The sequence below is a fragment of the Gigantopelta aegis genome, chromosome 10 (assembly GCF_016097555.1).
Source record: "Gigantopelta aegis isolate Gae_Host chromosome 10, Gae_host_genome, whole genome shotgun sequence".
In the NCBI taxonomy this organism is placed as follows: domain Eukaryota; kingdom Metazoa; phylum Mollusca; class Gastropoda; order Neomphalida; family Peltospiridae; genus Gigantopelta; species Gigantopelta aegis.
This window is the reverse complement of record NC_054708.1, coordinates 69475806-69545467: the sequence shown is the minus strand read 5'-3', so window position 1 is coordinate 69545467 and position 69662 is coordinate 69475806. Positions and strand designations below refer to the sequence as shown.

Below are 69662 nucleotides of genomic sequence, written 5' to 3'. Positions count from 1 at the left end.
TGCAGTTGAGGTGGCATCTGACCTTCTTAGTTGTGTAATCTTCTCAAAAGTCACTACTCTAGTTCCTGTGATACGTATCTTTTCTGTTTTGTATAACATTCATTTTGTACACTCTAGGTCGACCAACTGGTTTAGATTGTTTTTTCATTGACAAAAGAGTGCAAAAGCCCCAGGATATTTCATGTTTTTTGTCAAATATGATTTTTATCTCATCGAGTGAAGTTTGCAATCATATCTGACGAGTGGCGCTTGCGCGACGAGTGTGATATGATTGCAAACTTCAAGAGATGAGATAAAAATCATATTTGACAAAAAACATGAAAATTTATATTTATTATATAACTTTTGGCAATTTACTTTTATTTTTAAAATGCCAGCAGCAAAATAGTTCCGGCTTTCTTACAGTGAAGATAACACTTTCTACAGTGACGATAATACATTTTATAGCGAAATAGTGTAATTTTCACTCTAAAATGTGTTATCGTCACTGAGGGTCTGATAACACTTTTATTTCACTGATATTTTTAGATATTTCACTAAATGTTATATAATAAATCTGTATAACCGCACATTTAAAAAATCCTACATCTCAGTGAACCAAACTTCCTTATTGCGTCATACAAAATGAAGTCGGTTACCGCACAAACGTACTCGTGTTATGCGTGGTTATTGCACACTTTCAATGTTTCGATTGACACCAGATAGATGCACACACGTCGTGTCTCACTCGGGACTATGGGTTGTGAAACAAAACATTGAAAGTGTGCAATAACCATGTATACCACGAGTACGATTATGCGGTAACTCTATGATACACAATGGATTTGTCAACATTGATAAATTTAGCAAGTCTTTCAAAAATCAAAACAAATCTCTAGTTACTAAAAATTATTTTACACTGCCTATAAATAACTAACATGAAGATGCCATGCGAATCGGTGCAGTACGTTCGAAACCTGCCAAATGACATTTGGTGTTTTAAAATATTACCTTAATACTATAGTCGTGTTAATATCTAGCATTGGACCGATTGCGAGGTGGGGGGGGGGGGGGGGGGGGGTGCACCACGTATGGTATATCAAAGACCATGGTATGTGCTGTCCTGTCTGTCGGATAAGGCATACACAATATCCCTTACTACTAATGGTAAAATTGAGCGGGTTTCCTCTCTAAGACTAAATGTCAAAATTACCAAATGTTTGACATCCACTAGCCGATAATTAGTAAACCAATGTGCTCTAGTGGTGTCGTTAAAACAAACTTTTTGGACTGAGTGATGAGACCGCAACATCTTTATCATCATGTAGAAAAGTCTCGTTAAGTGGCTCTAATTGAGCACCTCAGTACAAAGGCGTCAATAGCTTCTGCTATGTTGGAAATTCGAGGTTATATTGTTAAGTGATTCCACCGCCAGGTGTCATCATGTCACACGAGAAGCGAACACCGTTGTGTGGGCGACAGAAGCATTTCAGACAATCGGCTACTTGTCTGATGGCCTTTACTAAACACCATGCCCAACAGCGAGGCCGATTAATCGCTAACTGGATGGGAGGTGACGGTCCAAGGCAGGTAATTATGACGTCAAGACAGGGGCCTATTATTGACAAGCAAGTACAGCGATGGACCGTCAGGTCTCGATGATATACTATTATAAAAAGGTATCTCTGGCAAGTTGCTGGGGTTGCTTTGAACATGTCTCAAGGATGCTAGTTAGACTGAAGGCTGTTTATAGAATAATAGGAGGTTTGAAAGAGAAACTCATCGATAAAGGATTTAGCACACAATAACTATTTGAATGGTAAATTACACAGTGTATGAGATGGTTGGAGTGGACGTAAAACTTATTGTCTAGAAAAAATACTTATCAGGCATGTTATACACCAGTTTGCACCCTAGTCTTGTCAAATATTACAATACCTCTCCCACATTTTGCAGTATATCGTTATATCACCCGAGGTACTTGAGTCGAAGGATCAAATCCCCATCGACGAACTCATCCACTGGTGTTTTTGTTTTGTTCTCCCAACCAATGTCCCACTACTGGTATAGCAAAAGCCGTGGTATGTGCTGTCCTGTCTGTGGGAAAGTACATACAAAATATCCCGTGCTGCTAATGATGAATCCTCTGAAGACTACGTGTCAGCATTACCAAATGTTTTGGCATCCAATAGCTGATGACTAATTAATCAATGTGCTCTAGTTGTGTCGTTAATCAACAAAAAAATCCTGATGTACTGAAAAAAGCAAACATTTGTAGTTTCTTCGTTACTAGATATAAAATAGTTGTGTGTATTTAAATGATTACGAAAGCTGTCGGGTTTATTACACAGAAACAGTGTGTTGAATCACCTGAAGTATAATTATACAATGCACAGACAAGTCTAGATGTCAAGATCATTGCGGGTGTTGCGTTTTCAGTGGAGTTGAGTATATTCCCTACTGGTTGTTTGTGGCTCGTTATAGAGATCTCGGGGACCCTACATAGGAGGCTGTAAAACCTTTCATAAAAGACGAACTATGCAACAAGAACTGGTTTTAAGCTGTCGTCTCTAATTCCCAACTGCGGTTCACCGACTCTTGAGTTCTTGTGTCACAACAGATCCGATCGTATCAGTTGTTGTATATGACAAGCGTACCCTCCACAGCACCCGTGTCACACTCTCATATCTCATCTTCCAAATTCCCGCTTGACATCAAAGGTTTCACTGCAACTGTTGATACTGCAATGAGATCTCGGTCCATTTGTTCAAAGCATAGTTAAATTAAACCTTGTTAATCTTCTTCTTCTTCTTCTTTTCTTCTTCTTCTTCTTCTTCTGCGTTCAAGCTATAGTTGATCATGCTTTAGATTTGGAGTCATGTTGTGGTGATATTGGTTAGTCTAATATTATTATTATTATTATTTATTATTATTATTATTATTATTTTTGTTTTGTTTTTTGTTTTGTTGCACAAATACAAAATAAATTTTAGATTCGATTTTGTATGGACACTTTAGGTTGTTTTCATTTATTATACTGATTCAGTCCTTTGTTTTGAAACTGTCTATGAATCACCGGCCCCTGGTTGTCACATCTAAAGTGTAAAAATATTGAACTCACTATAACATATTCATCAATAATACAATACAGATAATATTATTAGGTTTATTTATTTGAAAATCAATAAACATGGTGCGATTTAATTGGAATAGAAACATCGATTGGAACGCCAGTGGTGACTGTATTCATCTGCAATAATTATAGGAAGAAGAAAAACAAGAAGAAGAAGAATTATTTTATTATAATGTCACATAAGTCATGTAATATAAATATATGTATACAGAGGTTAAAAAGTCCAGCATCCGGCCAAACGGCCTACGAGACACTCCAAATATTAAACATTCTAACATGTAAAAAAGCAAAGTGTGCTAACATCTAAGTAAAACAAATTAAGGATTATTATGATTTTGTCTAATTGATTGGGGTCGGAATGCGAGGAGCTAGAGACACCATTATTCATTCCATATATGTTTTAAATCTGTTGTGTGGGTATAAAATGATTATTCCTGTGCCAACCAGCCTCGGTGGCCTCGTGGTTAACCCATCGGACATACGGCTGGTAGGTACAGGATTCGCAGCCCCGTACCGGCTCCCACCCAGAGCTAGTTTTAACGACTCAGTGGGTACGTGTAAGGCCACTACACCCTCTTCTCCCTGACTAATCACTAACTCCCTGTCCTAGACAGACAACCCAGCTAGCTGAGGTGTGTGTGTCCAGGACAGCGTGCTTGAACCTTAATTTGACATAAGCTCGAAAATATGTTGAAATAAAATAAATAAAATTAAATTCCTGTGCCTAATACCAAGTAATACTTTATTGGAACTAATTATTTTTCAAACATGACAGATTTCTGTATTTTTGTGGTGTACCTTTACTGAGATATGAACTGTGCAAAGCGTCAGAGAAGGGGAGGGGTCAAAGGTGTCAACTGCACCCCCGCTCCCCCCCCCCCCCCCCCCCCCCCTGCTTGAGCAAATCTTAACATTTGGGCAAAAACTTTCGGGAAAAATGAGCGGACCTGAAAACCTTTCCATCATTCTATTCACAATATTAGTCGTAATCCACGTAAAAATGCGAAATGGTTCGTGTAGAACCCTATATAGCTGTTTGGTAGTAATGCTAGTATGAATACATAGTTATTTTAATTCAAGCAAAAACCAGCCTGCTCCGAACCCCCATCCCACAATAGGAACACAACGCGAACACAGATCCTCCAACCCCCAAGACAGATCATTCATCGTTGGAGATCGACACTAAAGAATTAGAACAATAACTGATGTAGTCTATTTTGGACGATGTTATTACGTCACTCACCGTTCCCAGTACTGTAAACAGACTAGATATATAACAGACGCAATATGGGAAGCAGGATCCGTTGTTAGCATCATACTGACGGAAACTGACTCGGATCTATCAATGAGGTTGTCGTACGTTCAGTCACATGTCAGAGGTTGTCGTAAACTTCACAATGTTAACAATTCTCATCGTTCGTCAGCGTTTTCAAAATAGTAAATGTTCCTATAGACACTATGTTTGTTTCAGGTTTTTTTAAAGAATATATTTTACATTCCAGAAAGAAGAATATAGAATTGCGAGAATAACTAAACGTAGTATACAAATTTCCCTAAAATTATGTTCAACAATAAAAAAGAGAAAGATTTGGAGCATGCCCTGTTATGATTAAAATACAAATGCTTTGCTTTTTAAAACTCATTGTATTAATTATCAATTCAAATTCTAAAATAATTAGAATAACCAATTTCCAAAATGAAAAAAAGCCAAACACTTTAAATATATCAACACATTTTAATTTGATATAACATTCTTCGAGGTCACGTAGAAGTGTTCTTATTTTGCATTTGGAAAAACATACGTTAGAAAAAAATATTACAACATACACGAAGCAAGCAAACAAAACAAATCACCCTCCCTCAGCCCCCAAAGCAACAGAAAATAACACACAAACACACACCCCCCAAAAAAAAACAAACCCAACCCCCCCCCCCAAAAAAAACAAAAACCCAACAACAACCACACCCAAAAAGAACAATAACAACAACAAAACCCACACGAAAAGAACACAGAAACAAACAAAAATATATAATAATAATAATAATAATAATAATATTAACAACCCAACACACACACCCAGCAACGACCCAACAACAACAACAACAACAACAACAACAACAAGAAGTTAAAGCTTGTTTTGTTTAACTACACCCCTAGAGCAGATTAATTGATTAATCATCTCCTATTGGAAGTTATCTGCGCGTGGTGCACTGGTTGGGACCGGACAAACCCCAGTCAGTGAATGGGTCCACTGAAGTGGTTCGATCCTACGTGCGCGGGCAGTGCTATAAACGTATAATATGACATTTTATGGTTAGTATTAAACTAATATACTGAATACCCAAAGATGGAACAATCCAAACACTCAACAGGGACGTAATCCAGAATAATTTTTTAACGACAGCAGAGTTATCTCCCACTTGATAAAATACGAATATGCCAAGGCAACGAACCTTCGGCCATGTTCTGGAAGATATCGGTCGACAAGTCGACTGTCGATAGCTAGATAGGGCTGTCAGTTTGTTTATTGTGTTTAACGACACCACTAGAGCATATTGATTTATTAATAATCTGCTATTGGATGTCAAACATTTGATCATTTTGACATATAGTCTCAGAGAAGAAATCCGGTACATTTTCCCATTATTAGCAAGGGTTCGTTTATATGCACCATCCTTCAGACAAGATATCACATACCACGGTCTTTGATATACCAGTGTTGGTGCATTGGATGTAACGAGAAATAAGGCTGTTGTTTTACTTTAATCATGTTTAAAGTGACAGAACCTAGATTTTAAACACTACGACGTATTTTTCACTATTAAAGCCGATTTTGATTATTTAAATTCGAAGTACTTACATTTTATTATTTAGAATATTCCTTTTCGTACAGCTGAAGTAGTTCTGATCATCCAGGTTTTTGTAATACTCCAAAATGCATTTTTTTTAATAATTCTAAAAACACAGGTTCGTAGTAAGGTTATTCGGACAAGCTCTAGGTATTTTTAGACGATTGTCACGGGGATCCTACAATACCCGTAACTGAATGAAACACGATTGACAAATGTACTGCCGCAGTAGTTAATTAACAACAACAAATAATAACAACCCAGAACTGATCACTTAATTAGTTAATCTCTAGGTGTCTAGTTTACACAATATTCTAATCACTTCACCGTGACACAACACACACACGTGTGATAATTGAGAAACGCTAACACACACACGTGTGATAATGGAGAAACGCTTCCAGGAGAACTTAATTAATAAAGGAATTACAACTCTATTCCTAACTGGTTAATTTTTAATTAACCCTTACTACTCGTTCAGTAACGTGTGATAATTGAGAAACGCTTCCAGGGGAACTTAATTAATAAAGGAATTACAACTCTATTCCTAACTGGTTAATTTTTAATTAACCCTTACTACTCATTCAGTAACCTTGTAACACAGAATTAATACTGGTACCTATCACAATAAAGACAATAACCTACAGTTTACCTAGGTCATCTAGGGTGACTGGATAATCTTTATATATATATATTTAGACCAGTGAGCCTACAGTATACTGCGTCAGATGACCGGCAGCACCGTCTAAATAATATTGGTAGAATACAGTATTAAAATATTTAAAGTCACATCAATCACATCAAGGTTATACAACAGAGCAGAAATGATATTTATCAAGTCCAAACGGACTAACGTTCCCCCTGGACGCCTTCCAATATGTTTCTCCCGATATCTCTAAAACCCTAGCTATTTATCATAAACCCGAATATCGATGGGGGTACATCGCGGTACCTCACGTATCATGAGATATTTCCCCAACTCCCAGAGACGCATTTTTCTCTTAGAAGATCAGGCTGGCTGACGCCTAGTCGCCAAAACCGCACTCGCAGAGGTATTACGTAACTACTGGCCACATGGCCTTCACACCTGGACTAAGTGCATATTGGGATGCACGGTCGCGCGAAGGTATTACGTAACAAGATCACCAACTTCCCTGAAAGCACCTATTCTGTTCTCACATGGGTATTAGAACAAAAGGTCCTATTAATAAACTTTTTGAAAGGTGATCACAAAACAGCCAATGCATTTCGATATTGAATTTGCAGAATTTAATTTACCTCATCGTTAATATGATAACTGCAAAACAGATTGCAGCCACGTTTTCACCAAGTAATCAAATGAAACGTGAAAATGTAACAAGTGAATGTTATCATTGTAAACGTGTACACGTTTTTTTCTTCTGTTTTGCACCTCCTGAAATATTTAAAACAAAAGGATTAATTTCCATGGCAAAACATCACGATCGACAAGATGAATAGACGACCACGTGATTTAGGCTACAGCGAACAGTATCTCGTTATATTATGATATTATTATTATTATTTTAATGCTATACGCAAACACATTTTAGCATGAAGTTAAACATTTGTTTTGTTAACGACACCGCGAGGGCATTTTGATTTATTAATCATCGGCTATTAGTAGCAAGGGGTCTTTTATACACAAAATCCGACATACAGGATAGCACATACCATAGCCTTTCATATACCAGACAACTTTAGTAAATGGTAGGCTAATTATGTAGAATATGAAATATATCCTTGAGCTTCATGACACACGGCCATCTCTCTCTCTCTCTCTCTCTCTCTCTCTCTCTCTCTCTCTCTCTCTCTCTCTCTCTCTCTCTCTCTCTCTCTCTCTCTCTCTCTCTCTCTCTCAATCTCTCCCATACAAACAATTCATTGTAGACAAAAAATTATTAATCGTAATATATAAAATTTATTTATTTGTATTTTTCTGAGAAATGTAAATCGACAGTCTTTTACGTTCTAAAGAGTAAATTATAACAGTGAAAACATTATTGATGTAATTTGATTGACACTAATTGTTGCGTTTTACAAATGAAAAAACTACTTGAAAGGGGCTGGTGTAAAAGGAACGCAGTAGTCCTATCGGACCTCCATAGCTTAGGAACCATAGTCCTGCCCGGTCTCTTGTATTCCTACCGGACTTAAATTCCTTCTACAAGTCCGGCAAATTTGATGTCCGTTTGTTATACTCTGCAATTTGCACGAGCTGCCAGAAAGACACGAGAAAAAAGTGAGGTTTTGGCAGCCTTCCCTTGTAGTGTGATGGATAAGTATATGAGTCTCTTAACATTATTGTGGGTTCATATCCCTATGTCATAATATTATTTTTAAGTTTGAGTATCAACTTAATTATTTTTTTACGTCATAGACTTGTGGATCAGATACGTGAGAGAATTTTTGTAATCGTCTTACATTTTTGTCAGCATATTGAAGTAGGACGAATATCTTGCTTTTTTCATTAGTATATAATGCAACTACAGATATAAAGTAGGCTATGTGTTCATGTGTTCAACAGGTAGAAATATATGTCTAAAAAACAATATGTAGCCCAAAATTGTTTTAAATATATATATATATGAAAACTGGTAACTCCAAAAAACGTTCAATCCTAGTATTCCTAGTCCTCTGGAATTTATTTCCGATATTTTGCTTATTACATATATATATATATATATATATATATATATATATATATATATATATATATATATATATATATATATATATGATTCCTGAAAATCCCTGAAATAAAACTTTGAAACCTGTACTTATTTCTAGTAGTTAGTACTAATAACTAGTACTATAATGACCAGTTAGGCCCTACTACAATATAAAACTAACAGGAATAATAAGCATGAAAAATTACCTTTTACTGATGAACAATTAAAAATAGCATCAAAACACTTGAAATTAATTATCACTGACTGTCTTATGGCAGTTTTGGCCATCATAAGCATAAGAGACGAATTGGGGAAAGGGTCTCTGTATTGTTATACCTGGCCGTTAGGAACATCATAAGCGTTCGAGACTGGGTGGAGGTTGGGTCGGGGGGGTTCACTCCCCCAGTGGGGGGGGGGCAATGGACACTTTCGGGCAAAATGAGCTGGCCTGAAATGTTCACCATGTATTTCCATCATTCTATACGCACAATATTAGTTGTAATCCATGTAAAAATGCAGACTGATTTGTTTGGAATCCTATATAGCGTCTTGGTAGTAATGCGAATATAAATATACGTTGTGTTCCAGATTCGGAAATTTTCGTTTCATTCGGGCAATAAAAATCAGCCTGACCCCACCCCACGCCTACTCCCAAAAAGTTAATTATGCAGGGTGGAGGTCTAGACTGTGGCAGGTAGAAATTTGTTTTGAAGAGGGGGTTTAGACCATGCCACCCCACCCCACACCCTACGTACACGCGCCTGCAACATTATTGACAAAAACGCACAAACTTAAAAATTATATAAGATAATTTATATAACGCAAATATCACATTTTTATAGCTGAATTATTATTATTATTATTATTATTATTATTATTATTGTTATTAGTAGTATTATCAAATACCAGTATATAATGTCTAACAGATAATTGTGTTGGTATATCAGATGGGCAAGTTATACTTATCTGCAAGTACTAATACATGCTTCGAATTATGGAAAATCTTTTCGAGTTACTTTTAAATGTTTATTAGTTGAACAACACGCAATGAATAAAGACCTTGGTTTTGCTCGTGTAATAAGGTCAACAATGATATAAATGGAAAATACTGGAATAAATAGAAAATATTTAAATAAGGAGAGGCGCCAGTATGCCAAGTTAATTAAATAAACCAGAAAGAAAACTGCTTTTCATTTTGTTTACATTTATAATTTATTTATTATATGTACCACCGGACTTAAATTTTGATTGTCCAGGAATGCAAGTCCGACCCGGACTTAATATCCTGGCAGTCAGACCAGTATTCCTAAGGAACGTAAGTCCTAGGACTTGCATTCTTAGGTATATTAGACCTAGGACCTGCATTCCTAGGAGACTAAGTCCGGCCAGACAACTATTCCTACGGACTTACATTCCGTTTACACCGGACTTTACACTAGAAATTCCAATTCCCCCTGAAGCGGCAGCTTAATTCAGTATTTTGACTCTTTTATGTCGATAGGCATAAGAAATTAAATCTAGAATTTCAAGACATTTTAACTGTAATTTCATACAAAGTGATATACAATCAGAAATTCGCGATTGAGGCAAATTCACATAACATATGCAAATATTGTTTTAATACAATCAATCCCCCCGAAGTACCCAACTACCTACCAAAGTTCAGCTAAATCGGCCCAGAACCGTTCTTACAAGATGACACAGCAGAGGCGACACCACCAACTCCCCTAAAAATAACTATAAACGCAAACGGTAATGACAGATTCCCAAGCTATAATAGCTGTACATTACTCAGAAATATTTATACGTTATTTAATTATAGCAATAATTACCCCCACCACACAGACCAACCCACAGTCCTAGAACGGATGACTGCAATAGAACCACATGTTTTGCCATATTAACAAATAAGATTCACAGAATCTGCCGTACAAACAGAATTTATCAATCCCCCCCCCCCCCTCTTCCTCCCAGAAGTAGGGGTTGTTTACATACTATTTTAGTGAATGGTAGTTGTATAAAGTTATCTCCCTTGTATACCTTGTAGCGAAAAGAGTTCGCTTGCCATAGATCTATGTTTGGAGGCTAATTATTTGGAATATCAGGTATATTCGTAAGCTTAGTGACAGACAAGGAGTGATTATTTTTATATTTACATTTCGTTTGTAACCAGGGCTGCAACATTGTTTGGCTGTAACGAGGCTTGACTACGGCGTGCTAATGAGTGGAGTCGCGGCAAAACCGGGGATGAAGCGCTTCCATTTCTGGTGTTGTAGATGGCTGATGACGCTTCCGTAGTCGTCGCCGAAGAGAGCCTTGATGATCCGATGAATGGTATGGCTATCCATTTCGCTGATCAGGATCGCTTGGCGGTAGACATCTCTTCGGCGTTGAGTGACGACTAGTCCCGCCTTGCCGGTTGGAGACTTGATGGAATGCAACTCAAAGCCCCTACCACCAGGGAGGTGATGTAATTCCTCGTCCAATGCTCCGCCCAACAGCGTTGCCTTGTCCTTGGTGTCGCCCTGGATGAACTTGTGGAAGCTGGATCTGATCTTGCCGATCTGTACTTGCCAGACAGCTTCCAAGTCCACAGGGGCCGGATGTGGTGGTGTCTTGGGTGTTGGAGGAGGCCGGGCCTTGTCTGGTTGGTCGCTCGGCTTCCTCTTTCCAGCGGCGACTAATCGGGCCTGTGGCGTGGCACTTGGCGGTATCGGAGATACCGGCCAGCTCTGCCTAGGCCACGTGACGATCGGCGATGGAGGGTCGTTGGGTGTCTCACACACTGCAGTGTTGAGAGGATCCCTGTCGTCGGCCGGCGGTTCCCGTGGGGCTGGTCGCGTCGGCTCAGGCTGGGCTGGGAGCGGCGTTGCAGAAGGGACCGCCGCTGGCGGTTGAGCCGCCAGCTTTGGTCCCCCCCCCCCCCCCGTGCCGTTCCTGGCGCACTCTTCCTCTTCCTCCATCTCCTCTTCTTCGTCGGGGTAATCGCGTCACCATACACTAAGGTGGCGGAAGCCCGTGACCCAGTGTACGAGACGCGATATTCCAAGAGCTTCCCATAGCTGCGTATAAGTCCCCCCAGGTGGGGGAGGGGCAAGTCGAGAGCACATTCAGACACGTCTGTTCTCATCGCGATACAGTAGAGAAGTCCGGCTTGGTTAAACCTGTAATTATGTTGCAGCAATGTTATTTATTGAAATATGCTTAGAAATTGTGTGTTAATGCACGTAAAAGCCATGTCTATTGAAAACTCCTAGCCAAAAGTAGTGTGTGTGTGTGTATGTATGTATGTGTGTGTGTATTTATGTGTGTGTGTGTGTGCGTGCATGTGTGTTTGTATGTGTGTTTGTGTGGACAAGGTATAGAAAAAAAGGAGATCGAGAGAGCGAGAGAGAGAGCGAGAGAGAGAGAGAGAGAGAGAGAGAGAGAGAGAGAGAGAGAGAGAGAGAGAGAGAGAGAGAGAGAGAGAGAGAGAGAGAGAGAGAAATAAGGGAAGGGTGAGCGAGTGAGTGAGGTATATATATATATATATATATATATATATATATATATATATATATATATATATATAGAGATATAGATATATATATATATATAGATATATATAGATATATAGAGAGAGAGAGAGATATAGAGAGAGAGAGAGAGAGAGAGAGAGAGAGAGAGAGAGAGAGAGAGAGAGAGAGAGAGAGAGAGAGAGAGAGAGAGAGAGAGAGAGAGAGAGAGAGAGAGAGAGAGAGAGAGAGAGAGAGAGAGAGAGAGAGAGAGAGAGAGATCAGAGAGAGAGAGAGAGAGAGAGAGAGAGAGAGAGAGAGAGAGAGAGAGAGAGAGAGAGAGAGAGAGAGAGAGAGAGAGAGAGAGAGAGAGAGAGAGAGAGAGAGAGAGAGAGAGAGAGAGAGAGAATCAGAGAGAGAAAAAAAAGAGAAAAAGAGAGGGACAGAGAAAAAAGAAAGAGAGAGAGAGAGAGAGAGAGAGAGAGAGAGAGAGAGAGAGAGAGAGAGAGAGAGAGAGAGAGAGAGAGAGAGAGAGAGAGAAGGAGGGAGGGTACGATGTAGAATAATGCGGAAGCAGTGATACGATACTATTGAGTGTTGTTGAGTTAAAAACTTGGATACTTTGTTGTTCATGAGCTGGTTTAAATATATATCACAAACGTAGAAGAAAAATTTATAAGAACATTATCCATGACATTGTTTATTTTAAACAGTTTAAATATACGTTGTATCTCAGAAACGTGGAAGTACATTTATACGAATATGACACATGACATTGTTATTTGCCTGCCTGCGATTGAACTTGTTACAAAACACACATTATATAACATCCAAGGGTTAGACACAACAGAAAGATAATCTCTGTCTTCAATTGCAACACAGCCAGATGTTTCGTTATTAGAAAACAACATTTTAGATTACCAAAATGACGGGTAAAAACTGTGTAATTTTTAGACTTTGCAACATAATACGTAGCACATTTCCTAGTATCAATGTTTGACCTTAAACTAAGTGATAGACAAACAAAACATTTTAAAATAAAAAGTAAACAAAAATAAAAAAAATAAAACAACATAAGCATAAAATATTAACAAAAAGGGATTTTTTGTAAAGACAATTCAAGAGCACCTAAATTACACAAATCTTTAATATTATTTGTACTTAGCAGCTGTATTAATTTGAACATTGATGGATACACCCTATACATGCACGCATTTATATATCTAGCTGTAATATCGGTCAGTGTAATATGTCAATGTAATGAGCACAAGGTTAGCTACCAAGATCAAAGCTGATTTGTCACGATTACGCGCGCTACTCGTAAGATCGTGATATCGTTGTCAAACGTATATTGATTGGCAGGAAAGAGCTTACAGGAAGTGACTGTTAATTACAGAATGCGAACCGCACAGTAAACAAGGAAGCAGATTTTCAAATGGGAGGAAGGAAAGAAATGTTTTATTTAGCGACACACTCAACACGTTTTATATAAGGTTATATTATGGCGTCAGACATATGGTTAAAGGCGCCCAATCACAGATTTAGTGGGCCTTATTTCTCTAAATATGGATTATAAATGACAATTACATTAATTTTGAATACCACACCTTGCTATTGTATCACCCAAAACATTTTAATTGAACGACGATTGAGGGAATCCCATGACAACCTGTGAACAGCTTCATTTTTTAAAATTGGAACTCTTTTATTAGGAGTCTAAAACGTACGACAAAACCGAGTATTGATGGGACTATATATACGACAGCCGTGTAAAGTACCTTTGAATTGTATATACAGTGCACGGCCGCCGTAGAGACTTCAAAATAATTTAAAATATATTCTTTCTTGACACCCCCGAAAAAAAACAAAAAACAACAAAAAACAAACAAACAACCCCAAACAAAAAACAAAAAACAACAACAAAAAACAACAACAAAAAACCCGGCTAATACGCTGAAATAAAATAATAAACTCACGATTTTTGTTTATTATTATTATTTGTTTTATTTATTTGTTTTATTATTGTTTTTATTATTGTTTTTTGGTTTTTTTTTTTTTTTTATTATTTTTTTTTTTAACGGAGCTATCGTACACAGGACCACTGCGGGCGCGTGTGCAGGAATTTTAGCAAGTGTGTGTGTGTGTGTGTGTGTGTGTGTGTGTGTGTGTGTGTGTGTCTAGACTGGGATGAGCAACGTTTATAGGGGAGACACGCTCCGCCGGACAATTATCGGGGGAAAAAACAACAGAAAACTAAATTTGCTTAAGGAGGGGATTGAGCAAGCGATTATTATTATTGTTTATTTTTATTTTATTTATTTTGGGGGGATGGGGGGGGGGGGGGGGGGCGAGGGTTATTTTGTTGTTTAATTTGTTTGTTGTTTGTTTTTTTTTTTTTTTTTTTACGGATCTCCGTACACAGTACCACTGCAGACGCGTGTGCAGGGATTTTAGCATGGGAAGGAGGTCTACACGGAGACGAGCGACGTTTACGGTGAGGGGTCGAGACATGTTCCCCGAGAAATGTATCACAAAAAAAAAATGCTTGTACAAGGAGATGGGTATGCGCCTGCACAGACAAAAAACATTGTGGCACAATCATTTTTGCTTAATACACAACATAATGTCCTCTAACCGTACCGATCTGCGAAACTAGCTAAATTGTTAGTACTATTATAATTATGCTTATCTGTAACAATAATGGTACATTGACAGTTCGAAAACAGATAACACATTTCCCTCCGACTGTTTCCAGTTACAAGCCCTCGCTGTTAGTTTGTGTACTGTCCGTAGTTGGTGTGTATTTATTTTCTTTTTCCTATAATCTCAGAAGCTGATAATTTTATTTATTTATATGTATTCATTCATTCATATATAATAATAATAATAATAATAATAATAATAATAATAATTATTATTATAGTACTGCAGGGGCAATATTACGCTATTCATATACGGTAGCAGGGTAAAATGGATATGGCGCCATATCCAAATTTTATTGCAGATTTAAAAAATTTAAGTTAACCGTGTCAAAATTAATGACTCTTTATTATTACTGTGTGATTTTCATAAACCTAACCCTACACCTAACCCATATTACTTCTAGGGGAGGCCCCCCATACCCCCTATCGACTGCTGTTGCATTCAGCAAACACATTGTAAATATTTAATTTCATAGCGGCATACCCAAAACATTATTTCCGGCAGAAACACTGGGTAGGTGTCTATAGAAAACGTTCACAAAAGGGTCCGCTAGATTCATATTTAACCCCCATTCCCCTGTTTGTACTTAGTATGTATTCCTCTTGTTCCAAGTGGTTCGGCAATATGGATCAATCAAATACTTATTTACCGCCTATATACATTTTAGCTGTGTTTATAGGTAGCCCTCGTCAGCGGAGGCCATATACACGGCCGTCGTATATATAGCCACTTCGTATATAAACACCGTCTAGTTCACAGTATTCTTTAAAACATGTAGTAATTCCTACTCCAAGCCATTTGTAATTACCCATGCATATCTTATTCAGCGAACAACAAACGATAAATTTATCTGTACATGCAAAGACCTAACTAGTCGAATCGTCGCCGTTTAAAATGCTTCTGTTGCTAAAATAAATTAATGTATAAGCTTACATGTTTATATATCTTTTTATAACTTATAATTTTTTCTTTCGATTTACCCTACGTCGCATAGGACGGTCAAGCGATCTCGTTACACGAGCTTGGCAAATCGTTTTGACATTGCAGTTATTCGGGGGTTGCCCATCACGTGACTACAAAATAATACGTCACACCTCTTCGCTCCAAATAGCCGTTATCTTTTCCTGAATTATGGACCGTTGACATAATTCAATTTTTTTTATTTTTTTTTACAAAATATCAGTAATTAGTGGGTTATGGTAGTTTTGTAGATGGTTTAATAAAGTACTCTTAGCGACAAATCAAATGTATATATTTTAAGATAATACTTTGTTAGGTTCCTTAATTAGGTCAACCATCCGTGGCAGAGCGCCTTTAAGGACCACACATACATTGAGGGAAAGGAAGGAAAGAAGGTAATGTTTTTATTTAACGACGCACTCAACACATTTTATTTACGGTTATATGGCGTCAGACATATGATTAAAGGTAGACTAAACTCCAACAAGAGCCGTATGTGTTGGAAAGATGCATATCCGGACCACCAACACATACTTAATCAAGCGTTTTACAGAATTACTTACAGTAATAAAGCTGGTAAAGTCAATTACGATTTGAGGTTATCACACAATACCCTGTGATCGTAATGAAAGAGGCACGTTTTTTTAGTGTGTCTAGGGACCGTCTAAATATCCACCTGCCAATCAAAAAACACAGGTACAGGCCACGGAAAGAAAATACCAATTAAGCAAGAAAACATTCCGACTGTTATTTCAGTACGTGGGTTAATTTATATACAAAATATAATACAGTTATTTCAACACTTTAACAATGGTGGTTTATTTTGTATTGAAAAATAAACCACATATACACGTTGCTGTGTTACTGGGATGGATATTATTACAGAACATTGCGATGCATCCGCAAAAATCAGGTATGTTTTGTTTCTTCAGTTCGAAGACTAATTCCTGACGTGACACACTAGGTATTTACTGGAGTGGTACAAAATGGCTGCGCCCGTTATATATAATAGCCGTCACATTTAACCGTTTTATTAATTAACTATACGATTATACTTGTTGATATTAAGCAATAATGTGCATTATGTATCGTTGAATATGCACACCAGTCCAAAAGCCTTGCTTTAGCATTCCTTTAAGGAACACACATATATTGAGGGAGGTAACCCGCTGTCGCCACTTCATAGGCTACTCTTTTCGATTAGCAGGAAGGGATTTTTTTTTATCTACATTATCCCACATACAGGATAGTACACACCACGGCCGTGGTTACACCAGTCGTGGAGCACTGGCTGGAACGAGAAATTGCCCATTGGGGCCACCGACAGGGATCGATCCTGAACCGATCGCGCATCAAGTGAGCGCTTTACCACTTGGCTACGTCCCCCTACGTCAAATATATTAACGGGAAGGTTGTTTGATGATACCTCAGCACATTTTAAACTATGACTATAGTCTTGTTTACGTCAATAGGGAACTGATGAATCGGAATGTAACTCTTTAATGAATGACGTTAAAATGCATACCAAACATACTATTGCGTTTTAAACCCAACGCGCAAAACATTTTTGAAAACAATCTCAGAGTTAAATGACAAGTTGCATAACCGGAGATTAGAATGTGTTGGGTGCATCGTTAAACAAACACATTGCTTCCTTCTTTTCAACGTAGTCACAGCACTATAGGTTCAATTAGACCACATACATTCTATTTGACGATCAAAGTAACAGTTCTTAACAGACCAAGGACGGAAAGCCATGTATGCACTTAAAATAAATACTAAACATTTAATGCTGAATTTAAGAACTTCCTTATCTCTGTTTAATATTCGATGATTAATAAATGAATGTGCTCTAATGGTGTCGTTAAACAAAACAAACTTTAAATTCTGCTTAATACATACATTTCAAATTACTGTTGTGAAATATGGGAATACTATAAAGCTGTTTCAGTAGAAAAGTTACATTTAGATTTTTGTGTGGATATTTTACAAGTTAAAGGCTCCACAACCAATGTAGCAGTATCAGATTTTTCACATTTCTCAAACACAGAAAGGAAAACAGCTACGGGTGGGTCCAGACAATTTATTCGATGTCACACAAAATGAAGACAAGGAAAAACACCCTACAAGCACAATAAAAACAATAAATATCACATCATAGAATACATATAGAATTCATGTATGTGACCAAGTAAAATAATTTACGTATACTTATAACATTTATATCACAATTTAAGTAAATGTATATCTTTTAATCATATTCATCTCATCATAAAAACAATGTAAATTGAATCATCCTGCTTTAAATCCTAAGTATTTAATGCCAAACTATAAAACATTTGATAACATAAAGCAAATACATATAATAAGTACACTTGATGAACATGACAAATACAACTGGTCATATACCACAATTATACATGAAAAACTGATATTTGATAAACATAATACATAAAAACTCATACCAGGTAGATGACACCTGGGTGTAAGATAAACTGGGTTCTCCAGCACACAGAAAGAGAACAGGACAATCTACAATTCAAATACAAGACATATAAAAGAAACTATTGACAATCACATATCGTTAAACACGATGAACTAAAACACATACACATACAAATACACATACACAATTAACATGACATTCAGATTGTTGTTTTTCTTTAAGCCAGCTATCTTGAACAAATATTAATTCAATGTAATTTAATCTATATACCCAATATAAATACTCATTACTTTATACATTCATAAAGTAATTAAACAATAACTAGCCACAGTACTTTCTAAGGGTGTTAACTAACAATGCATGTATACAAAACATACATATATTAATTAAAACAAAATACAGACTAACCTTTCAGATAATATCCACTTTCAAATAATACTTGCAGTTCCACCTTTAAAAATGAAATCTGGCCTGACAATATAATCTTAGCAGGAGAAATAAACCTGAACACTAGAGACAAGTTGTTTTATTCCCTGATGGGCTTGGGAGAGGAGTTTGAGAACAATAGTTAACATGCAAGGCAAGTAACGTGCGTTAGTACAGTGTAAGCTGAAAGAAACGATTACCACAATTACAAGTTACCAGCCTATTGTTTGACATAACCTGGCTAAGGATAAAATAAAACATTAGTTACACAATAAGCTGACAGCAGGCAAGCTGTAAATAAAACATATATTAATTACAAAAGCTGATAGCAGGCAATATCTGCAAATAAAACATTAAATACAAATCCTAACTAAGACAAATACCACATACTTCCACATACTTCCCCCTCTTAAGAAATGGCGTCCTCGTCATTCAGCTGTTTCGTGAATTATAGTAATAATCGCACTCGCAACACTATCACTGATATGATGAAATACACCACTGTTAGCTAACTGCCGAATTAAATCGGATTTTCATTGCAAAGTGGGACAAATATTCTGAGACATAATATAATTACCGGATTCCATCCACTGTGGCTTCTTTCCCTGTCTCGTTGAACGACGTGGTAGAGGCTGTGGCGGAGGTTGTGGCGAAGGTCGAGGCCGAGGTGGAGCTATTGGTAAATGAGGTGAAGAAGATGAAACTGGAGAAGATGAAGGCAAATCTCCTTCATCCAGAGATAACATGTCTTGATTCTCACTAGGATCAGTTTCTGTGCTTTCAGCCTCTGGGGAATTAAGCATGTGTTCGTCAACACCAGAACCTTCACCCTCTGTCTCAACAAGATGCTGATCGTCATCAGTAACCTGCGAGGCAGACGTAATTTCTCCAACAGCAACTTCAGGGATGGATATAAGACCATCATCTGCTGTGGAAAATATCATATCAAGATCCTCCATCTCAGACTGTGTTTTCTCCAAATCTTGTTTCTCTGGTGTATCATTTGAATGAAGCGGTTTCCTCCTGGGTTTCGGCTTAGGCTTTTCTTTCTCATCAGGAAGAAGGGATCCTATTGGAAGAAGATGATTTCGATGTAACGTCCTTCTCCTTCCCTCACCATCTTCCCTCTGTACAACGAACACCGGGATATCCTTGTTCGGCTGTGAAAGGATGAGGTATGGAAACTCTTCCCATCGATCTGCAAGTTTATGCTTACCATTGAAAGCCAATGTCTTGACTAAGACACGATCACCTTCCTCTAAAGTTGCACCCCTAACCTTCAGGTCATAGCCAGTCTTTTGTCGCTGTTGAGCTAACTTCGATGCTTTTGATGCCAATTCACAGGAATGTTTAATTTTCTCTTTTAAAGATTTGACATATGTCAGCAGCGAGTCATCACCCCTGTTCAATTCAATTCCAAAGGAAAGATCAATGGGCAATTGGGGCTTTCGTCCGAACATTAAAAAGAATGGTGAATATCCAGTTGAATCATGCCTGATGCAGTTATAGGCATGAACTAGAGGTCCAAGATATGTTTTCCAGTCCTTTTTCTGATCAGGATTAAGAGTCCCAAGCATATCAAGCAATGTACGATTAAATCTCTCGCACATGCCATTACCCATTGGATGGTACGGGGTAGTTCTTGATTTGTCCATTCCCAAAATTATGCAAAGTTCTTTCAACAAACGACTTTCAAAGTTTGCCCCCTGATCACTATGTATTCGTAGGGGAATACCATGGTGTATCACAAAGTTGTTGTAGAAGGCCTCTGCTGTAGTCTTTGCTGTCATATTTCTAGTAGGTATAGCTTGCGCGTACCTGGTGAAATGATCAGTGATTATTAAAATATGTTGATAACCTCCATGTGAGGTTTCCAAAGTAAGGAAGTCCATACAAATTAACTCCAGGGGTTGAGTGGTGGTGATATTAATAAGCGGAGCACGAGCATTAGCTAATGGTTTCCGCCTTACACACCGGTTACAGTTTTTAATCCATTTCTCAACATCAGCTGACATGCCTGGCCAATAGAACCTATCATGAAGAAGTGACAAAGTCCTGTCACGACCAGGATGCCCAACATCGTTGTGTAAACCACGAAGAACATCGTGTACATATTTAGATGGCAAAACAAGTTGATGTCGAACCTGACCATCGATCTTCACCTGACGATGCAAAATACCTCTTACAAAAACAAAACTATCAAAAGCTCTGAAAAAGGAATTATTCACTGGGGTAGAAGTAAAATCTTGTCGACGAGGTTTCTTCTTCCTTCGTACAAGCTCCATCCATGGATGCAAGATTGTATCAGCAGCTTGGGCTTTCCTCCAGTCTCTGTCAGACATTCCACTGATGTTCTGTCCTTCACCCAGAACAGAATCGACCACTTCTGCAGAAGTGCACAAAGCTTCTACAAAAGGCTGAGCATACAAAACACCACATACAGCTCTAACTGTATCTGCTGGTATTTCTGTATGTTCTAATAAACCAGGTAGTCTGGATAAAGAATCAGCATCAGCGTTATTTAAGCCAGGTCGGTAAAAGATGTTGAAATCGTATGCTGCAAGTGCTGCTAGCCATCGGTGACCCGTGGCATCCAACTTCGCCGATGTGAGTACATATGTCAGTGGGTTGTTATCTGTCAGTACAGTAAACTTGTTTCCATACAGGTATTCATGATATTTCTCACTTATAGCCCATTTTAGAGCAAGAAATTCCAACCGATGAGCAGAATAATTGGCTTCAGACTTGTTGAGACTTCTACTGGCATAGCTAATGACACGCTTCATCCCGTCATTTTCTTGATAAAGCACAGCACCAAGACCATGTGAGCTTGCATCAATGTGCAATTCAAACGGTTTACTGTAATCAGGATACCTGAGAATGGGTGGTATACGTCGCTGCTTAAAAGGTGTTTCATCTTCTAACTCAATTCGATGGTGTATCGCTGTGGTATGACCTACATCTAGATCACCTGTTGAGAAAATATCTGAAAAAGATGAAATGACCTGTTTTCCTTGTTCTAATTCTTCTGGTAATAAACAACAATCTCCAAAATTCAACAAATCTAAAACAGAAACCTCCTTTGAAGTTGTTGTCTCTTTCATCTCAGGAATATCTTCAATTTCAACAGCTTGTATTTCACAAAGAATGGCACGTGAGGGAACTGATATTGCACGAGTTGTCACATTAGAACTGTGAATGTCTAACTCAAACAATTTCCTTTTATTGTCATACTGGTAGCTAAATAAACTTGGAGCGATGTCGAAGTCATCAGGAATAACAGAACCCTTGGTTGGTGCAGTCATAGCCCAAGTACATCTATAAGGAAGAGGTTTATCAACAACACCACGTAGCGTGATTTCACTGTTGGCAGGAATCACCACTCTGTTACATTCTGCACTCTTCACCTTACCAAGAATAAAATGGTTTCTCTCCAATTCCTTTTGCTGTAATGTTAAACATCTAAAAGACAGATACCAAGGGGTATGGAGATTAGCTTTTTGTAGAAATCTGTTACCATATGTTTTCTTGCACTGGTTCATAAAATGAGAGAGAATGTTAGTACCAAGAAGTACTGGGACAGAAAAATTGTACTGACTATTTGGTACAACTAACAAACTGCCAAGCAAAGGAGAGGAAATACTCCCTGTCCCCGATTTGAGAGGTGTATCAGAAAAATGTTTGTTATAAAAACCTTCAGAAATTGTTGAAACTGTAGAACCAGCATCTAACAGAGCTTTAGTAGAAATACCATTGACAAGTATAGAAGTTTCATTTGGTTCACCAACCATCTCTGTTATTTGCTGGTTTTGAAAAATGGGCTTGTCTCCATGTGTACCTATGGTTTGCCCCTCGTCATAGGCGGTCTCCAGTTTAAAGGTTTACCCGTCAAGTGGGGGTAATTTAACCCTACATCCCTTCTTTATGTGCCCTGGCTGACCACAACGAAAACAGACCGGTTCATTACTCTGAAAAGAAAATGATGCAGAATTCCACTTTGGAACAGATTTGATATCCGCCTGATGCCTTGTTTTGGACTCATTGACTGTCTGACGCTGCTTCAGAGAACTCAACTCTGCTGACATCTGCTTGAGTATACCTCTAATTTCCTGAATATCGGAATTCTCTTGAGAGACCGCAGCCTTTCCAGGAATAGTCAACTTTCCCTTTGATTCACTTCTTTTCTTTCTCTGTTGTAATTCTTCTTCTACTTGTCTTATAACTTTAATAAAATCTTCAAAAGTGTCATCCTTTTCAAACTTGTGTCCTGATAAATCTTTTAGTTCAGGTCGGAGCCCTGTCCAAAACATATTACGTAACATTGCTTCAGTTTCATATTGGTTCACTTTCCCTGTAGCAACAGCCTTGCACAAAATATCTTCAAGCCGGCATGCCCAATCAGCTACACTTTCATCGTCACTTTGTTTAGCTGTGTAAAAGGTAGCCATAATAGCATGACCCACTTTTACTTCTCCAAAAACACTATCAAGTTTCTCTATTAGTCTTTCAATAGGCGCATTTTTATCTATATGCCTTGCAACGCGAGTAGCGTTACCGCGAAGCGAACGCCTAATAGCTTCAGACAGGACAGATGTACCATGAATGTTAGTCAAACATTCCAATTCATGTTTCCACTGATCAAAATCAACATCACCTTTCCCGTCACCTGAGAAGAAAGGAAGCCGAGGTGGCTGTGTTAAAGTCAATGACGAAGGCAGAGTAGACTGTAAAGGCGAATATTTGGTAGCTCCTTCATCTTCCTTTTTGACAGCTCCTTTAGTAAACTGAGTCATCCAGCTAACCAAATCTTCAGGAGTATCAGCCTTAGGCTGGACATGTAACTGTCTAAATGAAGAAATTAACTGCAACTCTTCTGCACTTAATTCTGGTATTTCAGGATCAGACATGGTTGAAGGTAAGTATATACTGTAATACTATGTTTATAAGTCACAGACGATATTAAGGTAAGAATATAACAACTACACACAAAGGCAAGTTCAAAATACTAAATGTTTCCCTTGAACTACAAACAAGACAATTTAGCTAATACAGGAACATCTCTAAAATTGAAACAATAAATATTTAAAACATCATTCAATTCACAATGTTACAAACCTGAAAAATAATTTGAATAAACATCTTGTGTATTTTATTGATGTTCAGGAATATTGCAGAAATAAGTCATAAATCCTGGAAAGGAAAGCATTTAAGTTACTAATAATTTGTAACTACATGTGTGCAATATGTTAGTTTTGTATAAAGAAACATGTGCAGGTAAGTCAAAACTAAGTAAAAGTAGGATTTAGATCTGAGTAGGGAAATACTTTTAAAACCCCCCCAAAAACCCCAATGCATGGCTATTTGTATTCACTAGTTAAACCATAACATATAATTTTTGTTTCCAAAATGATGGAACTATGACATAATAATATAGGTACAACCTGACAAATATCTAAGATTACATCAAAGTTCAAGTCACATTATTGACAATAGCCAACACATGATAATAAAAAAATCTTCAAAAAACAAATACAAGGTATTCAACTTCAGGTATTGGTTCTTTCTATCACAGGTAAGTGAAAACAGTTGAAATAAGTAAATTAAATGAAATAATTAAATAGATTCACACAGTTGAAGGTACTCAATTCAAAATTTGTATCGTTACATCACATTTTCTGTAATCCGGATCACAAAGGAAACAACTTGAAGAAAAATATGTCCACAGAAGAAAAATAAAAATAATAAAATAAATAAATCTGTTTGTTATTTGTTTTCTGAGGAATAAATGTGTGGGTTTTTTTTTTTTTTTTTAACTCATTGTCTTGACATTATACATAATATGACCATTTCTCATCACATTATTTTGGTTATGAGTTAAAATGTCCACGTGGAATTAAAAAAAATACAAAAACAAAACCACACACACACAAATAAAATCAGAGAAGCTCACGAAACATCTGATGACGTCATATACTAGAGAGGAAGTCCATAAGTGGAGTTATTAACACTGTCGTCGATACATGCACCGTCTGCCATCCATTTGTCGTGTGTCCATCCTTTATTTTGTCTGTCAGTCCCTACGTCGGCTCCAAATGTAGCAGTATCAGATTTTTCACATTTCTCAAACACAGAAAGGAAAACAGCTACGGGTGGGTCCAGACAATTTATTCGATGTCACACAAAATGAAGACAAGGAAAAACACCCTACAAGCACAATAAAAACAATAAATATCACATCATAGAATACATATAGAATTCATGTATGTGACCAAGTAAAATACTTTACGTATACATATAACATTTATATCACAATTTAAGTAAATGTATATCTTTTAATCATATTCATCTCATCATAAAAATAATGTAAATTGAATCATCCTGCTTTAAATCCTAAGTATTTAATGCCAAACTATAAAACATTTGATAACGTAAAGCAAATACATATAATAAGTACACTTGATGAACATGACAAATACAACTGGTCATATACCACAATTATACATGAAAAACTGATATTTGATAAACATAATACATAAAAACTCATACCAGGTAGATGACACCTGGGTGTAAGATAAACTGGGTTCTCCAGCACACATAAAGAGAACAGGACAATCTACAATTCAAATACAAGACATATAAAAGAAACTATTGACAATCACATATCGTTAAACACGATGAACTAAAACACATACACATACAAATACACATACACAATTAACATGACATTCAGATTGTTGTTTTTCTTTAAGCCAGCTATCTTGAACAAATATTAATTCAATGTAATTTAATCTATATACCCAATATAAATACTCATTACTTTATACATTCATAAAGTAATTAAACAATAACTAGCCACAGTACTTTCTAAGGGTGTTAACTAACAATGCATGTATACAAAACATACATATATTAAATAAAACAAAATACAGACTAACTTTCAAATAATATCCACTTTCAAATAATACTTGCAGTTCCACCTTTAAAAATGAAATCTGGCCTGACAATACAATCTTAGCAGGAGATATAAACCTGAACACTAGAGACAAGTTGTTTTATTCCCTGATGGGCTTGGGAGAGGAGTTTGAGAACAATAGTTAACATGCAAGGCAAGTAACGTGCGTTAGTACAGTGTAAGCTGAAAGAAACGATTACCACAATTACAAGTTACCAGCCTATTCTGCAAATAAAACATTAAATACAAATCCTAACTAAAACAAATACCACATACTTCCACACCAATATTATAGTACTTTAAAAAAAAACCTATTTAATTATCCCCTGCCCTGTGTATGTAAGTATCGTATATTAATATACTGTTTCAAATTACTTAATACACATAATTTTATATTGTATATGAGGAACTTTCTCTTTTTCCCCCCTCCAATGCAAGCTCGTTTCACCTATTATTCTTGACCCTCAGATCATTTAAAAATGCGTATGTATGTATGTGTGTATGTATGTATGTATGTATATGTATGTATATGAATACGGTTGTGCAGTATATGACCAGAAATGTAATGAATATAACTCCCATACATATCACATATTGTTTATATACACAATCATGTTATAATTTTATTATTGTTGTATATTGTAAGACGATGATTCAAGGCACCCCAACCTTGACATTGCCAGAGATCTGGGGGTAACGAAGGTTTAGAAAAAAACAGAAAACCCCCAACTCCAGTCTAAATCTGAACAGGATAATAATTGGGCAACTCATATCAAACAATCATTGTGTTCCATGAGCTTTTCTGATTTGTGGTTAAAACAGGATTCATTAGCAAATGCTATATTACGGAAGAGAATTATAGATCAGTGCAAGCAAACTATTACAGGCATGTTACAAACATCTACTAAATGTTCTTATCTTTATAAATTCTTAGCAAAGGATATGACTTTACAGAACTACCTTATAAAATCTATTCCAGATTTGTATAAAAGGTGCATCACAAGAATTCGATTGTTTTAACATAGCTTAGCTGAAAATTAACATGAAAACCAAGGTCGCAGCAGGGCTAGTTGAAGGAAAATCTTACTGGCCCTTCTCAAATTCAACTAGCCCTCTAATTATCACATTGGAGTTTAACTGCACAGGAAAAATTAAAACTATAGTGGGTCTTTTTTTTTTTTTTTTGAATAATAACCGTTTGCGTTAAAGAAAACCGATGAATTGACGTTTAACTTCATAATGAATAAAGTAAAAATTGATATAAAAATATGTTGTTAAGTTTTAATCCCATACCAACTCAAATAAAAACCAAATGAATTGAAAAAGAAATCCAGTATAAATAAACGTTTCTTTACAAAGTACCATTAAATTAAACATATCAAATCTCATTTTCAATACAGAGTAAAAGATAATGCAGTAGGACTGCGCGTGCTTTAGTAAACTAGTCTGGGAGTGGCAGTCCTCTTTGTGGCGATGCAAGAGGGATGGAATAAACCTTGTGGTGATACATGAGGTGTGAAATTTCCAAATGATTTCCTCGGGAGTTGCTGTTCTCCTAGATAGAGATCCATGGAATCATCAAATGTTTTGCGAAATACCCATTCGACTCTGCTTTGTGCAGATATACGGCCCTGGTCATGTATTACGGTTGTGTCATTCAGATTACCGTGGATGTTTCATCAATTACCTCAAAACGTGTATCACAAAAAAGATGTAACCTATGCAGTTTGATCGTAATTTGTAAAGAATTTTTGTTTTAATTTACACTGCACTTTTACCCCCCAATAAAATGTTATTTGAGACGGTATGGGTTTAAAACTTAATAAAATTAATATGTTTTTATATATGAATTTTGTCTTTATTCATTATGTTGGCGCTGTCAAAATATAGAACATGTTCTATGTCTTCTGCTGCCAGCTCTGTAGTTCGTGCCAACATAGACGCGGTGTGTTTTATCACATTCGATTCACTATCAGTGTGTACCATACTCGCCAGACACTAAACTTCTTAGTCGCCCTTAGCCAATAAAGGTCGCTACGGGCGACCGGGCGACTGCTAATTTTCAACCCTGCAATAGCCGATGACTGTGAAAGTGTGCCCTTGCTACTAATGGAAAAATGTAGCTTATGATCTTGAGCTCTCAACTTATTATCTCAAGCACTCAACATATTAACAATCATCAACGGCAGTTCTCTTTTTGGCTGTACATTATTGATACAGAAGTCGAGAGCTAAAGATAATAGACAGGTTTAGATTGATTACGTGTACGTGTACGTGTGACGTCACATTACAAGTATCCGCAATGAACTTGTAGAAACACTGTTTAGAAACGACGTTGTCTGTACGCGTACGTGTATGAAAACAACGTTATGATTGGACTGGCTTTCTTGATAATGATCAATTAACATTTGAAAGATATTCACTATTCTAATATGGACGAAACCGAATTACTTCTCTGTGAAGATGATGATTATTTCCGTTATCATAATTTACTGTCATCAAAAAAGGAATACGATTTGCTATGCAGGAAAGATTTTTGTTTAAACTCTTTATCAAATTCTGAATGTTGGTCTATGTTTCGTTTTGAAAGAACCGATATCCCAAATTTGACAAATCTACTAAACATTCCTGAAAAATTAATATGCAACAAAAAATGGCACAGTTGTCCCTGGTATTGAAGCCCTGTGCATTCTGCTTCGGCGCCTGGCGTACCCGAGTAGACTTTATGATATATGTCCAATTTTTGGAAGACCAATAGCCGAACTTTCAAATATATTCAACACCGTTTTGGATACCATTTATGACAACAAAAAAACCTGTTATCCACCTTGAATCAGGAATGGTTATCGCCCGGTCAGATTAAAATATTTGCTGCTGCTGTATCCCGCTGTGGGGCTCCCCTTGATAAATGCTGGGGATTTGTTGATGGAACTGTTAGACCGATTTGTCGTCCACATGAACATCAAAAGCTTTGTTACAATGGTCATAAAAGGGTACGTGGTCTGAAGTTTCAAAGTGTTACCACACCCAGTGACATGATAGCAAACCTCTATGGTCCGATAGAAGGAAAACGACACGATGCAGGAATGCTACGGTTGAGTGAATTACTGCCACAACTGGAAGAACATATGACACTTGAAATAGAAGTATACAGCATTTATGGTGACCCGGCGTATCCTCTAAGGCCTCACTTCGATAAGGGGCCAACTTAAGCGCAGAAGAACTCCAATTCAACAAAGTTATGTCAGAGGTTCGTGTTTCTGTCGAGTGGACATTTGACAAAATCATTTCTCAGTTTGCTTTCTTGGATTACAAAAAAATCTTAAACTCTACCTTCAACCAGTGGGGAAGTATTACATAACAGCAGCTCTGTTAACCAACTGCCATACCTGCTTATATGGCAGTGAAACAACGACATTCTTTGGAGTTAACCCGCCAACACTTGAGTGATATCTTGGACTTTAAACTACATTACAACCCATTTACGAAGGTCTATACCATAAATTTTAACATTTGGTAATAATAAAATAGAAAGAATTGTAATGTTTGTCAATCATAATTTATTACCTTCTAGTTTTATTTATTTATTAAAATGTAATGAAATATTCAAATTCATTTCTTCAGTTGTTTTATCAGTTCCATCATCAACATAGACTTATTTCTCAACTTCTAATTTTTGTAACCGTTCCTGTCGTTCCAACTGGAATTTTGTTCTACTCAGTTTCAACTCCTCTCTTCTAATTTCCAGTTCCTCCTGTTTCAATTCCTTTTTTGTTGTACTTTTTTCCTTTAGAAACATTAAAACATCAGTATTAACATTTCTCTTTTTAGTGGGAGTGAAATCCTCTCTGTCATTGTCTTCATCTGCAATTATATAAACTAATCAATTACAGAAAAAATAAAATGAAATAAAATGTGTGTATGTAAATAAATAAATAAATAAATATATATATATATATATATATATATATATATATATATATATATATATATATATATATATATATACAGTAGAATTTCATTGGCTCGAACGCCCAACGGTCGAACCTACCGGTATTCTCGAACCAAGAACAAAGTCCCGATTTTTCTCTCTATTAAACCCTTTTATTTTGGTGCTGATTGGTCGAATACCCCTAGGGTCGAACAGAAGCTTTCTCTCGAACCGATTTATTGGTCCGAACTGTAAAATTAAACATATTTAGCTCGAACAGCTAAGTCTATGCAAAGAAATATATATATATATATATAAAACATTTATGTGGGAATTTTTCATCGACCTGGATGCAGCCTAGTGGTAGAAAAATAGCCATGGTTGTGGATAATTGTCCCGCCCACCTTAAACTGAAAGGTCTGAAAGTTATTGAGCTGATCGTTTTGGCACCTAACACAACCAGTCAAACACAGCCCATGGACCAAGGCGTGATAAACAATCTGAAAAGCCACTACAAACAACTTGCTATCATGAAGCAGACAGAAACACAGACATGCTAATTACGGTACTGGATGCAATGTATTTGATGCAGGTGACACACAAAACAATAGCCAATTGTTTTCGTCACACCAAGTTTGTTCCCAGCTCTAACGACGACACGACTGTGAATGAAGTTTTATATATTCTCTATTATATAAATTTGTCAGTCGTATTTGTTTATTAACGCTGATAAATATATATCTTATCAAGCATTTGTCGGCGACTTCGTTACTCATGAGTCAATCGGATCATCTTGCCCAAGCCGGTTTTATGGAAATATGCGAAGTTGTCCGATTGCTTTTTGTGTTACAGAAGCACCCGATAACGGCCGAATGCATGGTTCGAACAGATTTTGATGCACCGACAGTGTTCGAGCCAATGAGATTCTACTATATATATATATATATATATATATATATATATATATATATACAGTCAAACCTGTATATAACGGCCACCCAAGGGACCTAACAAAAGTGGCCGTTATAGAGAGGTGACCCTTATATACAAGTTCAAAATTAGAACCCATATATTAAAGAATATCACAACTGTCATAAAAAAGATGTCGCATTTTTAAACCATTCCCACACTAGCTTGTTTATGTCAACATTGCCTGTTGCTTTCTTCTGCCTTTTTCTTTCGGCTGAAACATTATTGTCAAAATCGGCCAGAACATCAGCTTTCCTTTTTAAAATAGACTTAATCTGAAAACGTCCTACACCAAAATGATCGGCGATCTTTCGCGCACTTAAATTGCCTTTCTCAGATTTGTTAATAACGTCGATTCTCTGTTCTAACGTTAAAGTACGATTTTTCGGTGGCATTTTGCATGCAAACGTATTCGTTGATATATTTCACAAACGCTAACATTGACTTGCAGAAGATATTTTGTGTAATTGAAGGTTATTACCCATGTGACATGTTTGACTCATTTGTTTGTTTTATGTCACCGCTAATCCTTCAGTGGAGTATGACCGTTGATTACAGCTGAATAAGATCAGGAGTCGCTTAAATAATCCGAACACGGGACATCTGCAATGACCGCCGCCTTCAACAATTCATGTTTATTTAACAGTCATGACTGGCTAGACACAATGAAACACCTAACATAATACCTTATTTGTTTAGTTTCTCGAGACTCAATAGAGTGACCATACATACAGATTACATTATGTACAGCCAATGGGAAGTCGTCTACTATTCAGTGAGGATGCTGAGAACCAATCGAATTACCCCACCAGTAACGGAAGTTACTGAGTGTCCGTTTGTTTTTCAATTACGATCAGAGAATTACAATGGAACTTTACTTTGACAGAAAATAAACCCAAAGCTTTTACATGACATGGCCATATAAACACATTTAATTTATAATTTTTAAGATGACTGAAAAAGTAAAGACATAACCAGCGTCAAAACATAAAGCAAAAAACGTCTTTACGACGATCATCTTGTGACCGTTATAGCAAGTTCAACCTGTGATTTTGGGTGGAAAATAGTGACCGCTGGCCGTTATGGACAGGTGACCGTTATGTACAGGTCAAATAAAGAAGGAAATGCATTGGGGGGGATTTATAGTAGCCGTTATAGGCAGGTGACCGTTATGTACAGGTGACCGTTAGACCAAGTTCGACTGTATATATATATATATATATATATATATATATATATATACACACATATACACGGGCGCGTGCGCAGGGGGGCGGGGGGTTTGTTTGTGGGGCGAACCCCCCCCCCCCCCCCCCTCCCGCGAAAACAATCTCGACTTTTAATGTAATTTCTTTCCAAAAAAATGTGGTCAGAAAGCAGCTCGGCTAGCCAGCAGAAAACACCTCAGAATAGCCCTAGAAGGGGTAAATTTTTCAAATTTTCCAGTCATAATTGAAAAATACCGGCCTCGGTGGCGTCGTGGCAGGCCATCGGTCTACAGGCTGGTAGGTACTGGGTTCGGATCCCAGTCGAGGCATGGAATTTTTAATCCAGATACCGACTCCAAACCCTGAGTGAGTGCTCCGCAAGGCTCACTGGGTAGGTGCAAACCACTTGCACCGACCAGTGATCCATAACTGGTTCAACAAAGGCCATGGTTTGTGCTATCCTGCCTGTGGGGAGCGCAAATAAAAGATCCCTTGCTGCTAATCGGAAGAGTAGCCCATGTAGTGGCGACAGCGGGTTTCCTCTTAGAATCTGTGTGGTCCTTAACCATATGTCTGACGCCATATAACCGTAAATAAAATGTGTTGAGTGCGTCGTTAAATAAAACATTTCTTTCTTAATTGAAAAATATACAGACACTCAATAATAGAACCCCATAACTAATGTATATATAATATATCGTTATATGTTAATATATAAAACATGTTTATTTTGGACCTGCATGTAAGGGTCACCAGTATATAATGATCCGTTTCGTCAGGTCCCCTGGGTGACTATTATATATAAAGAAAAAACGTGTTTGATTTAACGACGCACCAAACATATCTTATTTATGGTTATACTGACATCGGACACATGGTTAAGGACCACACAGATCAAGAGAGGAAACCCGCTGCTGCCTACAAATGGGCTACTCTTTCTGTTTAGCAGCAAGGGATCTTTTATATGCACTATCCCACAAACAGGATAGCACACACCACTGTCTTTGTGACCCACCGCACCCTGAGCGGACATCTACCACTGAGCTACATCCCGCTCCCCATTATATATAGGTCATAATACCTTTCTTCAATTTCAAATTTTCTAAAGCTCTCTTTCTTATTTCCTTGGCCTTTATCTCTTGTGTGTTGCTCTGTTCCCTGTTTTCTTCTTGCACCCTTATTTCCTCCTCCATCAATTCAGTCATTTCCTGTAAGAGCATTTGTTTCTCATCGTAGTCCTCAACCACACCAGAACTGAAATAAACATTTTTGAAATAATGAAATGAAAAAAGAATCATGTGTAAGAAAAGTATCTAAAATCAGTAGTAGAATTATTTTTTTTATACAGGTGTAGGTTTTTGTTTGGTTGTTTTTTAATTTTTACTAAGTGAACTTAGAATAAAAATACATGTTGAAAATATAATGATCACATAGCAACGTTTTTCTTTTGGGGCACACCTTACCTGCATACCATAGGACACGTTTTATCAATATATTTTGATATAATATAAACAACAACAACAACAACAACAAAAGAAACCCAACCGTTTTTATTATACCATATTAAGTAGAATATGACATATATATATATCTACTTTAAACTGGATTATGCATTTCTTAAATTTGAAACGTCAAAGCAGGAGGGGCAGGAGTAGTGATCTTCACAAATAAAAACTCAAAGGACTCAATGGGTAGCTATAAGGCCACTACACCTCATTTCATTAACTCTCAATATAAAGTGTGACTACTGCTTTTATGTATTATGATTTGATCAACCGCATAAGATATATAATTACCTTTTCACTGACACATTCTCTTTCTGTTTAAATTTTTCAACAAGGAGATCTGTCCTTTCTCTGCCATCAATTACAAATTCTCCTGTTGATAAAATTGCTGCAATTGTCCCCCACGTTGGAGCAAAAACCCCCACGTTGGAGCAAAAACGACCACTCACAAGTAATAATTTTCTTTTCTTTGGGACTACGTAATTGGTCAATTTTGTTATTTTAGTCTACTTAATCAAGGGTTTTACAGAATTATTTACAGTAATAAAGCATGACGGCTGATAATGTCCATTAACAGTGTAGGGGCGGCAGGTTATCTTACAATACTCTTTGATCTTAAAAAAAACCTGGCAAGTATTTTTGTATATGTGTCTAGACAGTGGTAATCACTTACCTTGACTAGATACCATGCAATATACACCTGTCAATAAGGAATCACATGTGCAAACCACGGAAAGAAAGGATGAATTAAGTAAGAAAACAATCCGATTATCATTTCAGTACTTGAGTTAAGGTATGGCCGAAACATAATACAGTTATTTCGACACTTTGACAGTGGTGGTTTATTTTGTATTGAAAAATAATATATACATATTGCTGCCTTACTGAGATGGATATTATTACAGAATATTGCGATGCATCCGCAAAAATCAGGTACGTTTGTTTCTAAGACTAATTCCTGACGTGACACGTTAAGTAATACGCAACCACCGGCTCGCCAGAGGACGTATTCACTAGGATGGTACAAAATGGCTGCGCCCGTAATATATAATAGCCGTCACATTTAACCATTTTATTAATTATAAGATTATACTTGTTAATAGTAAGCAATAATGTACATTATATATCGTTGAATATGCATACCAGTCCAAAAGCCTTTCTTTAGCATTCCTTTATATTAAGCAGTAAGCGAACTTGTTGATCTATTTCAACATTTAAAAAAAGGGGCAAAAATGCTGTAATAAACTCTGAATTGTGTACTAGAATAAATATATTTTATGGCTATAACATCACGTTTTTTTTCCGTTTTGAAATGAAAGTTCAACATTAAAATTTTATATTGAAATTAATTTCCTGCACACTTCGTCCTGCTCCGTCTTGCTCCAGTTACAGTCACCTGCGCTGACCTAGCGTGCTCTGATTAACACGTCAAATATATACATGTATTTACATTACCCCACGGCTGCTAGGTGATGTTAGTATATCAGTACTCATTATAACCTACATCTCTCTTTCTGTCTCTGTTTCTGTTTTTATATTACAATTTCTACGTGATACTGACTTTTATTCTAAATTTTAATTTTTTCTATCTGTGATATTTGTATTTTTGCACAGTTCTTTACACTGTTTTAAATTAACTGTTGAATTTTGTGGTGTGGTTCATCAATTACTCTTTGCGTTTACCATAAATAGACACCCATTAGCCGATGTATTTTTCGCGGTCCGACGAAAGACCGAAAAGGACCGAAATGAATCGAAAGGACCGAAATTACACCGAAAGGGACCGAAAAGGACCGAAATGGATCGAAGAAACACTGAAATGGACCATTTTTTCCCCCATAAGTTGGAATATCCCCTTCTTCAAGTCTTCTAATATCGTTTGTTAAACAAAAATACTATATATACATGTATATTGGTGTTTCCCCCAGACTGGTGAGAGGGGCAGGGTGCTGGAATATAGGGGCAGAATTCTCAAACACGAATTTCAATAAAATATAAAAAACGCGTGTATTTTGTCATTTATATTTCATGTAAATTATCACCTCAACATTAAAAGTATAACGATGCCTAATTACAAAAACACGTGTGCCAGGAATGAGCCGGATAGTCTTAAAGCTGAGTCAGTGTCGAGCAGAAAAAAGAAGTGTTTTAACGGCAGGATGGCACCAGTCAGTTGAGGCAGTGGTCGAGAAGTAAAGGGGCAGCAGGGTGGTCCATGTTTGTGGGAGAGAGAGAGAGAGAGAGAGAGAGAGAGAGAGAGAGAGAGAGAGAGAGAGAGAGAGAGAGAGAGAGAGAGAGAGAGAGAGAGAGAGAGAGAGAGAGAGAGAGAGAGAGAGAGAGAGAGATTGTGACGGAACATGCTCTTAATTTTGTTTTCGCCCGTGGCGATATTAATTGTGTTAGAGGGCCGTGTGCAGTTCCAATATGTACTTAGCCCAGGTGGGCACCTTGTTACGTAATACCTTCGCGCGACCGTGCATCCCAATATGCACTTAGCCCAAGTGCGGAGGCCATGTGGCCAGTAGTTACGTAATAACTCCGGTAGTGCTGTTTATGACCAGGGGATTGCTCGCGGAATGGCGACAGCCAGTCTGGCGATCTAAGAAAAATATGCCGGCGTGGTCTCTGTGGAAATATCACTTGATAGGGGGAGGGCCGCGATGTACCCCTAGGCGATATTCGGTTTTATGATAAATAGCTAGGGTTTTAGAGATATCGGGGAGAAACATATTGGAAGGCTTCCAGGGAACGTTCGCCCGTTTGGACTTGGTAAGTATCATTTCTGCTCGGTTGTATAACCTTGATGTGATTGATATTTTAATACTGTATTATACCAATATTGTTTAGACGGTGCTGCCGGTCATCTGACGCAGTATACTGTAGGCTCACTGTTCTATATAATTATTAAGGCTTAGCCAGTCATCCTAGAGGACCTAGGTAAACTGTAGGTTATTGTCTTTATTGTGATAGGTACCAGTATTAAGTCTGTATTACAAGGTTATTAGTAAGGGTTAATTAAAAATTAACCAGTTAGGAATATAGTTGTAATTTCTTTATTAATTAAGTTCTCCTGGAAGCGTTTCTCAATTATCACACGTGTGGGTGTTGTGTCACGGTGAAGTGATTAGCATATTGTGTAAACTAGACACCTAGAGATTAACTAATTAAGTGATCAGTTCTGGGTTGTTATTATTTGTTGTTGTTAATTAACTACTGCGGCAGTACATTTGTCAGCGTAGGTTAATACAGATTCCAAAGTGTATTGTGTTTTTGTTGTGTTTTCTAGTGAACTAAACGTGCTATAATAATATATACTTTATATAAGATCTTATCTCTGATCATACCTAGACGAGCCAGCGGGTATAACTGCCTGTTACAGAGAGATCTAATAGATATACAGTTAGGAGAGATATTTGGACAATCGTGTTTCATTCAGTTACGGGTATTATAGGAACCCCGTGACAGGAGTCAAAATTGGGGCGCTCGTCCCGGATCTGAAACGGGACATGCATATTTTAAAAAAGTATTGTTTGTAAATGGGGGCCTTATAAATTATTTTTACAAATTAACTAGAAGTAGCAACGTTGTTCACTAGAAAATTAATTAATTATAAGTGCGTCATATCTAAACATGGATAAGAATTTGCTGGATAGGCATACGCTCAGTGTAGTGGAGATTAAGCGAGCACGTAAGGCCGAGTTAGTTGAAATCGCAAGTGACGGGAAATTGATTTAACATCAGCTAAAACCTTAGGTGATATAAAGACAATTATTATCCAGGAAGTTTTTGGTGATAGGCCTGTTATGGAAGACAGTGAGATTGTTCCAGAGATAGAGATAAATGAGTTAAGTGTGGAACAACAATTAGCTTTTAAAAAGCTTGAGTACGAAAAAGAAGAACGTGCATTAGATAGAGAGAGAGAGAGAGAGAGAGAGAGAGAGAGAGAGAGAGAGAGAGAGAGAGAGAGAGAGAGAGAGAGAGAGAGAGAGAGAGAGAGAGAGAGAGAGAGAGAGAGAGAGAGAGAGAGAGAGAAGATAGAGATAGAGATAGATAGAGAGAGAGAGAGAGAGAGAGAGAGAGAGAGATAGAGATAGAGAGAGATAGAGATAGAGAAAAAGAAGATAGAGATAGAGAGAGAGAGAGATAGAGAGGAGAGAAGAGAGAGAGAGAGAGAGAGAGAGAGAGAGAGAGAGAGAGAGAGAGAGAGAGAGAGAGAGAGAGAGAGAGAGAGAGAGAGAGAGAGAGAGAGAGAGAGAGAGAGAGAGAGAGAGAGAGAGAGAGAGATAGGGATAGAGAATTCCAGTTAGCAAAATTAAAAGTGGAACATGAGTTAAAGTTGAATACTGAAGAAGTTAGACGGGAGGCCGGAAATGGGTTTAACATGTCGGAGGCTTATAGATCAGTGCCTGTATTTGATGACCAGAAGATATGTTCTTCCAACTTTTTGAACGGGCCGCTAAGCAGCTAAATTGGCCGCAGTCTAAGTGGACATTGTTAGCCGTGTCTAAGTTTAAGGGGAAGGCTAGTGTAGCTTATAATTCAATGAGTGATGAGCGAGCAAGTCAGTACGACCTAGTTAAGGCGGCAGTGTTGAGGGCGTATGAATTACGACCTGAGGATTATCGTTTACGGTATAGCGAGTTGAGAAAAACGCAGGGTCAGTCTTATAGTGAGTTTGTGGCTAAGAAGGCAGGGATGTTTGATAAATGGGTGGTGTCTCATCAGGTAGAGTCATATACCGAGTTACGGGAGTTGTTGATCTTACAGGACATTAAAATGGATTACCAGTTAGCTTACGTATTCATTTAGAGGATCGTGATGTCAAAAAGATAGAGGAGGCAGGCATAGTGGCATATGATTACGTGTTAATACACAAAGCTCAGGCAGTACAGGGTAGCTCTTTACAACAGGGTGATAAGAAGAAATTTCAGCCAGGTTTTTCCCGGGAAAGTAACTATCGGGGAGTCTTCTAGTTGGTCAGCTAGTCAGGCAAGGAATGTACCTGGTGGGTAAAGTAAGGATAAACCTGCATTATCAGCCAATGCACGAACTTTTCGTCCACATTGCAGTTACTGTAAAAAGGATAACCATCTTGTCGGGGACTGTTTTAAAAGGAAACGCGATAATGCGCAAGTGGTCGGTTTAGTGAGGTCAGCTCCGTTAGCGAGAGAGTTAATGGTTAGTCCCATGGCAGAGAAAGTAAACCGTATGTGTCCACTGGTATGGTTTGTGATGTGAAACAAGAATTGAGTCCTAAGGCAATATCAATCTATCGAGATACCGGCTGCAGTCAGTCACTGATCACGTCGGAGTGTTTAGCTGGTATAGAGAATTCAGATACAGGACGTAGTTTGGCTTTAACCTCGGTTACTGGAGAAAAAAATGGTTGTCCGGTTACATAACGTTTTCTTGTGTTCGAAGTTTGTGACGGGTCCAGTCATTATGGGTGTTGTAAAGGACTTGCCTGTTGAAAACATAGGAGTTTTGTTGGGTAATGATTTGACTAGTCAGTGTTGTCAGCCGAAATGTGACCAATTGTTAATTAAAGACAGCCCTGTACCAATAGAAGAGTGTGATGTTGATGAGATTAGATATCCTGCGTGTGTAATGACTAGGGCTATGGCCAGAAGGGTAACACGAGACCCAGAGGATATTTGTGATTTGTCTGATACGTGTGTGAGCCATGAAATTGGAGTGGATGAGGTTATCAGTAAAATGGTAGATAAGTCAACTGAGGAATTAAATGTGGTGGAACCTGTTGACCTCCCGCAAAGGGTAAATGAACCAGTTATGTTTGATAGAGGGGACTTACCTTGTAATAGACAAGAGTTAATCCTAGAGCAGGGGGCTGATCCAAATTTGTTGGCAGCTCGCACTACATTGTTAACTGAGAGAGTATTAATGAATAAGAGAGTTAGAGATAGGAGGTTGCCGGCGACCCAACTAGCTAGGAAGCAACTGAGCCATGCTCAGAGCAAAATAAAATCAGTGTTTGATAGGAAGACTAGGAGTCGGGAATTTAAACCAGGGGATAAGGTGCTGCTGTACCTTCCCATTAAACGGGGTTCATTGCAGAACAGGTATTTCTGGCCCTATGTTGTGCACAAACGGGTTAATGAGACAGGGTATGTGATAAACACTCCTGATAGGGTTAGGAAAAGTAGGTATTGTCACATCAATTTGCTAAACGGTTATTCTGACAGACTGCCGATAGTTCCAGAGTTACCGGTCCAAATTGAGAGTCACTCAATTTCCTGTGATGACGTCAAGACTGCAGAGATCAAATTAACCAACAGCCAGATTCTAGCAGACTTGAACCCCCAGCGAGAAAGGTTGACTACGTTGATACAAGACAATGTTTCCATTTGTCAGGACCTTCCAACGGTTACCAATACCTTAAGCCAGGATGTGCGCTTGGAACCCAACGCTACACCGATTCGACAGCATGCCTATCGGAGAAAACCTGGAAAACGTGCGACACTGAACAAGAAGAAAACGAAGTTCCAGTGGTCAGATGAATGCGAGAAGTCATTCAACCGTCTCAAGCAGATGCGCTCCTCGTCTCCCGTGATGGCAGCACCAGACTACCGAGTGCCTTTCAAGCTGGCTGTGGATGCCAGTGACGTGGGAGCTGGAGCTGTGCTGTCCAGGAAGACGAAAATGGACTGGACCATCCTGTAAGTTTCTTCTCCAAAAAGTTTGACAAACACCAGGTGAACTATTCCACTATAGAGAAGGAAGCTTTTGCCATGGTACAAGCTCTGAAGCATTTTCAGATCTACGTGAAATCGGCAGTGCATCAAGTGGTGGTCTTTACTGATCATAATCCGCTCACTTTCATTCACAGAATGAAAGCCACCAACCAGAGTTTTGAGATGGAGTCTTCTTCTGCAGGAATTCCCAATTACCATTGAACATATCAAGGGCACTTCTAATGTAATCGCTGATGCCCTGTCCCGAAGTTGAACGTTATGATAATGTGTTGACATTCTTGATTTCTGTTTTGTTTTTATATATTTTATTTGTATACCAGGGACTCAGAGACTCAGTGTGATTACTGATAGTCACCTTATTATTACATGTGTTATAAATGCCCGGATGCGTCGATTAACGCACCTTTTGTTTAAATGTAGTATATTTCCCTGTTCCTAGAGTAGAGGAAATATCCTTTTCGAGGTGGGGGTGTGTGATGGAACATGCTCTTAATTTTGTTTTCGCCTATGGCGATATTAATTGTGTTAGAGGGCCGTGTGCAGTTCCAATATGCACTTAGCCCAGGTGGGCACCTTGTTACGTAATACCTTCGCGCGACCGTGCATCCCAATATGCACTTAGCCCAGGGGCGGAGGCCATGTGGGCAGTAGTTACGTAATAACTCCGGTAGTGCTGTTTATGACCAGGGGATTGCTCGCGGAATGGCGACAGATAGTCTGGCGATCTAAGAAAAATATGCCATCGTTGTCGCTGTGGAAATATCACTTGACAGGGGGAGGGCCGCGATGTATCCCCAGGCGATATTCGGTTTTATGATAAATAGCTAGGGTTTTAGAGATATCGGGGACAAACATATTGGAAGGCTTCCAGGGAACGTTCGTCCGTTTGGACTTGATAAATATCACTTCTGCTCGGTTGTATAACCTTGATGTGATTGATGTGACTTTAAATATTTTAATACTGTATTATACCAATATTATTTAATACAACAGTGCTTAAATATGATGGTTATGCCAGTGGGCCCTATCACAAACTGTTCATGTAGTGTAGCCAGAATTTATATCACAGATGGCCATGACAAAAAGGGATTCCTGACATAATTTGACATTTTTAGTGATGTGTTTTTTCTCGAAGATATTTTAGCAATATCACATGTTCCTGTCTGTGCATTGATTGTATGTGTTTGTCTGCGTGAATCTTTGTATTAATGCCTTGCTTTTTCCGTCTGTCAAATACACAAAATACACGTTTTACATACATGGAAATTAAAAATGTTGGGCTTCAACATATGTCCTACCAATACCTATTGGGACATCTTGGGCAGTTGGAACATTTTAGGCTTCAACACATGTTCTACCAATACCCAAATTCATGTTTATTGTGTGCATTTATTGTGTGCGTGCATGTCACTTACAGGTGTCAAACGTCTGAAATATGCAATCTAAGATATACAATGTTAATTGTTTGCATACTATTAATGTACTAAAGTACAGTAATTGCATAGTATGGAATTACACTTCTGGGTAAACGTTAAGCTGTACTATCAACTCCGTTATGATTTTTAGTCTCATTTCAATGCTATTTTGGACCATTTCAGTTATTTACGGTCTGTTTCTGTCCCATTTCGGTCCGTTTAGGTCCCACATCGGTCCATTTCGGTCAGTTTAGGTGTTTCGTCGGTCCATTTTGGTCCCTTTCGGTGTTTCGTTGGACCCTATTTTTTGTGCTGGGGTGCCGTGAAACATCTATTCTATTGTATTCTATTATCTTTCTGCCTCTCTCTTTCTGATACCTCTCCCTCCCTCCCTTCCTCCCCCCTCTCTCTCGCTCTCTCTCTCTCGCACACACACACGGACACATGTACGGACACACAGACACACACACACACACACACACACACACACACACACGGACACACACGGACACACACACACACACACACACACACACACACACGGACACACACGGACACACACAATCACACAGTGCAAGGGTTTAAGATTACGGGTTTAAGACGCCAAAAATAGCAATATATGCCAATATATTTATTATTTTAATATTTATAGTTTCTGATGCAAATATGATATTCTGTATTATTTTCACAGCCAAACTAAAACAAATAAATGAAGACGGCTACAGGTACTATTCACTAATCCTTATTATCACAGTTATCTCTGTAATAAAGCTTCCTTCTTCCATGACGTCTTCTTTTCTTCATGTTTGTCTTGGGGGGGGGGGGGGGGGGGGGGGGGGGGGGTTATTATGATAGATGCACCGAACACCGTGTAATATAATTTAAACTGCATTAATATAAATCGTATTCTATGAGCTCAACACCACACTGTAAATGTTAAAAAACAGGCAAGTACTGTAAAGTGCATGCACTATTAATTTGGATATGAGTCTGCATATTTCGGGGTATAGGGTATATTTCTCCGGGTGTTCTGATACATCAGAAACCAACGTAGCAAGACATTCCTTGTCAAGAACTTGCTGACACAACTTGTTTTTAGTTAATGGAAAGATAATTTGACATCTATTCAAGTCATCCATTGACTAATGATTATTTCACTATGTATACTCCTGTGCAATCGAAAGTCGTATGCCATAGTCTGATGTGCCAAAAGAAGCAGTTTTAGAAATAAAGAGAATTTGTTGCTGAGGATAATGTCTTCATGTAGGTTTGCAATGGCCGAGGATTGTGTCTTACTATAGGCTTGCACTGGCATCTGATGCATTGCAGTATTGCCTGAGAGATTACATCCTGAGCGAGTTCTCTGCTATGCTCGCCAAAGATGTTATGAATGGTGTCTTATAAACTACGTTGCTTGAAACCACACCTTTTCCTCAACGATAATTGGTTAGATACCTTCTGCAGAGATTGTAGAAAAATGTAAGTCCGTGAACAGTGACAGTCCAACATTTGTATTAACTCATTCGTGCTTGCTAGTCAGTGCTTGTATATAATATAGGAAAAATATCCGCCCGGTCCCCCCTCCCTCATCAATATAAAGAGGGATATTTTGATGGGGCTTATATAAAAAAGAGGGGCATGTTTTTTGGGGGGTTATATAAAGATTAAAAAAAAAAAAAAAAGTTAATTAATTAAAAAGAAAACAAAAAAAACAAGTATTCTACATATGCACTTCCTACATTGAACTTGTGACATACCTACAATTTCAACATGTTATCACATATATGACATACATTACATTCATCACAAACTCATATACATCAATAATTATAACACTTACCTGAACCTTGGTATCAGCAAGGATCGAACAATTCCTGAGGAAGAAATGGTAGGAAAAGTGAGAAAAACGTCTTCTGAAACGATTTTAGATTACTATAGTTATTGTGAAATTTGTTCTTCCGCTGTTGAAAGGGACGGTTCCAATATCATCGGTGGAAAAGGGTGAACAGTGGAGATAGATGAGGCTAAATTCGGGAAGCGAAAATACAATCGTGGCAGACAGTGGGTTTTCCGGGGAAATCTGCAGGGAAACAAGAGACGTTGTTTGGTTCCTGTTGATGAAAGAGATGCTCATACACTGCTGCCAATCATCCAAAAGCATATAAAACCAAAAACCAAAATCATATATGACTGTTGGAAAGCTTACAATAGAATTGAGGAACTACCCGAACATTACAGCCACGAAACTGTCAACCATTCAGAAAATTTTGTTGGTAAACACATATTATTTTTATAGACCGTAATTATAATTATTTATTTTTAAAATGTTATTTAATTTTTTTTAATTTGAATATTTACAAAAGAAAAATTATGATTAAATATATTTTTCAGACCCAACTACTTAGGCTTGTACCAACTTGATTGAGAATAGGTGGTGGTGCATAAAACGCCAGTTACCCAGCACTCATAGCACCAGAGGAAATTTAGGTTTACATCTGTGTGAATACATGTGGAGAAGTAAATTCAAGAAAGAAGATGTATTCGGAGAATTGTTAAAAGCCATCGCTAAAGACTACACATTTTAATGGTAAGTGTGTTTTTAGAATATAGTATTTTTATAATAGCGATATTGCAAATGGCTGACTTGTTGATGTTCCCACACTCGACAGAAATTGTTTTTATATTATTGTAAGTACAAAATTATGTCAAATATTTCTTATTATCAAAAGTTTATTAAATGAAATAGTCATAAATGTTTTCAAATTAAAATATGTTAAAAATAAAAATGATAAAGGGGATGGGGACCGGGCGGATATTATACCCTGTTGAATGACTGATAGCACGTTGCATTTTGGTCTCTCCTTGGAATCTTCCTCTAGATAGAACTATTATACTTTGGAGTGTTTCTGATCTTTTACTAACCAATTAGCAGCTTCGTTTTGATTGAGGGACAACTAGTCATTTCCCTCTGGAACAGAATAATGTGTGCCTCTGGGTAGTTCCCGTAAATGATCGGAGCCCATCTCTGACTTAGGAACAGCGTCTCTACTTGTGACAACAGAAGTACAAAGGACCATCACAACGTTCGAAATGGGCAATTTGCTATTGAACTCATGTTTTTCACACTTAGTCAAATACTACTTCCTGGTAGAATGCATATAGCGTTAACGACCAGAGGAAGGTTTGGAACAGGTTAACAGCCATATCGTTCAACAGTACTTTCATATAATTAGCTTGTATCAATTTCACCTTCGCCGTGCCATGTTCATACATAGTCACTTCATTAGGAATTATTAGAGAAAATCCAATACCCAGGGGGCAAGTTTAAATTCAGTAAGTATTATTATTCAAAACACATCAAAGTACATCTCTATCCAGAGAGGATTCTAAGAAGAGATGTAAATGTTACCAGTTGTCCCTACTTGATTACAGATTTTAAGACACCTACCACTGAAACAAATCTGCTATGGATGTGTACAGCAAAACAGGTGTGGTGTTTAATGACATACGGGTGAAGGCTCACAAATCTTTTAACCAGAAATCCTCTTTGCTCCTGAAATGATGATATTTCTGATGAATGAATTGGTAGTCATATTGGATTTACATTTCGAGCCATGATAAAAAAAATGCCAGGCTATATTATTACTAGGGTCCAATCGAAAGTACATACATGGCCATGCCAATAATAGCACGTCCGGTCGGGTATACCTATATTTTGTCTCTGGGTTAAAAACACCCAAGACGCCGAGGAGGGGATTTTTGAAGAACAATCATTCCCGTGATGGCTATGATGATGGGAATAAGTGAACAGTGTCTGTAGCCTTCATGATTGCGTTTTTCTTTATTTTGAGGTAAAAAAATAATGGTAAAGTATTCGTATTAGAAATGATTAAAACAAATTAAATATCAGAGGTATAGTGATATATTCGTCAGGAAACATCTAAAAAAGAATAATACATTTAAAAGATATATAAATAATGCAATTAGCTAATTGACAAGCTAATTAAACATGATATTAATAAGACATGGGATCGGTTAATGTATGTAATAAAGTATAGTGATTTGGTTACAAAACAAAGTACACTTGTACTTGCTTATGGTCTTCAATTGATATTATAATGTTGGTAACTGCTCCCTGTCTTTCGTGGGTACATTGCAGCCATTTTCACAAACGGTATATTCTAATATGGTTCGAATTAACAGAAAGATGTTCAGCATAGATTTAAATATATAAAACGACACTGAAATTATCAAAGTTTAACAACTTAATTAATGTTAATAAAAATAATCTAAAATGATTAATATAAAATAATTGTATTAAAATAAATCTCAGTAATGGACATTAGTAGGACAGTATCTTGAAAAATGGCTGCCATATTAAAACTTAAAATGGTTCAGTGATTGGATTTGAAAAAACGCCCCAGGAAGATCATCTGTGTATATTTAATCATAAACTGGTCTGGCTATGGAACAAGGGATGTATACTGGTACCAGCTTATGTTCTTCTATTGTAGCTGTATATCAAAGGCCGTGGCATGTACTACCCTGTCTGTGGGATGGTGCATGCTGCTAATCGAAAAGAGTAGCCCATGAAGTGGCGACAGCGGGTTTCCTATCTCAATATCTGTGTGGTCCTTAACCATATGTCTGGCGCCATATAACCGTAAATACAATGTGTTGAGTGCGTCGTTAAATAAAACATTTCTTTCTTTCTTTCTTTTTTTCTATTTTAGCTGGTGTCTATGTTTGCTGGAAATATGTCATCAATTTTGAATAGAAACGTTAATTCTGGTAGCATTTTAAATATCAGAATTACTTTCAACATGCTTTTAAGTACTAGTACATAAAAGGTCATTGAGATGGCTAAAATTGGACGAAGTTATTAATATATATGTCAATAACGGACAATGGTTGGGAAAAAAATTGCGGCCATCTTGAAAAATTACCGCCATATTGACGTTTCAAGTTGCTATCTCCCCAAAGAGATCATCTTTACAAAGTTTCATGCTTGTATCACCATTTAAAAGGTCATTTCTGTTATCTGCCCTGCCAGTAATCCTAATAGTAGGTGCCCATATATTGGGCAGGTTGTCGTACATTGACCCCAATATTTTCCACTCCCACCATCAGAGGCCTTTTTGCATACCAGATATTAGGTTCAGCATGTTTCTAAACGTAAAAAATAATATAAAATGACTAATGTTGAAAAACTATATTAAAATACATCTCATTAATGAACATTTGTAGGACAGTATGGCGGCCATCTTGAAAAATGGCCGCCATATTGAAGATTGAAGTGGTTCATTGATTGGATGTGATGAACGCCCCATAGTAAAGTTTGTTTTATTTAACGACGCCACTAGAGCACATTGATTTTTGTATCTTATCATCGGCTATTGGACGTCAAACATATGGTCATTCTGAGACTGTTTTAGAGGAAACCCGCTGTCGCCACATAGGCTACTCTTTTTACGACAGGCAGCAAGGGATCTTTTATTTGCACTTCCCACAGGCAGGATAGCACAAACCATGGCCTTTGTTGAACCAGTTATGGATCACTGGTCGGTGCAAGTGGTTTACACCTACCCATTGAGCCTTACGGAGCACTCACTCAGGGTTTGGAGTCGGTATCTGGATTAAAAATCCCATGCCTCGACTGGGATCCGAACCCAGTACCTACCAGCCTGTAGACCGATGGCCTGCCACGACGCCACCAAGGCCGGTGAACGCCCCATAGATATCATTTGTGCCAAGTTGCATGTTTCTATCATCATTTGAAAAGTTATCCCAGTTGTCTGCTCTCCCAATAGTGCTATTAGTAGTTGACCCTTTTTTAGAGGGGCCCTACCTTGATCCCCATATTTGCCACACCCACCACCAGAAGCCCGTTTACCAAAACCTTTTTGTTAACATATACGACGAGAAATACCCCCCACCCCCCAAAAAACCCCAAACAAAAACAAATCCCAACAGGTCTACATAATGACCTCTCCGGGCGGCACGTAGCTCATTCTGAAGCGGGTCTAACACCCTCGGATGATCACTTCTTTTTTGTTGTCTATGAACTGTTGATCTCTGTCGTAGTTTATGTATCTGACCAATATAAAAGTCTGTACAGTTACTACACATAACTGCATATATTACATTTTTAGATTTAAAATACCTATATTCTCAAACTGTGAAATGTGTTACCATGTTTAAATTAATCATGATACAGGCACCACACCAAGGCGTATTGCATTTAAAAACTTTTAACATATTGCAGATATTTTCCAATTTTAATAAAGTCAGTAACCGTTCAAGCGATTTTTTTGTTTTTTATTTATTATTAGGAATATATTATCATTATGAAGATTAAATATAGATACAAATGGATAGTTTGTGACGGTTCACTGTTCTTTAGCATTCGTAGTGTAAAAGGTCATTAGGCTATAACCTTTTGTATACCATTCTGGATTAGGATTACCATACTGGATTAGCATTCGTGGTCCATAGGCTATAGCGTTTTGTATACCATACTGGATTAGGATTACCATACTGGATTAGCATTCGTGGTCCATAGGCTATAGCGTTTTGTATACCATACTGGATTAATTAGGATTACCATACTGGATTAGCATTCGTGGTCCATAGGCTATATCGTTTTGTATACCATACTGGATTAATTAGGATTACCACACTGAATTAGCATTCGGTGTCCATACGTCCATACTGGATTAGCATTCGTGGTCCATAGGCCATAGCGTTTTGTATACCATAAATGATTATTTTATCTGAATAACCTTTCACTTCCTTAAAAACTGAAAACTCAATTACGTCTGTCAAATATACAAAATAAACTCTTCAAATACATGGACACGGAACATAACGTCTTGAATGTCTTGAATGTAAACATCGCTTTACATTGCCTTTTTGTTGTCAAAATTATTTTATGAACTAACAGTACCACAGGGGATAACCGCATGCGGGTAACTGTAGTTACTCGCATCCAATATGGCGGAAGACGCACATGATGAGTATTAATCAATGTGAATGTCCGTATTTCTAAGCAGTACATTCACATTTTAATAGAGCGTATCGGCAGTTGGTTTAGTATAAATATATTTTGAATCAATGCACTAAGAATAACTTGTGTAATTCGGCTGATAATGAAATCACAAAGTTAGGCATTATGAAGGTAACTTCGAAGCGATGATATAGGTAACTCTCTAGTCAGTTTCAGATGGGATATCTGACAAAAGGGATGCGGGTAACTGCAATGATGAGCGTAACTGTAGGATGAGAGTAACAGCTGTAGTTGTCTCCTCATAACTAATAATCGCCATGTGCGTCTAGAAACAATTAGTAAAAATCATTATTCATATGTTTTCCCCTTCATTTTCTTTTTCAGATTATTACATGCGCTATTTGTGCGATACATCCTCTGCCCGAGCCAATACTATTTTAACACACACCATCAAAATGCACACTGCTTCCATTCAGATATTACGTAACGCTCAAAGGGGTGGTTGGGTGGAGGTCTAAATGTTATGTGGCGTTAGAGGGGGTGGGTGTATTTAACAGCGTTATGTAACGCACTGTTTTTATTATTACTTTTTTTTTTTTACATAAACGCTCTGTCATAGCGACAGTGTTTAACGTAGGCTTAGTTATAGCCAGGCGTATACACTCAATAAGGATTATTAATCGAGTTGAAATGAGTATCTGCGCTTTCCAACAATACACTTGGATTATTAAACAAATGAGTATCTGCGCTTTCCCAAATTGCAAAACAGTACGTTAAAATTACATTACATGTTTGTGAATGGAAAGGGGTGGGGGGGGGGGGTGGTCCAAATGTTACGTAATATTTTTGGGGCGTATGGTCAAACATTACAGAGCGTAACATAGAGAAAACTAAACGAGTTCCCGTGTGAGACCGTTGATATTACGAGTTTATTTTTAATCATACATTACGAGCTGTAATATAAACGGTCTCACAAGGGAACGAGTGTTGTATTTCATTTATTACACCGCACATCAATGAACAAAAATGACGTCATGTGGCTACTTCACTTAGCTATTTAACCTATCAATGAAACTTTGCATTCCTACGCCACACATCTATCAATGAAGTTTGCACAAAGAATATTATAAACATGTTCTATTATGCGGGTTTAAAAAAAACAAAAACATGTATATAACTATTGTTTCTCTTTTATATCTAGAAAATATTACGTTAGAAATAATTATTAATTTATAAATTTTATTACGAATCACATGCAGATGTTCATGTCCGTGTGTGTGTGTGTGTGTGTGTGTGTGTGTGTGTGTGTGTGAGTGTGTGTGTGTGTGTGTATATATGTGTGTGTGTGCGTGGTGTCTGTGTATGTATGTATTGATGTATGAATATCTATATATTGTATGTGTGTGTGTGTGTGTGTGTCTGTCTGTGAGTGAATGCGAGTATGTGTATATGTGTATGTATGCATGCATGTATATATTTATGTATATGTGTGTATGTGTGGTGTGTGTATGTATGTTTGTGAGTGTGAGTGTATGTATGTGAGTATGTAATTGTGTATGAGTGTGAATGTATGTGTGTGTGAGTGTGTGTGTGTATGTGTATGTATGCCTATGTATGTGTGTGTGAGTGTGAGTGTATGCGTATGTATGTGTGTGTGAGAGTGTGTGTGAGTGTGAGTAGAGTGATGTATGTATGTGTGTGAGAGAGTGTGCTTCTGTGTGTATGTGTGTGAATATGTTTGTGTGCGTGTGTGTGTGTGTGTGTGTGTGTACTTTGTCAAGTTGTCTCTACTACATTGTATGTTTGTATTGTTCCTTATAATATTTACCCGTGACCAATGTGACCAATGCAATACATATCGTATCGTATCATATCTTATCCATAGAAGCATTATTTCTAATGATCTGAAACCTGCGTGTGCTGTAACCTCACCGTGGTGCAGGGGTGAAACATTCTCCTTGAGAATGGCTAATACAGTAAAACTCCCCCTTTGGGACACCTTGTTTGCCGTGAGGTGCGACCCGTGATGATGGATAAGAAGAAAAACTTCGGCAGTACCGAAGTGTTTCAATAAACCATGGTTAAAAAAACCTTGTAAAAATACAATCAAAGATCGAAACGGGACCATCGAGAGATTCAAACGCGAACCTACCGGGGATAACCTGAATACTTATCGCATTGCTTGGGCGAAGGCTCGTAAAGCTATCAGACAGAATACGAAATCATCTTTGAGATATTATCTCTCCAAGCTGAGTTCTCAAACATTCGTGTAATCTGTCTGGAATAGATTACGTAAAATCAAGGGGAAAGAATCCAATAACACAGCTCACCATTTGTCTGTCAATGACACGGATGCAATGTCTCATCGTGACATTGCCAATGCACTGGCAGACAATTTTCGGTCCTGGGTCAGACTACTGGCTATCCAGAGATCGGACTCAGTGTAAACGGAATGCAAGTCCGTAGGAACTGTTGTCTGCTCGGACTTAATCTCCTAGGAATGTATGTCCTAATACACCTAGGAATGCAAGTCCTAGGACTTACGTTCTTTAGGAATACTGGTCTGACTGCCAGGGTATCGGGCGGGACATGCATTCCTCGACACACAAAATTTAAGTCCGGTGGTACATATAAAAATTAAATTATAATGTAAACAAAACAGAAAGTAGTTTTGTTTTCTGATTTATTTTATTATTACTGACGCCTCTCTTTATTTAAATATTTTCTATTTATTCCAATAGTTTCCATTTATATCATTTCAAGAGTATGTACACATTTTGTTGACCTTATAACATGAGCAGAACCAACGTCTTTCTTCATTGCGTGTTGCTCCAACTAATAAATGCTTAAACATTTAAAAGTAATGTTTGAAAACTAGAAAACATTTCACATAATTCGAAGCATGTTACATGCATTAGTACTCGCAAATAAGTATAACTTGCCCATATGATATACAAACAAAATTATCTGTTAGACATTATGTACTGGTATTTGATAATAATAATTCAACTATAAAAATGTGATATTTGCGTTATATATTAATTATCTTGTTATTATATAATTTTAAGTTTGTGCCTTTTTGTCAACAATGTTGCAGGCGCGTGTACATAGGTTGTGGGGTGGGGTGGCGTGGTCTAAACATCCCTCTTCAAAGCAAATTTCCACAGTCTTGACCTCCCCCCTGCATAACTTACTGAATATGTGCCTGCTTTGTCAATTTTTCTCATTTTCAAACATTAATTTTGTCTAATATATTACATGTCAGACTCTGGGCTCTATGATTTCTTGGTCCGAACCAACCATATCATTGATAAAACATTATTTTAAATGGTTTTCATTAAGGTTTATCAATTAATAGAAATACCAGTGCCTAAGAGTGGATTTTAACAGGTCAATAGGTCACTACACCGACTAAAACAAAACAGTAACTCCTGAACAATTATTATACTGTCAATAATATGCACACACAATTTACAGAGATACTTTTAAACAGACTAACTACTCATGACACTTTTACACTTGACAGTTTTGGTAACAATACGCATTCAGACTCCCTTTTGTTCTTCTTTTTTGGTGGGGTGGGGTGGGGGGGGGGGGGGGGGGGGGGACGTAACCCAATGGTAAAGCGCTCCCTTGATGCGCGGTCGGTTTAGGATCGATCCCTGTCGGTGGCCCCATTGGGCTATTTCTCGTTCCAGCCAGTGCTCCACAACTGGTGTAACAAAGGCCGTGGTATGTACTATCCTGTCTGTGAGATGGTGCATATAAAAGATCCCTTGCTGCTAATCGAAAAGAGTAGCCAATGAAGTGGCGACATCGGGTTTCCTCTCTTTAATTCGTCTCTTATGCTTATAATGATCAAAACTGCCATAAGGCAGTCAGTGATAATTAATTCCAAGTGTTTTGATGCTATTTGTAATTGTTCATCTATAAAAGACTTAAATTCCTAGGAATACACGTCCCACAGACTTAAATTCCTAGGAATACAAGTCCCACAGACTAGGATTTCGAGGAATGGAAGTCCGATCGGACAAAGATTAAGAAACTCACAATTAATCGGATTGTGACTTATAAAAATTAATATAAACTTATAATACATATTATTAAAAATTATGTTGGTGTCTATAGAAATTGGCTTTTGCTGTTCGCCAAAATGTTAAATGTTTTGGAGTTACCAGTTTTTATATATTTTTTAAAAACAATTTTTGGCTCCATAATGTTTTTTTTAAATTTATGTTTCTTCTTGTTGAATACATGAACATATAGCCTACTTTATATCGGTAGTTACATTATATACTTTTGAGAAAAAAAGATACTCGTCCTACTTCAATATGCTAACATAAATGTAAGACGATTACAAACATTCATTCACATGTCTAATCCACAAGTCTATGACGTAAAATAATAATTAAGTTGATACTCAAACTTAAAAAAAAAATCATTTGACATGGAGAATTGAACCCACAATAATATTAATAGAATCGTACACTTATCCATCACACTACGAAAGAAGGCTGCCAAAGCCTCATTTTTTTCTCGTGTCTTTCTGGCAGCTCGTGCAACTTGCAGAGTATAACAAACGGACATCTAATTTGCCGGACTAGTATTTTTGTCACTACTGTAGAAGGAATTTAAGTCCGGTAGGAATACAAGTCCTAGGAAAAAAAACCCCACTTAAAAATAAACCAGGTATGAAAGTCCGGGTAGGACTATGGTTCTTAAACTATGGAGGTCCAATAGGATCTACTGTTCCTAGGAACCTTGAATTTTCTATTTAATTGTACCTTGCATTGCTCTTTGCACTGTGGGTTTATATACTTTTACCTGCGTTCCTTTTACACCGGGATGGGCATGCCTGAAACCTTAGTGGTATAGGGGCATGTTAAAATACTCAAAGTCAAAGGCAGACAATTTCTCTCATAAATCCTCTGGGTTTGTATACTTTTACAATTGTTTTTAAAAGTATATGGAAATAAAGCTCATTAATGTAAACATAACCTATTTGTTGGACACCCAATATTCGATATGTTTAGTTTGTGTTGCGTTATCGCTTTAACATTCACTCATTCACTCTCTCTCTGGCTATTATGGAAAAATGTACAAATAAATAAATAATGAAGTTCGCCTTCTATATCGATTTGATTGAAATTAGTACATAGTCTATCTAACACTAGAACGTTATTCGAAGGTCCTGTTTCAACAGGTTAGAAGTCCTGACTTTTATAATAAGCCTAACAGCCTATAATGTTTCAGAAATAATAGTAATGTTCTTAAGTTTTACCTCCGATGACTCGGATATATTATTTCTCCATGTTTGTAAGTACTGGCCATTTTGTCTGGCGCTAATTTGTTGTGGTAGCCATTTTACGAATAGCTAGCTCTGGATGTAATCGCATTCAGTAACTCTTTGATAACAGGCGTGTCGGCAAAATTAACAATGCCTCTAGCTGCATGTTTTTGCACGCACGAGCATATATGCAAAAAATAATAATTTTAATCGATCAAATAAACAATTAATCATACGAAAATAGAAATTAGTGACATCTTGCTTTTTGAACAATTTATTTATTAGCCATAAAATGCCTAAAGATAACAAATAAAAACCAGGGGGTAGGGATATGGTCGGTAATTAGATAATTGGGCAATGTCAAAATTAAAATTAATAATGGAAAATGAATCCATCAAAGTTATCAAATGTTTCCTATAAAAATCGGCTCAGAATTCCTCCTACTCACGTCTTAGCTGCAGTCGTGTCGACCAAGGTAAGTAAATTACATTTATTGCTTTAAAATATATTTCATCCAAACATTCTGAAGAATTTGTTTACATATTAGTTTCTTTCTTTTTTAAAGTGATTTGGTGTCGCATATCAGCTCTGCACTATTAATTAAGTATAAAAGATTGTTTTGAATACTTAATTGTATTTTCACCAAATAAAGACGTTCACAGTTTACAACCAATCATAGCTAGAGCTGAACTTGCTCCGAGTAGATTAGCTGGTGTCATACCTCGAACTACGACACGCAGACCCTCAATTGCTAAAGTCATGTAATGGTGGTCGGTATTGGGTTCGCATTCGATACCATTCCCACTCAGAGACGTTTTTACGTTTCACTCAGAGTTGCAAAAGAAGGGGACTTTTTTTCATTTTCGAAATGTCGAGACAATTTTGCATCAGATGCTAATTTATATCTTACTCCTGTTTAAGGAGCGTGATCAGTCAGTAGATCGCTCGACTGAGATGCTGTGGTCTTAGGTTCGAAACCCCTTCGTAGACCCGTTCTCTGATTGGTTTTTACCCATTCTATTTTATGAAATTGGAACAAATACTAGTATATCAGGTTTCTTCTAAATATTGTGTGTCAAAACTATCCAATAGCCGATGATTAATAAATTATTGCTGTCTAGTGGTGTCGTTAATCAAACCAAATTGTAACTTTTAATCCTTGTTTTTGCTATAGTATCAAAACCAAGATAATATTTTATGCAGCATAATATTAAGTGAAAAAGATGATCTTAAATTTATTTTTATTAACGTATTCAGATGATCTTGTAATTTATAAAGAATATATTGATACATTGCAATATCAGTTAGTCACTCTGTGAGACTATTGTAGGAAATAGAATTTACATCTAAATAATGACACGACATACATTGTTGTTTTTAGTAATGCTGGGAAAATAAAAGACAAAGCAAAAGGTTTTATGATGGAACATGTACAGATATTTTCAATGACATATAAGCATATCTAGGCATTTTATTTCACTATAACACTAAATCTAAATTTACTGAAATATTATTGTCTTAGAAAGGAAGGGAAGCTATGTTTGTGTTGAGTCGTAGTGTTAAACGTTTTTGTTTTAATCCAGAAACAATGTTGTTATCGCTTGATTGTTATATTGGTTGTATTTTGTGGTATGAATCTGAAGTATGGGTTCACATAAAGGTTGTAATTGAACGTATTAATTTTGACGTTTGCAATAACAACAACCCCCCAAACTATTGGACGTTAAGAAATTGTAATGTAATGATTTATGCAGAACTTGGTCGTTATTAATTAAGATACCTTTGGATATATAAAATGATGAAATATTGGTGTAAACAGTAAATTATTAATGTCTTCAAATTGTATATTAAAATTGTTATGAATGTTTATATGATAAGAGTTGAAAATTATAAAAAGCAAAATTGGGCACATCATGTTAACAAGAAATTGATTAATTTAAGCTTTGGTGACTATTAGTTCAGTCAAGATCTACATATATCACATTTACCTGTAATCAAACATAAGTTTAAATGAAGGTATGCAATATATTAGTAGTGAAATTATTATATCACCAAGATGCACTATGTATAAATATTTTACAGATATATTGAATCTGTCATTCTATTTACGGATACCACTTCCAATACTTTATAGAAATTATTTTTCAAAATGTAGATGGTCACCTCATATATTATCAATTGAAACTGGTAGATATAGAGACTATTTCAGGTTGTTTTTAATACGATTTGTATGTCAACTCGTGATATCTGAAAATCATATTTGAACTCATTGCTTCGCAATTCGTGAAAATATGTTTTTCCCACACTATTCGTTGACCTAAAAATCGTATTAAAAAGCACCATGAAATGATCTATTTATTATATACATCTTTTCTAGTTTTTGAAAATATCTTTCGCTTTTTTGTTGATGTCTTTCGCTGATCCTATGGAAAACACGTAACGCCATGATATATTTGTTCTGTTTGAACGTTTATTTAAAATTTACTTGACCATGTTATGTTTTAAAGCAATACGAATAAAAACGTATTTTTATTTAATTAATAATTACTTAATAATACTGCTGTGCAAACAACCCTGACAAAATAATCCTCCGCAAACCCCAACAAAAACAAACCTATTTGAACGCCAAGTTTAAAAACTTACACTCAACGACAGGACATTGTGTTATCATTATTTAGCTTCGCATTCAATCAGGTTTAGATATCTTATCGTAATTGCATTTCATATCCATTTTTATAGATACAATGGTTTAAATTACTTTTTTTTATTTTTCAAATACGACCAGATGCATTGGTAATCATCAAACTTAAACTCGTAATAATTTACAAGGGAGATAACTGATTCATTAATGTTCACAAAAACAAGTATGATTTCTATATTTTCACCTTTTGCTAAAATACAGTGAAAATATGACTTTTCGCGGAATATCACTTTTATGGTTTTTGTAGATCTCTATATTTCATTGCTATGCATATAATAAATAGTCATATTGTGCAATATGATAGATACTTATGTTTCCAGTTTAAATGATGTGGAAGACGAGTTTCATTTTATTTAAAAAGTTTCTATATAGCATGATTTAAGAGAAAAATACATTAAGCCTTACTATTGGAAGTACTCATCATATTTCAAGTTATTGTAATTATATAATGTTGAAAATGTAGAACCACTATGTAATTTTGGAAAATAGTTATTTAAGGTAGCCAAATTAAGAAATGAAGTTTATAAAACTCATTTTGTTTTCCGCTAGTAGAGTTAAATATGTTTCTTGTATTGCATGTTTACTTTTTGTTTTTATCAGAGCCTGTTTCTCCTGTATTTGTATTTGTATGTTGTGTACAGATGAGCAGAAAAGCTCGCTGGCCATAAAGAACTTTCAAAAGTAGCCTGAATGCGTTAGTGATTTATCAGGCGCGAATTTAAGCGGGGGCCCAAATGGCCAACCCATAGTGATGAAGTAATTAATTTTGTGTAATTAATTTCGTGAACTGTATTAACATGCCTATATCCAGTTATAGGGTAACCATGTCTACTAATAATTATTTGCATTCTAGCCATCAAGATGATGAAAGTCATAATCCTCGCTTTGGCGTGTCTGTATCTGGCGGCCGCCTCAAAGAAAATGGTGCCAATCGTGAAACCCATGTGTCTTCAAAAACGTCAAACCCGTTGTCGTTGGATTTAGATATGGAGGTTATGGCGGCTATGGCGGCTAGGGCGGAGGCTTTGGCGGCGGCTTTGGCGGCTTTGGCGGCTTTGGCGGCATTGGCGGAGGCTATTTTGGAGGCTATGGCGGAGGCTATGGTGGAGGCTATGGCGGCTATGGCGGAGGCTATGGTGGAGGCTACGGCGGAGGCTACGGCGGCTATGGCGGAGGCTATGGTGGAGGCTATGGCGGCTATGGCGGAGGCTATGGTGGAGGCTACGGCGGAGGCTACGGCGGCGGTCAAGGTGGCGGAGGCGGATTCGGAGGCTGGGGCGGCTCCGGAGGCGGAGGCGGCTCCGGAGGCGGATCCGGAGGCTGGGGCGGCTCCGGAGGCGGATCCGGAGGCTGGGGCGGCTCCGGAGGCTGGGGAGGTTCTTCATACGGATACCACTAGGTAAACTATTAAACTTCATCTCTCTCTCTCTCTCTCTCTCTCTCTCTCTCTCTCTCTCTCTCTCTCTCTCTCTCTCTCTCTCTCTCTCTCTCTCTCTCTCTCTCTCTCTCTCTCTCTCTGATGGCGTGACAACTATGCTACCATCGCTGGTTTTAGAGCGGCAGTATTTGCCTAACTGTCGTAAATCTGTTAATAATATATATTTCTTGTTTAAACATATTTTACAAAACACAAATTTTTATGTTATATTTTTGAAGATTAAAACATGTTTTCATCATTTACTCTAATTGAATTGTTAAAATGGAAGAATACTTTACTAAAAGAAAAAAAAAACCCATTTGGTTTTATAATTTTGTTATTTTGATCTCTCATTTCAGATCTAAGTTGTGACGACGCTAAACGGATAATTTGGACTGACCTGGACACTAGAAACATGACTGTGTGTTAATCTGAGTTCTGTTACCACAGTTTGAAATAAACATTAGCATTTTAAACAATTATGTTCTTTTGTTTTTACAATGATTTATCATTAAGGCAGATCCCAAACTACTGTATTCTAAGCTATAGATACAAATGAAGAGACGTTTACACAAAACTGTCTGTGATATCTGAACCCAAATCTGTCGCTAGAGAAATGACCACTCAATGTATGCTGTTTGGAAATTATAACACGTCCATTTGGCAGATATCTCAGCTTTCTGTATTGTCACTGAGAAAGACATTGGTATAGTAGGTTTATAACTCCTCGATGAACCAACAAATTCTGGATTTTCTTAATTGTGGCTGAACCACTTTAACACTGAGACCTATGCACATGGCCTATTTGTTTTACTTGTTTTAATGGCTATACATCTCAGCTGACTAGGTCTTTTAAAGGTAAAGGTTATAATGAACACGGGTTTATTAAACGTCGGCTATTAGATGATGTCAAATATTTAGAGTTTTGACCTGTAGTCTTAAAGGTAACCTGCTACATTGTCCCACTAACGGCAGGGGATTTTATATATGCACTTTCCCACAGATAGGACAGAACATATCATAGCCTTTGATACACCAGATAATGAGTCCACTTAAGTGGTTCGATCCTACGACGTAAGCACGTAAGACGATCGCTCTACCGACTGAGCTAAAGCCCACCCGTCTTAGTCTGTTTGCCAAACGCTCAACTGCAGTTCGGTATCCACAATTGTTCTTTGTGGTTTTTAGTACTGATTGAGGATCCGAGTGGACAGACTTGGCACCCTTGATCATTTTGTAATATTCAAGATGGCTGCCAAAACATACAAATGGCAATATATAGCATATTTTATCACCTTTTATAGCAGAACGGTTGATATATGTTATGGTGGTTTATGGGTTAAGCAATTAATTTTAAGTTACCCCAGCCAAAATAACGCAGCACAACATAATGTAAATCCACAATTGCCACTATAATAGCAATTAGAACAAGGCAGTTGCAATTATTGCATCTTATATCTACTGTATAAGGATTTTGATGTTAGAGATTGAGATTTATGGACATATGAATTCATTTATAACAGCATATTGCTAAGAAGATGAGGCATCATCAATTAAATCCAAGCTGGCCATGAAAACGACCACCAAGAGTAAGCAGTAGTCATATTGTACATTCTGGTGTTCCCCAAACGATAATTTATACTTCAAATACAAGGTTTGAGTGTGTAAGTAATCCAATATGACATTGCTTAAATCAAAGATGGCTATCAAACTAGTTGGAAAAACAAAAGAGGGGGAAAAATAAATGGCTACATTATATGTTTAGTGTCACCTAAAATAATAATACTGAAAACAATTGCTATTATTTAAAGGTGTACCAATCCTTTAACACCCCCCAAAACCGAAAAGAAACAACACAAAAAATACAAGTAACGTTAAATGCATAACGTGGACTAAATCCCACATACACGATAGCACATAGCATGGCATATGATATACCAATCGCGGTGTACTGGATGGTCCGGGAAATAGCCCAATGGTACCCACGACGAGGATTGATCCTAGAACGACCTCGCATTAGTCGAATACTTTACAATGCTAACATTGGTGTAATACATGGACATATGCATTACTTCCACAAATAAGTACTCCATGTGGAATAAAGTCGGCACCCTGTGAAACTGTAAACTAATTCAATGCTACATTTTAACCAATTTCAGAAACTGCCTAATGTGGGTGTTCAAGGTTAAGTTCTCTGTGAATGCGCATGGTTTGACCAAGGGGTGTATTTTAAAAATCCAATACTTTTTGCTAGGCAGCAACCGTTGTTTTAACATTTGTATTGCTTTAATATATCGCTAGACTTGAAGTGATTTGAAATGCTAAGGTGAGAAATGTTGATGTCTGATGAATTACAATGTTGCTGAAACAAAATAAAATATAATGATGAATTATATATCCATTATAAAAACCTGAAAATGGTAATGGTAAAAACCGATTTCACAATCTTGATCAAAACATCAAATCATTGATTGGGACTTGCCAATTTCTCACAGTAAGGTTATGTACTTGGTCTATACGATACAACATTACATAGAGATCGTCCAAAAAATAGATTGGCGCACCCCTAAGACAAAGCGGTATATATATATATATTATATATATTTCATATATATATAGTTGAAGATATATATAATATATAGTATATATATATATATATATCAAATAGCCTCATACTTTAGCAGATTTCAAAATTTCAATATGTTCAGTAGGTGACAAAAGAAAAAATCCAAACGATTCCATCACAAATACTCACAAGACAAAACCTCAGAACACTGATGGAAAAAAAAACAAATGTTCACAATATTTTTTATAATCTATTCTTTATGGAGTAGAATATTTATAAACATAGGGGAGGGGAGGGTGTTTGTGGTAAGTTTGAGGTGAGCGGAATTTGGAATAGAAATTTAGAAGTTAGGTCGGAGACCTAAGACCAAAAATGACATGATTCACTCTACTCACGTCTGGACGTAAAAAAAGAGAAAAAGCTCGACCGAAAAGGTTTTAAGGTAATTTGAGCAATTTAGACGGGCAGTCAAAAATAAGGTGCGTCGAACTGTTTACAAAGTAATAAAATACAAAAAAAGAAACATAAAATTTTGAACTGCGGCCATATATTTTAAAGTCCGACTAAGCCCTTACCTGGAAAGTTCTCGTAGAAAGGTGTCGTCCCATTTGGTCGAATTCCCAATTGGTCGAAATGTCAATTGGTCGAAAAATAAGTACTCGTCTGTTATATAACCACTACCTGATTACCTGTGTCTGTAATGAACATGGCCTCTTCATGTTTATACAAGTTTTGATTGTAGACGGACAATGGTTTATTTACTAATGTACATAAACGGGCTGCCGTACATAAACATATTTTCTCCAGTTTCTCCATGGCCTCTGTTTATACAAATTTTCATTAGAGACGGACAATGGCTTATTTACCAATATACGTTCTCCATGGTCTCTTGAGTATATAAGAAGATGTTTTTGAAAAAAAATCACATTTACCATTCCAAGAATGGATTCCATACATGGATTATTTCGATATTTGTCATATTTGCATACTTTATGCGTTAAGCGATATCTATACCATCTATTCAATAATAAACGGTTACGAAATAATCTGGAACAGTTCATTATAATGACTGAGGTAACAACATGCATGCCAGTAAGACCATTGAACCATATCTATTGTTGTTTTAGCAGTTCGATCAACTGGGAATTCGACCAAATGGGAGTAAGCCCATAGAAAGGTTGACAGAACAGAACAGAACTTTATTTCTCCCAGGCCGTTACACAACGGCATATGGGGAATATGACATAACGATATTTGACAGTGACAAGATGGGTTTTACAGGAGATAAATATACATGTATACGGCGATCCCAGGAAGTGTCTGACGTCAAGCAGTGGAAATCTTCGTCGGAAGGATGTGGCGTTGTCCATCTCCGGCACTTCAGTCCCTGGTTGTTGGTATCCTTCCGCTGCCAGTTTAGGTCCCCCCTATGCCGTCCCTGGCGCGCGCTTCCTCTTCCTGTTATGGAAACAGTAGTCCAGTGGTAAAGCGTTAGCTTGATGTGCGGTCGGTTTAGGATCGATACCCGTCGGTGGGCCCATTGGGCTATTTCTCGTTCCAGCCAGTGCACCACGACTGGTATATTAAAGACCGTGGTATGTGCAATCCTGTCTGTAGTATGGTGCATATAAAAGATCCCTTGCTACTAATGGAAAACTGTAGCGGGTTTTCTGTCTAAGACTATATGTCAAAATTACGAAATGACTGACATACAATATCCGATGATTAATACATCAATGTGCGTTAAACAAAACAAACTTGATGTGACTGACTGGTTCGATGTCATGTGTGCTATTTCTGATGTGATATGTTTTACTCCATAAATAAAGATTAATATATAAAAAATTGTGAGTATTGATCTTTTTTCCATTGAAAATTTGTCTGCGAACCAAAAATACATGTATTGTGTTTTGAATCGGAACTACTTGTACACTTGATTGTGATCAACAAAGACATGTTGTATTGTTCAAAGTTACCAATGTTGGTTTTCAGTTTTGATTTTTAGAAACCGTAATTAGAATAGAATAATAGAATAGATGTTTAACGACACCCCAGCACGAAAAATAAATCGGCTGTTGAAACCATAATTAATAACAAATTAATGTGATTTAAAAACTTTTTTTTGGTGTATAAATATTATATATGACAAGGCATTCAACACGTGTTGACATACTACTCCGAAAAACGGTAAATAAGATAGATAAAATAACGTTGTGCTACTTTGTTAATATATTGGCTTTATCCTGCTCAGGTCGAATGGCAGACACCCGCGGCATCCACCATTCTAACCGTCGCAGAATAAAGTCGATATCTTAAGACAGTAACCTCTTCCCCTCCTGTCCCCTCCCTCTCTCCCTCTCGATACAAATACCGACTAACTAGACGAGGTTGATATTTTACATATTTAAAAAAACACGAGTAGCGAATTCTATTTATTCTATACCACTTTTAAAATAACATTGTCATTCGATATTTAGTAAATCACGAATGAATGAATATTAATGAATGTTTAACGACACCCCAGAACAAAAATACACATCGGCTATTGGGTTTCAATCACAGTACTAAAGTCGCATCTAACGATAATATGACGTCTTCGTGATTAGTACAAATTAGTTTGTCGTCACGCATTTTAACTAAATCTTATGAAAACGTTAGGCTCAGCCTCAGGTATACGGGTCTTGTTGGCTTATAACAAAAAGACCCATCCACAGCAAGACATTACCTAGAAACCTTGCAAATTTGCATACCATTATTAACTGGGTGAATACACTAAATTATCACATGGGTTTATGACATGGATATCATGGGTAAGTTATAGGGTAAATAAGTAAATAAATAAATAAATAAATAAAATAAATAAATACATAATGGAAGTACTTGTCACATCAGGACTGACTGAGGGCTTGAATTAGACACTACCTGAATCTTCTAAACAAAATTGATAACCAACAGTAAAATAAAAAATATAATTATCTTCTAAAATGTCTTTAGTTTACACACTAAATCAATGAATCGCGATTCTACTTCATAAAAAAAACCCCTGATCAAATCACTTTGACAAATTTGAATTAAATCGGTTTCAAAGTCCGAACAGTTGTTAACTAAACAAAAGTCACATCCGACGTAGGTGGCTTGCGAATCTGTCCTGGATCAAGGGTAAGTTCATATCAGCAACGGTAATAGGATCTTCCATGGTAACTTCAGATTCCTACACCATCCAGTCCTTCGTCATTGTCATGACGCTAGCTAGTTGTGGTTCACATCTCGTGAAGTCAGTCACCTCGAGCCTTCCATATTAATCAAACAAAAATCTATAACAACAAATGGGTCAACATAAACATGATACTTATTACCCTGTCGTCGCACCTTATGTGTCGACGAAAACAAGACCCCTTACAGCCATATTCAATAGGCTCCCCAATGGCTAGCTCTATCGCTACCACACAAATAACCACAATCTAAGGTAAAGTTCTCCAAACAATAACCACAATCTAAGTGCACCTCAATTTGAAATATCATATTTCATCCATAACTCAGTCTCTAGAGACTAATCTCCCACGAGCACACACGCTACCACAAAAATAACTACAATCTAACGTCATTACAATAATCAAGTGGTACCGAAAAACAATAACATTAAATCGGTACATTCGCATTTCCAAAACACCAACTTAACACTTCTCCAAAACATTTTAATAATTATGTCTTTATAATACTCCATATTCTAGCCTACAAAATAAGAGACAAAATATAAAGTATTTGAAATTAATAATGTACAATACATTCCCCAAAAATATACAACATTACTGTTGACCACATTTTCCTATTTCTGACCATCTTTAAAATATTACAAAATATACAACATGTTGCAGTTCTGACTATTATATATACTCTTCAAAAAAGTAGGGGAACCTGAAATATTAATGTTAAAATCAACTATTAGACCGAACATACGTTTTGACCACAGACATCCTAATAAAGAACGTTCAGGTCTGTTTATCAACATACCGAAACACATTCCATAGTTTGCACGTGCATCACGCAGTGTCATTTTCCATTTTGACAATTTCCAGAAAGGTCGATTAATCATTGTGGAACATTACTTCTGTCAATCTTTTTTCATTCTGTTATTCATACAGCTGTTATTGGGGTTTTTTGGTCATTTTTATTGGTTGAATTTGCGATTTACTGATTCACTTCTGACCCAAACCGTCCTTCAAGATCTTTGGTGGTCATAAAACCTACTGTAATACTGAACTACCGGTTGTAATGTTTGTCCAATTAATTTACTATTATCATATAACCATTCCCCACAGCTAATATACCTTACAATTTTGGTAATTGTAAATTCTTATTAGAGTTCCCCTATTTTTTTGAAGAGTATATATTTAAAATGTATTTTAACCAAAATATAATATATATTAAAAGGCAAAAGTTATTGTGACACACAAAAGACAAAGATAATTGATGATAAGTTTTTACTGCCGTGTATGAAACGTTATAACATGGAAAGAGAAATGTCCGAAGGTATGGAAACGAACAATAGTCCATGAAAAGGGGCCACCTGCCATATGCAAATGAGCCACATCAATAGAGGGGTTCCAGAGCAAAGTTCACAAGTCTGTAGCGAGTGTGTCCACCTTGAGCATTGATACAGGCCTGGCACCGTAAAACGCTGGAGAAAGGGATGGTACTGGCTGTGAGGGTTGCTGGCTGGAACCTGTTTCGAAGATGCGTGGTTCGGATCCATGTGTCTTGGCCAGAGGTTGTCACGGGTGATCAGCCGCTACGGGGACGGTCCCTGACCTGGTTATTTTGTTGATATCGTTGCCATAAGTGCCATATGGTGTTTCTGTGAACGTTGAATTGACGTGCGACGTTACGCAGCGAGGTTCCAGATTCAAGCATCCCTATGACTAAGGCGTGGCATGACGAAATTGCATCAAACAGTTCACGAATGGTGTTTTTCTTACTTCTGGACTTCTGAAGGCTGCACAGAGTAGCAATGAGTTGCGACTGAATGTCTGGCCTTTTATGGTGAACACTGGACAACATTTCTCCCGAATATTCCATGTTTCTTTCAGAAAGCATGCAGTCGCTGCAACAACTGCTTGGTTGCATTTCTTTGAGCTGTTTCATGCACATTTTCTTCTGGTTTACATCCATAAATCCATTCACAAATTTATTACTCCAAACAATCCATGTCACAATACCTTTCGGTCTACACTTGATTGTGGGTGCATTGTGTATAGTTCAGCACGCATGCCGTACTTACAGATGTTTGACCCTATACACATCCAGATATTTAGGCTTTGTCTTGGTGCTTTTAGAACATTTCCTGTGGAGAGGTTTTACGTTGATAAACACGAACCTAGTTTGGGCGCTAGACGTGCAAAGCTCTCTGCAGTATGCTACCAAGATTGAATCATGTGTTTGATAACAAATACATGAAGTTACTGGATGCGAGGGCGATTGTCGTCAGAAAATTTGGTCTTCGTATTCAGAAGTTTTTCAAGTTTCCTAAATTGATTTTTGAACCGTCATATTTTGTTTTGCCACTTTGGTGTAAGAAACCACCCAAAATTGCCATAACCGTGCTGTGGCCGCACGGTAGAATATGGTAGCCATGAGGCAATCTCAAGTGTTTTGCTTGTCGCAAGGGCTTACGATTTTTAAAATTTGACATTAAACTTTTTTTTCGGAACAATGAAAGGCCCTGAGCCTCCCGCCGCATGTAGTACAATCAAGGTCACCTCACGGTTTTCACCCTGTGTTCTCTGGCAGAGAAAATCGTACGGCAGCCGCAACGACCGTGAGGCCTACTTACGATCACCTCCAATGTGCTCTAAGATGGCCATATGATGTTCTAAATATCGTACGGCGGTCTTGCGATATGCCTTGCGGTCGCCGTGAGGGCGCCTGGCGGTTTGTTAATTAGCGCCTTGCGGTTTTAAAAACATTTTGATTTTATGACTTTTACAATTATATTTGCGGACTTTTTGTAACATATGTGTACACTGCTTCCGCAGCCCGTACTGTGCCGTTTAGTAAAAATCCCATCTACAAAAAAAAGACCTATAGAACCGTGCGGCGGCAGCATTATATGTGACCGAGGCAATATACAGACGGATCACGGGATCTGAATTGTGTGGCTTCTGCTATAGTTTTTTACGAATAGCTAGCTCCGGATGTAATTGCATTCTGTATCTCTTTGATAACAGGCGTGTCGGGGAAATTAACAATGCCTCTAGCTGCACAAGTTTCTTCACACACGAGCATATATTAAAAAAGCTATAATTTTAATCGATCAAATAAACAATTAATCATATGAAAATAGAAATTAGTGACATCTTGGTTTTTTAGAAATTCATTTATTAGCAACAGCATGCCTGAAGATAACAAATAAAAACCAGGGGGTAGGGATATGGCCGGTAATTGGATAATTAGGTAATGTCAAAATTAAAATTAATAATGGAAAATGAATCCATCAAAGTTATGAAATGTTTCTTATAAAAATCGGATCAGAATTCCCATTCAGCACTCACATCTTAGCTGCAGTCGTGTCGACCAAGGTAAGTAAATTACATTTATTACTTTAAAATATATTTCATCCAAACATTCTGAAGAATTTGTTTACATATTAGTTTCTTTCTTTTTTAAAGTGATTTGGTGTCGCATATTAGCTCTGCACTATTAATTAAGTATAAAAGTTTGTTTTGAATACTTAATTGCATTTTCACCAAATAAACACGTTCACAGTTTACAACCAATCAGAGCTAGAACTGAATTTACTCCGAGTAGATTAGCTGGCGTCATACCTCGAACTACGACACGCAGACTCTCAATTGCTTAAGTCATGTAACGGTGGTCGGTATTGGGTTCGCATTCGATACCATTCCCATTCAGGGAATGTTTTTAATGGTCAAAAGGAGTGCTGGAAGGCCACTACACTGATTTATCTCTGATTAACAACTAACAACTTTGTCCTGAACAGGTAACCCAGATAGCTGAGACGTGTGTCCAGGACAATATGTTTGAACCTTACTAGGACATATAACGACAGAACTCAAGTTTCGACGTTTACCAATTAGCTACGTTTTAATATGCATTTACCACAGACATGGTAGCACATAAATCGACTATTAGTATACCAAGTTTGGTGAGTTTTAAATTAAATTTTCTTGTAGTCAGTTTAAGTCAATCCATAATCCATGTGTCTTAGCTCTAGCAACAGAAAGAAACATAAGTTGCAAAAGATGGGTTTTTTTTATCATCTTCGAAATGTCAAGACCATTTTGCATCAAATGCTAAGTTATATCTTACTCCTGGTTTATGGAGCGTGATAAGTCAATAGATCGCTCGCCTGAGATGCTGTGGTCTTAGGTGTAGACCTGTTCTCTGATTGTTTTTTACCCATCCCATTTTATGAAATAGAAACAAATATTAGTATATCTGGTTTCGTCTAAAGATTGTTTGTCAAAACTATCCAATAGCCGAAGCTTAATAAATTATTGCTGTCTAGTGGTGTCGTTAATCAAAACAAATAATTGTAACTATTAATCCTTCTTTTTTGCTATAGTATCAATACCAAGATAATATTTTATGCAGCCTAATATTATGTGAAAACGATGATCTTAAGTCTATTTTTATTAATGTGTTCAGATGGTCTTGTAATTTGTAAAGAATATATTGATGAATTGCAATATCTGTTAGTGGCTGAGTGAGACTGTTGTAGGAAATAGAAGAAGTTACATCTAAATAATGAAAAGACATATATTGGTGTTTTTAGTAATGCTGGGAAAATACAAGACAAAAGAAAATGTTTTATGATGGAAAATGTACAGAAATTGTCAATGACATATAGGCATATCTAGGCATTTTATTTCACTATAATAATAAATCTAAATTTACTGAAACATTATTGTCTTAGAAAGGAAGGAAAGCTGTGTTTGTGTTGAGTCGTAGTGTTAAACGTTTTTGTCTTAATCCAGAAACAATGTTGTCATCGCTTGATTGTTACATTGGTTGTATTTTGTGTTATGAATCTGAAGTACGGGTTCACATAAAGGAGGTAATTGAACGTATGCATTTTGACTTTTGCAATAACAAGACAAAACTCAAAACTATTGGACATTCCCGAGTTTGCTGCATTGTAAGATGTTTCCGACTAATAAAATATTTCTATGATTAAACTTATATATTAAATATATTTTCTTGTTTAGAATATCACCGTCTGTATATTCAATGTGTTTATGGTCGTCTTACTATTTGTAAGAAGCCCAAACTGGATTTTGTCTTCAATTAATTTCGTACGTACGAAAACATATTTTTTAGGAAATAAAATGAAATTTAACCTAGTACAAATATTAGAACGATCAGAAACCCGTCTAATATATGGCCACTAATATTTTATGCGGAAAAATATATTTGATATGTTATTACAGTCGTCAAAAAGTGTCTGTTAGTCGATAATATGTTAAAAATTGCAGCAAACTCAGGAATGTTCCTTTAAGAAATTTACATGAAATGTAATGATTGATGCAAAACTTGGTCCATTTAGATACCTGCAGATATATAAAATGATCAAATATTGGTGTAAACTGTAAATTATGTAGGACTTCAAATTGTATATTAAATTTTTTACGAATGTTTATACAAGAATTGAAAATTATAAAAAGAAAAATTGGGCATATATTGTTTATAATAAATCGATTAATTTAAGCTTTGTTGTCTATTGGTTCAGTCAAGATCTACAGTTATTACATTTACCTGTAATCAAACATAATTTTAAACGAAACTATGTAATATATTAGTAATGAAATTATTATATCACATAGATGCATTATGTATAAATATTTTAGATATATTTAATCTGCAATTTTATTTACGGATACCACTTCCAATACTTTATAGAAATTCTATTTCAAAATGTAGATTGTCATCTCATATATTATCAATTGAGACTATTTCAGATTGTTTTTAATACGATTTTTATGTCAACTCGTAATGTCTGAAAACCATATTTGCATTCATTGCTTCGCAATTCGTGAACATATGTTTTTCCCACATCACTCGTTGACATACAAATCGTATTAAAAAAGCACCATGAAATGGACTATTTATTAGATACATCTTTCCTAGTTTTTGACAGTATTTTTCGCTGTTTTTGTTGATGTCTTTCGCTGATCCTATGAAAAACATGTAACGGCATGATATATTTCGTCTGTTTAAACTTTTATTTAAAATTTACGTGACCATGTTATGTTTTAAAGCAATACGAATAAAAAGTATCTTTATTTAATTAATAA

At 36.9% G+C, this 69662-nt stretch overlaps 2 protein-coding genes across 3 annotated transcripts; one reads left to right on the top strand and one right to left on the bottom strand.

Moving 5' to 3' along the window:
* Nucleotides 1–29200: 29200 nt before the first annotated feature.
* LOC121383778 (calponin homology domain-containing protein DDB_G0272472-like) lies at nucleotides 29201–44451 on the bottom strand. Its single transcript, XM_041513874.1, has 4 exons — nucleotides 44364–44451; nucleotides 43215–43248; nucleotides 32823–32995; nucleotides 29201–29497 (listed from the first exon to the last, which is right to left on the bottom strand). The coding sequence occupies exons 1-4, from the start codon at nucleotides 44449–44451 to the stop codon at nucleotides 29289–29291; spliced, it is 504 nt and encodes a 167-aa protein (XP_041369808.1). The 3' UTR covers nucleotides 29201–29288.
* A 9539-nt stretch (nucleotides 44452–53990) lies between these two features.
* LOC121384634 (testis-specific gene A8 protein-like) lies at nucleotides 53991–58261 on the top strand. 2 transcript variants are annotated; one of them, XM_041515104.1, is made up of 4 exons: nucleotides 53991–54142; nucleotides 57222–57465; nucleotides 57544–57767; nucleotides 58145–58261. In XM_041515104.1, the coding sequence occupies exons 2-4, from the start codon at nucleotides 57355–57357 to the stop codon at nucleotides 58155–58157; spliced, it is 348 nt and encodes a 115-aa protein (XP_041371038.1). In that variant the 5' UTR covers nucleotides 53991–54142; nucleotides 57222–57354; the 3' UTR covers nucleotides 58158–58261. The 2 variants fall into 2 exon arrangements, with proteins under 2 accessions (XP_041371038.1, XP_041371037.1); XM_041515103.1 differs by having other exon boundaries at nucleotides 57222–57522; nucleotides 57601–57767.
* Nucleotides 58262–69662: the final 11401 nt, after the last annotated feature.

Bases quoted from the DNA above. Each gene is read 5' to 3' on its own strand.
- LOC121383778 (XM_041513874.1), bottom strand. From the start codon at position 44,451: ATGGTCCTTTGTACTTCTGTTGTCACAAGTAGAGACGCTGTTCCTAAG. The intron at 43,249-44,363 runs GCACACATTATT...TTTCTTCCTCAG, and splicing joins TTTACGGGAACTACCCAGAG to GAATTGTTCGATCCTTGCTG. The intron at 32,996-43,214 runs GTAAGTGTTATA...TGTTTATTTCAG, and splicing joins TTGCTGATACCAAGGTTCAG to TTCTGGTGTGGTTGAGGACT.
- LOC121384634 (XM_041515104.1), top strand. From the start codon at position 57,355: ATGGAGGTTATGGCGGCTATGGCGGCTAGGGCGGAGGCTTTGGCGGCG. The intron at 57,466-57,543 runs GCTATGGTGGAG...GCTATGGCGGAG, and splicing joins TTTTGGAGGCTATGGCGGAG to GCTATGGTGGAGGCTATGGC.